This window comes from Arachis stenosperma, chromosome 9 (assembly GCF_014773155.1).
Source record: "Arachis stenosperma cultivar V10309 chromosome 9, arast.V10309.gnm1.PFL2, whole genome shotgun sequence".
NCBI classification, from domain to species: Eukaryota; Viridiplantae; Streptophyta; class Magnoliopsida; order Fabales; family Fabaceae; genus Arachis; species Arachis stenosperma.
The window spans coordinates 148,957,965-149,030,053 of record NC_080385.1 but is presented as its reverse complement, the minus strand read 5'-3'; the positions used below and the strand labels follow the sequence as shown (position 1 = coordinate 149,030,053).

General features: G+C 36.0%; 1 protein-coding gene, 1 long non-coding RNA gene and 1 pseudogene across 6 annotated transcripts; 2 read left to right on the top strand and 1 right to left on the bottom strand.

Moving 5' to 3' along the window:
• The first annotated feature begins 19,226 nt into the window (after positions 1–19,226).
• LOC130951195 (putative F-box/LRR-repeat protein At5g54820) lies at positions 19,227–29,773 on the top strand. Its single transcript, XM_057879831.1, has 5 exons — positions 19,227–19,501; positions 25,717–26,008; positions 27,391–28,362; positions 28,870–29,043; positions 29,302–29,773. The coding sequence occupies exons 2-5, from the start codon at positions 26,003–26,005 to the stop codon at positions 29,593–29,595; spliced, it is 1,446 nt and encodes a 481-aa protein (XP_057735814.1). The 5' UTR covers positions 19,227–19,501; positions 25,717–26,002; the 3' UTR covers positions 29,596–29,773.
• A 1,086-nt stretch (positions 29,774–30,859) lies between these two features.
• LOC130951139 (ATP-dependent Clp protease proteolytic subunit-like) lies at positions 30,860–32,667 on the top strand (annotated as a pseudogene).
• A 3,024-nt stretch (positions 32,668–35,691) lies between these two features.
• Positions 35,692–38,111, bottom strand: LOC130947438 (uncharacterized). Of its 5 annotated transcripts, none has more exons than XR_009072677.1 (6): positions 37,522–38,111; positions 36,886–37,211; positions 36,669–36,739; positions 36,454–36,571; positions 36,075–36,204; positions 35,692–35,921 (listed from the first exon to the last, which is right to left on the bottom strand). It is a non-coding gene; the product is annotated as an uncharacterized LOC130947438 (long non-coding RNA). The 5 variants fall into 5 exon arrangements; XR_009072674.1 differs by having other exon boundaries at positions 36,463–36,571; XR_009072676.1 differs by having other exon boundaries at positions 36,463–36,571; positions 36,886–37,187.
• Between the last annotated feature and the right edge of the window lie 33,978 nt (positions 38,112–72,089).

Sequence of the window (72,089 nt, the reverse complement as noted above, 5' to 3'; positions counted from 1 at the left end):
TATTCTCAAAAAATCTACTACTTTATTCATGCCTGATGATGATGAGAAAAATAAATTATAGCTTAATTGGAAATAAAATCAAAATAGACATATTAATTACTACTATATATCTCCTAAGGTAAATTTCTAAAATAATACTATCACAGAGTTAAAGCTGGAATTAGAACTTAACAACCTGTATTTTGGGAAGTGGATGTTCCTTTAGTCTGTGGGATGCCTTCAAGAATTAATTTCTGATGCTTCAGCTCCCTTAAGTTCACATCCTTGCTCTTCCTGTTCTCTTAGGTGCCATGATCTTAATGAGTTTTAGCTCAGTGATCATGGCAAATCACACCAAACTTAGAGGTTTGCTTGTCCCCAAGCAAAAGAAAGGAAAGGAGAGGAGTAGAAGGAGAGGTATTTTCATAAAAAGATAAGATGAGTTGAAAAAGATATTAAAATTATTTGAAAAAGAATTGGATTGAAAAAAAGATTTTAAAAAGATAATTGAGTTTTTAAAACAAACTTAAAAGAGTTTGATTGGGTTGAAAATTAATTTGTTTTTATGGATTAAGATGTATGTGATAATTTTTGAAAAAGGGATTTTAGAAATTAGGATTTTTAGAACACTAATTTGATTTGAGGGATGATAATTTGAAATATGTTTATGCAAGAAAACATGAATTGAAACATAAAAAATTTTGAAAAATTGTAAAAAAATGAAAATGTACCTCCTCCCACCATCCTGGCGTTAAACGCCCAGTGGGAGCTTCTTTTGGGCGTTTAACGCCCAAAGTATTTCTTACTGGCTTTTTCATGCCAGTGAGCTTCCAAATTTCCCTGTAACTCTGTTACTTCAACCAATTGCTATTTCACCTTTTGAAGATACTTGGACTCAAACCTGTAAAGAAATAATTAATTAATTAATACGAATAAAATTAAATTTTGTGATTGGCTGGGTTGCCTCCCAGCAAGCGCTTCTTTAATGTCTTTTAGCTGGACTGAGTCTTAATCAAGTCTCAGTTTTGAGCATTCTTGCTCAAAATTGCCTTCAAGATAATGTTTGACTCTTTGTCCATTAACAATGAACTTTTTGTTAGAGTCATTATCTTGAAGCTCTATGTATCCATATGGTGATACGTTTGTAATGACATATGGACCTCTCCACCGGGATTTTAATTTCCCAGGGAATAATTTGAGCCTAGAATTGAATAGCAGAACTTTCTGCCCTGGATCAAAGACTCTGGATGACAATTTCTCATCATGCCATCTTTTCGCTTTCTCTTTGTAAATCTTTGCATTTTCGAAAGCATTGAGTCTAAATTCCTCTAGCTCTGATTCGAGGCTCTCAGCCATATTGACCTCTCTTACCAGAGAGTCAATTATATCAACACTCATGCAGTCATTTGGGGTGTCTGGATGTTGCAAGGCTTTAACAACATTCAGCTTGAACTCTTCCTCATTGACTCTCAAGGTTACTTCCCCTTTTTGGACATCAATGAGGGTTCGGCCAGTTGCTAGGAAAGGTCTTCCTAGAATGAGAGTTGCACGCTTGTGCTCCTCCATTTCCAGCACCACAAAGTCAGTAGGAAAGGCAAATGGTCCAACCTTGACTATCATGTCCTCAATCACGCCTGATGGGTATTTAATGGAGCCATCAGCAAGTTGAAGACATATCCTGGTTGGTCTGATTTCTTCAGTTAAACCAAGCTTTCTGATAGTAGATGCAGGCATTATGTTGATACTTGCTCCAAGATCACATAAAGCTTGCTTGGTGCAAGTGCCCTCTAATGTGCATGGTATCATAAAGCTCCCAGGATCTTTAAGCTTCTCAGGTAAGCTTTTCAGAATGACTGCACTGCATTCTTCAGTGAGGTAAACTTTTTCAGTTTCCCTCCAATCCTTCTTATGACTTAAGATCTCTTTCATGAACTTAGCATAAGAGGGTATTTGCTCAAGTGCTTCTGCAAACGGAATCTTTATTTCAAGAGTCCTGAGATAGTCTGCAAAGCGGGCAAATTGCTTATCCTGTTCCGCTTGGCGGAGTTTTTGAGGATAAGGCATTTTGGCTTTGTATTCCTCAACCTTAGTTGCTGCAGGTTTTTTACCTACAGAAGTGGGTTGGGAAGCCTTTTTAGAAGGGTTGTTATCAGCATTTGTATGTGACTGATCACCCACTGGCATTTGAATGCCAGGTTTGGGAGCTGGAGGGGCGTTAAACGCCACCTCCTTGCTTGTTACTGGCGTTTGAACGCCAGCTTTGTCCCTTTCTGGGCTCGGACTGTCTTCAGGAGGATTTTGAGTATCTACTCGTTCCTTTCTTGGTTTCCTGCTGCTTTGAAGTGATGTATTTAATGTTTTCCCACTTCTTAATTGAACTGCTTGACATTCTTCTGTTATTTGTCTTGACAGTTGTTTTTCTGTCTGCTTTAATTGTACTTCCATGTTCCTGTTAGCCATTCTTGTTTCCTGTAAGATTTCCTTGCATTCGGCTAGCTGTTGAGTTAGAAAGTCCAATTGCTGATTGAATTCATTAGCCTGATCCACTGGACTGAGTTCTGCAGTTACTGTTTTAGCTTCTTCTTTCATGAAAGATTCATTTCTTATGTACAGATGCTGATTTCTGGCAACTGTATCAATAAGCTCTTGAGCCTCTTCAATTGTTTTTCTCATATGTATAGATCCACCAGCTGAGTGGTCTAGAGAAATCTGAGCTTTTTCTGTAAGCCCATAGTAAAAGATGTCTAATTGCACCCATTCTGAAAACATTTCAGAGGGACATTTTCTTAGCATCTCTCTGTATCTTTCCCAAGCATCATAAAGGGATTCATTATCTCCTTGTTTGAAGCCTTGGATGTCTAGCCTTAGCTGTGTCATCCGTTTTGGAGGGAAATAGTGATTCAGGAATTTTTCTGACAGCTGTTTCCATGTTTTTATGCTGTTCTTAGGCTGGTTATTTAACCATCTCTTAGCTTGATCTTTTACAGCAAATGGAAACAGTAGTAATCTGTAGACATCCTGATCCACTTCCTTATCATGTACTGTATCAGCAATTTGCAGAAATTGTGCCAGAAACTCTGTAGGTTCTTCATGTGGAAGACCAGAGTACTGACAGTTTTGCTGCACCATGATAATGAGCTGAGGATTCAGCTCAAAGCTACTAACTCCAATGGAGGGTATACAGATACTACTCCCATATGAAGCAGTAGTGGGGTTTACATATGACCCCAGAGTCCTCTTGGACTGTTCACTCATACTTACTTCCATAATGGAATACAAGTTGAGAATTTATAGTTAATTTTAAAAAAATGGAATAAGTAATAACAATATAAAAAAAAGAGTTAAAATATATATATATATATATATAAATTTTTTTTTTTTTTAAATAAAATAAAAACGAAATAAATAAAAGAAAGTGGGAATATTTTGAAATTAAAAATTGAATTTTTAATGTAAAATTTTCGAAAAAGCTAGTTCAAAATTGGTTAGAAAATAAAATTTTTTTTTTTTTTTTTTTTTTGAATTTTGAATTTTGAATTTTTTTGATGAAAGAGAAAAACACATAAAAGACACAAGATTTAAAATTTTTAGATCTAATGCTCCTTAATTTTCGAAAATTTTTGGAGGGAAAACACCAAGGAACACCAAACTTAAAAATTTTAAGATCAAGACACAAGAAAAACTCAAGAACACCTTGAAGATTCACAAGAACACCAAGAACACAAGGAAGAACACCAAACTTAAAATTTTTAGAAAACTTTGATGAAATTTTCGAAAATTATAAAGAAAATAACAAGAAAACACCAAACTTAAAGTTTGGCACAAGATTAAATCAAGAAAAATTATTTTTGAAAAAGATTTTAAAAAGAAGATGCCCAATTGCCAAGAACATAAGCCAACGCTCTAGCCAACTGATTTAAAAATGTAACTATTTTAAAGATGTGTTATTTTTATGGATAAAAGTATAATTTTTAAAAGTTAATGTTTTGAAAAAGCACAAGAAAAACAAGAAAAAGACACAAAACAAGAAAAACTCAAGATCAAACAAGAAAAATAAACAAGAACAACTTGAAGATTAAGGAAAAATAAAGAACACTAACACGAAAATTTAAAGAAAAATATAAAAAATGCAATTGACACCAAACTTAGAACAAGACACTAGACTCACGAAGAATTAACAATTAATAAGGAAAAAGAAAAATAATAGATTTTGAAAAGAAAATTTTGAAAAGAAACTATCCTATAAAAATTTAATGACTCTGTGACAACAAAAATAAATTATTCCTAATCTAAGAAATAAAATAAACCTTCAATTGTTCAAACTCAATAATCCCCGGCAACGGCGCCAAAAACTTGGTGGACGAAATTGTGTTAATATCAATATGGCATCAATTTATTATTTGTAGGATTGTGAACACAACTCCGTTCAACTAACCAGCAAGTGTACTGGGTCGTCCAAGTAATACCTTACGTGAGTAAGGGTCGAATCCACAGAGATTATTGGTTTGAAGCAATCAATATTTATTTTATTAGTCTTAGTTAGGATGTTAACAAGGATTAATTTGGGTTAAAAGTAAAATTACTGGAATTGATAAAAGAGGGAACAATGTTACTTTGATTTGCAGCACTGGGGAATAAATAGCTTGGAGTCTTTTGGAGATGCTTTGTCCTTTGAGTTTCTACTTTTCCTTGAAATCCTCTTCTCACACGCAGGTTCCTTCCATGGCAAGCTCTATGTAGGGTGTCACCGTTGTCAATGGCTACCTCCCATCCTCGCAGTGAAAGCTATGCACGCACTCTGTCACAGCACGGCCAATCACCGGTTGGTTCCCGCTCCTACTGGAATAGAATCCCTCTTTTGCGTCTGTCACTAACGCCCAGCAGGTTAAAGTTTGAAGCACGTCGCAGTCATTCAATCCCGGAATCCTACTCGGAATACCACAGACAAGGTTTAGACTTTCCGGATTCTCATGAATGCTGCCATCAATCTAGCTTATACCACGAAGATTCTGTTGGGGAATCTAAGAGATATTCATTCAATCTGATGTAGAACGGAGGTGGTTGTCAGGCACACGTTCATGGGTTGAGGAAGGTGATGAGTGTCACGGATCATCACCTTCTCCACAGTTAGGCGCGAATAAACATCTTAGATAGGAACAAGCGTGTTTGAATGGAAAACAAAGGAATTGTATTAAATCATTGAGACGCTGCAGAGCTCCTCACCCCCAACAATAGAGTTTAGAGACTCATGCCGTCACAAAGTATGTAATTCAGATCTGAAAATTGCATGAGGTACAAGATAAGTCTGTAAAAGTTGTTTAAATAGTAAACTAGTAGCCTAGGTTTACAGAATATGAGTAAACTAAGATAATTGGTGCAGAAATCCACTTCTGGGGCCCACTTGGTGTGTGCTGGGGCTGAGACTAATGCTTTCCACGTGTAAAGGCCTTTCTTGGCGTCAAACTCCAGGTTTTGACGTGTTTTGGGCGTTCAACTCCGGATCATGACGTTTTTCTGGCGTTTAACTCCAGACAGCAGCGTGTACTTGACGTTCAACGCCAAGTTACGTCGTCAATCTTCGCGCAAAGTATGGACTATTATATATTGCTGGAAAGCCCTGGATGTCTACTTTCCAACGCCGTTGAGAGCGCGCCAATTGGACTCCTGTAGCTCCAGAAAATCCATTTCGAGTGCAGGGAGGTCAGGATCCAACAGCATCAGCAGTCCTTTTTCAGCCTAAGTCAGATTTTTGCTCAGCTCCCTCAATTTCAGTCAGAAAATACCTGAAATCACAGAAAAACACACACACTCATAGTAAAGTCCAGAAATATGATTTTTGCCTAAGAACTAATATTATTTTACTAAAAACTAACTGAAACATGCTAAAATCTACATGAAATTACCCCCAAAAAGCGTACAAAATATCCGCTCATCATTTGATTTTCAGCAGTTGTAGTTTCTGGTTCAATTTATCCAGAATTTTTATTTTCTTGATTCTGTGCTGTTTCATCTTCCTTTTGAACTTGATTTCCTACATCACATTCTTCCACAATACTTTAAACTAAGTTAGTATCACAAAATGCAACATGTATGGACTCCTCAATTATCCTAGCATCTTGATGATAAACTCTATATGCTTTACTAGTTGTGGAATATCCTACAAATAAACACTCATACGCCTTTGGATCAAATTTTCCCAAATTATCTTTGTTATTAAGAACAAAACATTTGCATCCAAAGATGTGCAAGTAGTCTAAGTTTGGTGGCAACCTTTCCAAAGTTCATAAGGGGTTTTCTTCAGAAATTTCCTTATGATAGTTCTATTCAAAATGTGGCAAGCTGTGTTAACCGCTTCAGCCCAAAGGAATTTTGGAACATTGCTCTCACAAAGCATAGCTCTTGTCATTTCTTGAATGCTTCTATTTCTTCTTTCCACAATACCATTTTGTTGTGGTGTCCTTGGACAAGAGAAGTTGTGAGATATTCTAAATTCCATACAAAAGGATTCAAATAAATGATTTTCAAACTCGGTTCCATGATCACTTCTTATAGAAGAGATCTTTAAATCCTTTTCATTTTGAATTTTCTTGCAAAAGATTTCAAAGGCCGAAAAGGCTTCATTTTTGTGTGCAAGAAATAAAATCCAACCAAACCTAGAATAGTCATCCACAATCACTAAAACATAATGTTTACCACCTAGACTTTGAGTTCTTGTTGGACCAAATAAATCAATATGTAGCAATTCAAGTGACCTTTTAGTAGAGACGTCTTCCTTTGATTTAAATGAACTTTTTGTTTGTTTTCCCATTTGGCAAGCATCACAAGTGATGTCTTTGTCAAACCTTATCAAAGGAAGACCTCTTACTAAACCTTTCTTTACAAGTTTGTTTATTTGAAACATACTTGCATGACCCAATCTTTTGTGCCATAGTCACTTTTTAGATTCTTTAGAATGAAAACAGGCTACATTTTGATCCTTTAGTTCATCAAGGGTAAGTCCATACACATTATTACAAAGCTTAGCAATAAAAAGCACTTCATTGGTCTTTTCATTAACTACACAGTATTCAAGTCTTTTGAAAGTCACTAAATATCCTAAATCACATAGTTGACTTATACTCAAAAGATTGTGCCTCAAACCATTTACCAAAAATACATCATCAATAAAAGTAGAGTGATTATTACCTACTTTTCCAACAGCAACTATTTTACTTTTTCCATTGTCTCCAAAGGTCATAAAACCTCCATTATACTTGTTTAGTTTGATGAAGTAAGTTGACCTTCCAGTCATGTGCCTTGAGCATCCACTATCCAAGTACTACATATCCTTTTTGTTCTTGGATGCTAGGCAAATCTACATAAAAAACTTCAAGTAACCTTAGGTATCCAAATTAATTTGGATCCTTTGAAGTTAATCCATCTTGGTTGCCCAAGTGCACTGAAATCACATACAACATTGTAAATTTGGTTTCCTACAATTCTTTTTTCAATGAAATATTGTGAATATGAGTGACCAAATTTTTTACAATTAATACAATGATTTCCTGATGCATGTCACTGAAATTGAGGTGAGCTATTATGCTGGAAATGATTAAAGAGCTGAAATTTTCTGGTTTTTGGAAGAGGTGCATTTCTTTTGACAAACTGATTTTTGTTATAATTGTTCCTCTTTGCAAAAGCATTCCCACCAGAATTTTTGAAAACTTTTGGACTTTTCGAAGATGAGGTTTTGTTGTAAAATGGTGGTTTTTTGAAAGCAACCTCATTTTTTAAAATGTATCCCAGACCTGACCTATTTGAAGTAGGTTCGGTTCTTGGTGAAGGCTCAGTTTCATTGGTATAAACTTCATCAAATTTCTCCTCAAGTGTGAGAACATATCCAATACCAGATTCGTTGGATGTGGATTTAGTATTTGATGAAGAAGCCACAAATTTCATAGAGGAATCATTAAAAACTACACTTTCCTTGGTTACATAACCTAAACCAGATTTTTCAAACAATGGTCTTTGACTTGCAAACAATTTGTCCAAGTTACTAGAACATTGAGCAAATTTTGCTAAATCCCCATTCAGCCTTTTAATAATTTCATTTAATCTTTTATTTTCAGCAATTAGCTCTTGAGAAGGATCTAAATGTGCTTTCCTTTTAATTTTTCAAGTTCAGATTTTAGAAATCTGTTTTCTTCAATAATATCCAAAGCACATTTAGTTTCCTTCATCTTTTCTCTTAAAAAATTATTTTCAGCTTTTAACACATCTTTTTTAGATATGCATTTATTGTACTTATCCAATAGTTTTGAGGTGTTTAGTGTAAGATCATCAATTATAGCATGTAAATCATCTATAGACAAGTCATAGTAATTTACCTCATCAAGATGATTATTACTAGCCATGAAGCAGATTTTATCTTCGCCTTCAGAATCTTCTTCCTCATTAGAGTCATTCTCAAGATCCTCCCTGCCATGACCACTCTCTTCTTTTCTTTCTTCCCTTTGTCCTCCTTCTTGAGTTTAGCTTGAAATGTCCAGCCTCCTTGCAATGATGACAAGTCACCTTGCTCAAGTCCATCTTGTGTTCCTTTGAGCTTGAACCCTTGTACTTGCCCTTATTCTTCATCATCCTTCTAAATCTCCTAACAAAAAACATAAGCTCATCATCTGAAATACCATCACTAGACTCACTCTCTTTTGATTCTATTTTTGACTTGAGAGCTATTTCCTTTTTCTTTGAGTCTGGGTTTATGTGTGTGGTTTCATAGGCAAGGAGTTTTCCTCTCAGCTCATCATAGGTTATAGGCTTAGGTTATTGCTCTTAGCTAGGATAGTGGCAGTGGTTTTCCATTCTTTTGTGAGGCTTCTAAGGAGTTTTCTCACTAGGGTTTGCTCTAAGTAGTTTGTACCCATAGCATCAAGGTTGTTGATTATGATTGAGAATCACTCAAACACTTCATCAATGCTTTCTCTATCCTTCATATTAAATCTCTCGTACTCTTTTTGCAGCATATCAATCCTCGTTTCTTTGACCTGTTTAGTGCCTTCGTGTGTAATCTCGAGTTTTTTTCATATTTCTTTGGCTGTCTTGCATCTAGACACATTTCGGTACTCTTCAAAGCTGATAGCACAATGAAGAAGGATGATGGCTTTAGCATTCAACTCTATCTTCTTCTTATCGTCTTCATTCCACTCAGCTTCTTCTTTTAGAGTCACCACTCCATCGGCACTTATTTTTGTTGGAATCTTGGGACCGCTCACAACAATCTTCCATATGTTATAGTCAATGGATTGGATGAAGATCCTCATCCTCTCCTTCCAGTAGGCATAGTTCTTTCGATTAAAGAAGGGTCGCCTATTTTTTGACTGACTTTCAGTTAGAGTGTAGGCAATTGTGGTTGAGCCCAAGTTGTCTGCCATTGGACCTTTGCTCCAAGCCGTGAAGCTTGATTCTTGAGATCAACGCTCCTGATACCAATTGAAGGTTGTAGAAGTAAGGCTTAGAGAATGGGAGTTGAATCTATGACCTTCTTTTATGTTACTGAAATAACCCTTTAAAACAAACTTTCAATTCTGATTCTGTTTGAACTCAGCAGCAGAAAATTTATAAGACAATTTATTTTTATCTCATGAATATCAGAAAATAGAATAGAGCAGAGAAGAAAGAAGCTGACACCATCATGTATCTTGATTTAGTTGCCTTTTGCAATGCAACCTACATCCGGTCTCCACCACAACAGTGGTGAAATTTCCACTATAGTTAAAGTATTACATACACCAATTCCACAGGATTGACACAATCCTTTCACTCTCAAGTTCTAACCTAACTTGACTTGGTTATGCTAATACCTAACTCTTCACTCTTAATGCTAACCCAACTAAGAAAGGGGTTCCTCACAGGTACAAGATACAAGACACCGAATCTACCTAAAGAAATCTAAAATAACTCTAGACTTTTCACTCATGTGTATCTCTTTGACTTTTTCCACTCATAGGCTCTTTCAATGACTCTCTCATTCAGCCTTTTACCTCAAAAAATTACAGAAAGATAAACATTGAAAAGTGAATTATAATCTGTAAAACATGAAGGAGATTGATGCTTCAACAACATCTTTGCTATGTGATAAACCAGATTTGCTTATCTCTGATTTAATTCCTCATTCTGGCAGAATGCTCATTTGACTAGGAAGCACTGTCCAAGTAGATGAACTTCTTTAGAGAGCTCTTCTCAGAACATACACCTCAAGAACACTGGTTATCTCTCCTTAGTTTCAGAATGATGAAAAATCTCCTTTTGTATCTCCTTGCATATTGATGAGTTGCTCTCTCCTAGGTCAACTCCTTGAGCTGTGTGCTTCCCGAGCTTGTCAATTTACTTTCTTCAATTCCCCAAATTAGGAATTTCCAAGCTGTCTTCTTTTTTGCTTGACCGAAGACATCAAATCAACAAAGAAAAATTGTTTCAATGGTAAACCCAAATCTGCACCATTAAGAATATACTTTGGCTCCAAGAAACTTTGTGAATCATTGATCCACAGCAGAACTCCATAACATCCATTTTACCAGAAATGGGTATAAGGGGAAAGGAAGCTTTAGCAAGTTACTTTGGGGTATCAATAATGGAAAGATCTTTCTGATTTGCCTAAGATCTGATTTTGCCCTAACTTCTGATTTCTTCTTCTTTCTTCTTTGTAGCTAACCTCTTTTTCCTTCTAGGATGTGAACCATGGCATGGCCATTTCTGACTTATCTTAGCTTGCTTTGATTATGGTGATTAGACATTAGCTTTTTGTGATTTACCTTTTTCTCTCTTTTTCTTTCTTTCTGATTCTTACTGAAGCAAACATGTGAAGTGTTTTGGGAGGCTTTGGGAGGCTTCAACTTGAGTGATGTGCCTTGGGCTTGGATTATCTTTACTTACCTCTTAGCCCATGTGACTTTTTTGTTATTTTCATTTGGGTTTTATTTATTAGGCAGCCCACCAGCAGTGTTTTGGTTTCCTTGTATTTGGGCTGCTGTTTCTTTTTATTTGGCCTGCAACACTTAATGAAACATAATGAAACCCAATTAGATATTTAACCCAATAAAATAATGTTTGTCATCATCAATTAAGTTAGTTAATTTCTTAACTCGTCTTAACTCGACAATGTGTTTGTTTTATTCTTATTTTTTGAAAATAGATATTGTTATTATTATTTTAATAATAATATTTTATTTTTATAAATTTATATAAACATATAATACAAAAAGATAATGATAAATTGATATTGGTAAATAGAAGTAATAATATCATTACCTTTTATTAGGGGTGGCAAAGCGAGTAGGCTTCCTCCGGCTAAATAAAGCGGATTTAAAATATTAGCACGTTTTGTTTTACGGCGAGTTAGTGAGCTAATCCGCTTAACTTTTTTTTAAATTAGTAAAACTAATTAAAATTAATCTTAAAAATAATTTAAAAATAAAATACAAACAAAAAAGTCAAATTATAATAATTTTTTTAACTATCTTTTTCTAAATTTGTAACTTAATAGAAATGTTCAAAATAATATCCGTCAATAAAAATATCTTTATTTTAAGAAACAAGTCACATAATTTGAGTATATATAAAATAAAATAAATAAAATTAATAACAAAAATAAAAATTAAAAAATGTGTTTAAAAATATATAATTATTAATTTTTATAACACTGATTACTTTTATAAAAAAATGAAAAAAATTGGCGGGGTGGGCTTGGCCAAAATCGTTCGAAGAAAAAATAATATTTGTAACAAAAAAATTATTACAAAAATCAAAATTTTGAAATAAAAATATTTTGTAACCAAAAAAAGGGGATCGTTGTAGTATGTCCCGTTACAAAAAATGAAACTGTTACAATTTAAGATAATATTTTGTAACAAATTTTTCTGAAACAAAAAACTAAAAGTCGTTACAAAAGTGATAACAAATTTTGATTTTCAAAATATTTTTTGTAAGAATATATTTTTTCCTATCATAAAATTTTGTTACAAAATATAACTTAATTTTGTAACATTTTTTTCTTTAGTTACAAAATACTATTTATTTTGTAATAATTTTTTAATACAAATTACATGCATAATTTGTTAAATTATATTATTTTTTAATTAATTAATATATTAAATAATTTACTCAACAAGTCAACATTTATATAATATATAATAACATATAAATAGTTCAAATATATTTCATTTAACTAAGATTGTTTTATAAATCTTCAACATATGAACTTTAAAGTACAAACTAACAAGACACATTAAAGAACCCTAATGAACTAGATAGATACATAGGACAAGAAAAATAAGGAATTATAAATCTCCAAAATATAAACTACAAATTACAAACTCTATCATATTCATACATCTTCTTTCTCCTGGAGAAGCTTTTAATAAGTGACACAAACATGAAAAGACAACCAACCAAAAAATACTAGCTTAAGAAACAAGATTTGTTTTTTCTTTAAAAATGCACAGGAAAAACAGAAAACTATACTCGTATTATTCAACAAAAAAACTATAATCTTGGTGATTGTAGAACAAGCCTCTCAATATCTCTAATGTATAAAATGATGGGAGCAGTTTCTGAGATAGAAACCAAGACCTGCATAAAGAAAATGTTTTTAGAACTTCTTTTTCCAAAATCTATGTAATAGAATAGGTTGTTATCAAATATGAGATAATAGAAGTTTAAGGAAATTAAACCACCCTATAAAGTGACAGAAAATGTGAGAAAATTACATAGTCAACATAACCAAACAGTTCAACTCAAATTAATGAGACCTGTAACATTGAAAACAAGACACTTTGCAGAGCATGGTTCTTCACGTCCTGTCACCTAAGGTTTGAAGCTCCATGAACAATGGCAGAGTTTTGCCAATATCAACAATTTGCTGAAATTCAAAACCCTATTACATTACCAACCAAAGGCATAAGCACATGCTTATCAAAGCATCAATATCCTCATCACAGAAACTATACACCCATCCTAAATTTTCCATTCAACAAAAAAATCAATAAGGAACAAAAAAATTTATAGCAACAAAAGATTTAGCTAAGTGATTTTTTAAGCAACACAACAACAAATTCAACTATTCAAGTATTAAACTCAACCCAGTGTTGTTATCCACAACAAAATTCAACCCAGTGATTTTATCTAGCAACAAAATTCAACTCAATGATGTTTACAACAATAACAACAACAACAACAAAGCCTTGTCCCACTAAGTGGGGTTGGCTAGATGAATCAAACGACGCCATTGTGCTCTGTCCTGTATCATGTCTACACAGAGATCGTTTACATGTAGATCTCGTTTGACCACCTCATGGATGGTCTTCTTAGGTCTTCCTCTACCTTTCACCCCTTGTCCATCTTCCATCTCATCCACCCTTCTGACTGGATGTTCTATCGGTCTTCTTCTCATATGTCCAAACCACCTGAGACGCGATTCAACCATCTTTTCCACAATGGGTGCTACTCCAACTCTCTCCCTTATATCTTCGTTCCTTATTTTATCCAATCGCATATGACCACTCATCCATCTCAATATCTTCATCTCTGCCACACTCAGTTTATGTCTGTGCTCCTCTTTAGCCGCGCAACACTCCGTACCATAAAGCATAGCCGGTCTTATAGCAGTGCGATAGAATTTACCTTTAAGTTTTAAAGACACTTTTTTGTCGCATATACAACCAGATGCACTCTGTCATTTTGACCAACCTGCTTGGATCCTATGATTTACATCCTGTTCAATCTCTTCATTATCCTGTATAATGCACCCAAGATACTTAAAACTTTTAACTTTTCGTAGGATATTTTCTCCAATCTTCACCTCTATATTAGGGTTTTTCCTTCTTAGACTGCACTTACATTTCATATATTCCGTCTTGCTATGGCTTATGCGCAGACCATACACTTCTAGAGCTTCTCTCCATAACTCCAACTTCTTATTTAGGTCTTCCCTTTACTCTCCCAAAAGGACGATATCAACGGCAAAAAGTATGCACCATGGCACAGGCTCTTGGATGTGCTCTGTGAGTACTTCCAAGACTAATGTGAAAAGGTATGGACTTAAGGATGATCCCTGGTGTAATCATATACCAATAGAAAATTCTTCTGTCGCACCACCTTGAGTTTTTACACTAGTTGTTACCCCATCATACATGTCTTTAATTGTACAAATATATGCGATCCTTACTCTCCTTTTTTCTAAAACCTTCCATAAGACCTCCAAATCAATAAACACCATATGTAGATCCCTTTTATTACTACGATACCTCTCTATCATCCTTCTTAATAGGTATATCGCTTCAGTGGTAGATCTGCCTGGCATAAATCCAAATTGGTTCTCTATTAATTATGTCTCTTTTTTCAACCTCCATTCTATCACCCTTTCCCATAACTTCATGGTATGACTCATAAGCTTGATCCCTCTATAGTTTTCACAACTTTGTATATCCCCCTTATTCTTGTAGATAGGTACCAAGGTGCTCTTTCTCCACTCATCAGGCATCTTCTTTGACCTTAAAATCTCATTAAAAAGCTTGGTTAACCAGTTGATGTCTTTTTCTCCAAGACCCTTCCAAACCTCAATCAGGATATTATCAGGTCCTACTGCCCTGCCATTGTTTATCTACTTTAGAGCCTCTTTTATCTCAAAGTCTCGAATCCTTCGATAGTAGTCAAAGTTTTGATTTTCTTCCCTTGTGCATAACTGACCAAGGCTCGGAAGAGTCTTCTGTCCCTCATTAAATAACTCGTAAAAGTAGCTCTTCTACATTTCATTAATCTTCTCCTATTGAGCCAACACCTCTCCATCCTTATTCTTTATGCACTTAACCTGATCCAAATCTCTCGATCTTCTTTCACGACTCTTTGCGATTCTATATATACCTTTTTCTCCTTCTTTCGTGCCCAAATACTGGTATAAACCTTCATATGCTCTTGTTATTGCTTCACTTACAACCACTTTTGTCTCTTTCTTAGCCGCCTTATATTTTTCCCAGGTATCTGCATTGCGGCATAAAGACCACTCTTTAAAGCACTCCCTTTTTATCTTTATCTTTTCTTGTACACTCGCATTCCACCACCAAGAATCCTTGTCTCTTGGTCTTATTCCTTTAGATTCACCAAAGCTTTCTTTTGTTATTCTTCTAATAACTTCTGCCATCTTCCTCCACATCTCTTTCGTGATTCCATTCCCATCCCACTTTGCCTTTTCTCCTACCCGTCTTAAGAAGCTTCTTTGTTCCTCACTTTTCATCCACCACCACCTCATCCTTGGGTTCTTCGTATGATGTCTTTTCTTCAACTTTTGCTCAACGTGAAAATCCATGACGAGCACCTTATGTTGTATTGTCAAACTCTCTCCCGGGATAATTTTATAATTAATGCAAAATTTCTGGTCGACTCTCCTCAACAATAAGAAGTCGATTTGAGAGCTTGTCATGCCACTCTTATAGGTTATAAGATGTTCGTCTTTCTTTTTAAAACATGTATTTGTGATGAGAAGATCAAAGGTTGAGGAAAAGTCCAAAATAATTTTACCATCGGCATTGATCACCCCGAAACCATGGCCTCCGTGAATACTCCCATATCAGTTACTTCTCTCCCAACATGGCCATTTAAATCTCCTCCTAAGAAAATCTTGTCTCCCGAAGGTATGTCTTGAACCAAACTCTCTAGATCCTCCCAAAACCTTATCTTGTGGTGTTCATCCGAACCCACTTGCGGTGCATAGGCGCTAATTACATGGAAAGCACCTCCCTCCACCACAAGTTTGATAGAGATGATCCGATCTTCCACCCTCTTGACATCCACTACGTCATTCTTCTACTACTTATCCACAATTATTCTAACCCCATTCTTATTCTTCACCTTTCCTGTATACCAAAGTTTGAAACTAGAAGTATCCAACTCCCTAGCCTTCGTACCAACCCACTTTGTTTCTTGTAGGCACATAATGTTAATCATCCTCCTTGTCATGGTGTCTACCACCTCCATGGACTTTCCTGTTAGAGTGCCTATATTCCATGTCCCAAATCTCAACCTTCTATCGTTCCGACCTTTACCTTTTACCTTGTGAACTAGCTTATTTACCTTCGTCCATTCACGAAAATGAGAGAACTCTTAACTTAATGATGTTTAATAGCAACAAAAAATTTGCTCAGGTTTAACAATAATTCTAAAATACCAAATACTACAACAACAACAACAACAACCAGTCTACCATCATAATATTCTAATTTCAAACCCTAAGATACACCGAAAATTGATGTTGAAAGTCTGAAAGAACTCGGTCGAAGGGAGCTCACCTGGGAAGCTGACCAACTAAACTAATAGCTGAAATAAGAAGACCACCACCACCACCACCACCACAAAAGGGAGCAGATGCTGGTTCTGTCTGCTTCTGTAATTCACCATAATGGTATAAAAATAGCAATAAATCAACCCTAAACACTAATAATAAAAAAAACAAAACCATCAATCAACCACTAAACCTACATATATTACAATGTATCAACAAAATTTGGGAGGATGGTGTTTCTGATGGTGTATTTGACGAAGCCATCTAGAACAACAATAATATAAAACAACAACATATTACACTATTGAATAATTTGCCTGAATCAACAAAATTACAATTAACCAATTATAATCAACAACAATAAAGAATCTGTTAGTACACGGCAAAATTGCTTGACTCCAAAACAAGAAAAGTAAGGTTGATAAGTAGAAATTGGTTAGAAATTGATTTGATAAGTTACAGGTCTGGTTAGTTCTCATATCAACGTTTCTTATCATACATTGTAAAACCCTTACAGAATCGACAAATTAATCAGTTCCTCAGTTAATCAAATTATAACCCAATGAGGTAATAAGTCAATAACTGAATAAATAAAAAATTAAAAAAAATACCTAAGAAGAGGGAGACCAAGCACGGCGAAGCAGAGTCTAGCAAGGGGAAGGCAACAGCGATGGTGAGCCACGCCGGACGAGGGCGCGATGACAACGACAACGAAGCGAGACACTGTCACCAGAGGAGGCGACGAGCCAGAAAGGAGATGCACAGGGGTCGACGCGAGAGTCACGAGACGAAGCAGAGTAGCCCAACGGCGACGCATCAGTGGTGAAGGAACAGCGATCTCCAACGGCGAGCTTGGTAGCGACCAGGTTCGACAGAGTTGGCAGCGTCCTCTCCTCCATTGCGTTTCCCGCAACAGCAGCTCTCTGTCTCAACGTCTCACTCTCTCCTCTCTTCGTCAACGTCAATGGCGACGTGTGTGACAGCGGCTCCACGGCGGTGAGGCGCGACGCCGGTGCGGTCTTCTTCTTCTCCTTCTCTTCTCTGTTTCGCGTGTCTGTGTGTAAGGGTATGTTGTGCATGTGCTTCTTACGTTGAAGAAGGGTGAGGCTGCGGCTGTTAGGGTTAGAAATTGGGTAAATTAGGATTAGAAATTAGGATTTTATAAAAGAATAAGGATAGATATGAATAGATATTTTGATAAAATTAAAGGGTAGAGTAATTTTAACACCAAATATACTCTATTCAAAATATTTAAGAACATTATTTATCAACATATTGCTAAATTCAATTAATTATTTCTTATTTAAAATATAAAATGAACCTATAAATCACATTCTTATAAAATATAGTTTAAATTCAATATTAATTATTCAAATTAAATGATATAACTTTTTATTATTTTTCTATCACCGGAATTTTAATTTCAATTTATAAAATAACTAATTATAATAAAAATTGTACATAAATATTAACTGACTTAAACTTAAAGTATTTATAAAAATCAATCCAATCATTTCTAATAAATTAACTTTTATGAGTTCAAATTAATAATGATAGAATTTATTTAAATTAAATTATATAATTTTTTCTTATTTTTCAATTACCAAAATTATAATTTCAATTATACCAAATATTCAATAAAGATTATATAAAAATTCTAATTAATTTAAACTTCAATTATTATAAAAATTACATATAACTCCTAATTATTTTTAAATTTAAAGTATCATAAAGCTTTATTTAATTTCTTTCAATAAATTAATTTTTTTAAAATAAAATTCTCAACAAATATAATAAATTTAATTATCAAAAAACTTGGGATGTTACAGTTGGGTTATGGTGGATTTAAAACTAGTAGAAATAGAAAAAACCAGAGCTCTATATTTTATTCTTAAGGGAGTTTTTCAAAATTTTATTTAAATGGACGAGAACGATAAACAGCAGATTGAAAAACAAAGGTGAGGGATAGAATTAGGATTTTTATCTTTTATATTTGTTTTTATTTTTAAATTTTAATTATTTTATTTATGTTTAATAATTAATTTTTTATTTTAAAAAATTAATTTTTAATCAACATTTAAAACTTAATTATTAGTAAAATTATATATTAATTTTATAAAAAAAATATAAAATAATATATATCATTTTTAAAAATAAATCATTTAATCTTTAATTTTTTTATAAAAAATAATTAATTAACACAAATAATATTTTAAAAAATAAAATTTTTAAAATAAAATAAAATTATCTTAAAGATTTTAACATTTTAAAATAATTTTTTTAGTTAAAAAAATTCTTGTATTTTCTGACAAACAAATAACTTGTTACAAATAATATTGAATATTTGACAAATTAATTTTTTATTACAAAATAATTGAAATTTTTGAAACACATGGATATTTTGTTACAAAATATTTTAAACTTTTGCAACAACTTCATCTTTTGTTACAAAATATTTTAAAATTTTGCAACAAAACACTGATTCGTTACAAAAACTACTATAATTTGTAACAAAAAAAATTAAGTCGTTACAAAATATCAAAACGTTTTGTAACAAATTATATTGTTGTTACAAAATATTATTATTATGTAATAATTACTAATTTTTGTTACAAAAAGATAATTTTTTGTAACAATTTTAAATTTGTTACAAATTTTTGTTACAAATATTCTATTTTCTTGTAATGGCAAGTAACCTTTCCTTCACCGAATTTTGTGGTTTTTTCTAATAAAGGAAAATATGTCTAAGTAAAAAGTCGTGAATAATAATTTTTTGTACAATCTGAGTTGTGCATCCTTAATTTCTTTCTCAATTTGAATCGTAATTTTTTTTTTAATGAAGGGAAGGCCTAAAGGTCCAACAAAAACACAAAACTAGCTAATCCAAATCCTAAAGAAAACCACTCCTTTACCATCAGCATTCAAGAAAGGGGCAAGAAAAAGGGAAGGGGTTGAAGGGGTGTATTTCCACCGACTCCGAGCATATTTAGCCAAAATATCTGCAGTAAAATTCGCCTCTTGAAACACATGGTAGATGACACAATTAACCATTTTTTTATTGAAGGTTTTTTATTACATGGATTAAGGCCGAGCTACCATGGAAGGAGCTGGACAACGCACGCGGAGTCAGACTTGACTTTCATCCTATCAATTTCCAAATCAATCACCAATTGGAGGCCATTGTAGACAGCCCAGAACTCAACGTCTGTTATGGTAACATTTTCTATCTTCATTATGAATCCAGCAATAACAATACCATTAGTGACGATTTTGCCTTGCACAATAATAAAAATAAATCATGATTCAAGATTTCATATAAATTCAGATTCCCACCTAAAATATATGCATTACACCATTGTTTTTAGAAAGTTCAGTAATTTTATGACCCAAAATGGGAAGATTACAAAAGGACATGACTATAATGTCATTTACATCACTCTCCATTATAAGAAAGTCATTGGATACTATCGGATTTATCGGCAAATTTATTGAAAAAAATCTATCGGTAATCTATTATCATTGGATTTAATGGCGGAATAAATCTAACGGTATAAACTTTGCCGTAAATTCCTCAATAAATCCATCGGTAATATCTTATTTACAAATAATTAAATTAATAACTATCGACGGCCCGTAAATCCATCGATAAACTAAAATTTATTTTTAAAAATACTAACAATTAAGTAATTTATCATCCACAACATCAATCATAGATTATAATAAATTAAGTTAATATAATAGTCAAATCAAACACCAATTCATATCCAATAAGACTTTCATTTTCAACAATCCCATAATCATTACAGCAATTTATGATGCAAATACATAACATTACTATGAGCAAATAGAAATTATATGTAGATCCTATTGATTTATCTAAATTTGTAGTATCTCACCCTATAAATGTTTAAAAGGAACTAATACTAAAGTCATTGGGAGCAAGAGAATTTTTATATAGGAAATTCAACATTCCAATCATAATATGGACAAGACGACAAAAGAAAACAATCTCTCAAAAATGGAACCTGACATCTGAAAGCATGTCATAAAAATTCTTCATAGTTCGAATTTGAAGAAAAAGAGAAAGCAAATAGTTTAGTTCTAATCTCAACAAATTATAAAATAAACAATATTTGAAAATCATTGAGCATGGCCAAATGGATAAATGCATTATGTTTATGATATATGCACATAATTGATCACTTTAGCTTATTATAATAATTCAATATTTTCTTGTATTGTAACTTCTTTATCTAAAAAACAATCTAACAAAAAAGAATGAAAATGGATTTTGTAAGCATGCAATTTCAGAAAGTACATTTAATATAATATTCAATCTTAAACCTTGAGTATAATATAAATGAGTGGTAAATTATGCAGGAACTCCAAAGTATAAAATTGACTAGAAATAGTTCTGATAACATTAAAATTGATCTACAGATTCTTTGAATTAGAAAGGCAATGGCAAATTGATAGCTACAAGGGTGAATCAGCATTACATATTTGCAATATAAGTAATACTTACCTGTATATCATCGACAAAGATACCATCAATTCTTCCTTCTTTTGAAAGGAAAGAAACAAATGTCAGGGAGTAAGCATTGCCTAATTAAACATTATTTTTAAGTAGCTATTCTTTTAACAAAGTTAAATTCTCACCTTCAAATTTAAAACACAAATGTTGGATTGCCTAATAAATTCAAAAAGGGATACATAAAAAAGGAAACCATCCAATTTAAAAGTGTGATGTTATAAATCAACAGACAGTGTTATTTTATCCAAGCCATAGACGAAAACAATTTTAGATTTATGAAACCAATTCTTTTTTCTTTTAATTCTCATAATATCGACAAAATATAAAATTGTTGCCATATTCATAAATCTCAAACAAAAACAATTCACCAAAAGCAACAAGATCATACCTTTGGGAAAACTGTGGACGAAGGGCAAAATAGACACTTATCAAGAACTAAAACAATAATATGAACAGTAAGCAGGAGCGTCAGTAACATAACTGGCAGCAACAGCCAGCGAATAGAGTTTTTGACGAGAAGAAATAACAGAGACGTGCAACAATAATACAAACAAAGGCTTAACAAAATAGAGCTTCTGGTGAGAAGCATACACGATGGGTTTATGTTTTCATTTTGCATAGGGAGAAGAAGGAGGACAACCTACCTAGAGGGAGGAAGGAGGCAGCTCCGGCGACAAAAAGGGAACAGTGGCGGCAGCGATAGAGCGACTAACGTGACGCAAGGAGCACCAACCGAGTTCACGCTGTTTTTGGATGCTGTTGATGGTAGCCGATGCAAGCGGAAAGGGATGCTAGAGGTAGTTTGGTGAAGAGAGAGAGAGAGACAGAGAGAGAAAGAGAGGGAGAGAGAGAGAGTGAACTCGGAAAAGTGAGGGAAGAAGGATTCACATTTGAATTTTAAACCAGTTTACTGTTGGATTTACCGTCGGCTTAATCCAATGGTAAGTTGGTGAAACACAACATTTTATTAAATTGATTTATCGTCGGCAAAATTCGACGGTAAATTTGCCGTAACTGTGGCGCCAACAAAATCATATTTTGCGTCATTAATCACCGTCGGATTTAGCGTTAGAATGTAAAATCCGACAATAAACATTTTCAAAAAATCTAAGCTACCTTACATTCGACGCAAAACTCGCCGCTTAATTCTCCGGTAATCGTCGACGCTAAATTCGACGGTAAAGCCAATGATTCTCAGCGTTTTTCTTGTAGTGTGCATTCTGTGAACAAGAACTTTGGAAATAATTTTATAGAAAACCTTGCTTAAGCTAATAGATCTAATTTGGGTCATGGACTCTGCTTCTGGGTACTTGGGAATTAAGCTGGGTGTGATCGAATGCCCTCAATGTAACACCCTTACAACCAGAATGTCACGCAAGTAATAATTGGATGGTAACTCTAATTAGTACAACACTGTGTTTTTCTCACTCGCAAAGTGTTACCGTCGGAGTTATCCAATTCTCCATAAATTCGAATCGTGAACCAACTCTCTCTCGTTACCATCACCTGCCGGAGCCTTTGGTGCCACCGTCGCTGGACGTTGTCGTCGCTCACCACTAGGGAGGTTGGGAATGCTGCCGCTGTTCTTGGTGGCCACTGCCATTGGTGTCACCGTCACTATTAGCACCACCATTGCTTCAGCATCTTGCAACCAACATCAAAGATAAGTTTAGCATAGTTTTTTAATTTTATTAAGATTTTTATGTGAGTTTAGCGTTTTTTGTTAAATAATTTTATTAAGATTTGGTATAGTTTTTTTTATTATTTTTCAGACTTTTTTGTGACTTTAGGATTTTGTTTGGTATTTTTTTAAATTGTTGATTAAATTATGGTAATGGAGTTTGTGGTTAGGGTTTGGTCTGTGGTTTTTAGTTTTTTTGGATTTTTTTTTTGTGAGTATAGGAATTTTGTTATTCTACTTTATTATCAAACTATTAATTAAAATAGGGTAATGCAGTTTGTGATTAGGATTTTTTTATGTTAATTTAACGTAAATAGAAATTATAACTAAGTTAATATAGGTTAATTAGGGTGAGATTAACAGTGTTCGACTTTGTGTAATTTGCTGAATTAGTTAGTTTCACTTTGTGAGTTTAATAAGTTTTCTTTCTTATTAGGACGGTGCTATTTCTTTGAGATTAATTGGATTTTGCTTCTTCCGTATTTTGTGCATTCGTGTTTCAGGTAGGTTTTTTATTTCTAACTATGATTATTTGTTTAAGTTTTATATTCGACTTACTTTTCCTAGGATAGTGTTTTAGGACGAAAGTGGGAGAAGGTCGAATAGAGGTACCTTTTTGAAACCCTTCTTTGTTAGAAAATTGTGGAGTTAAGGGGTTGCGCACTAGAACTATTAGGATTTGATATGTTATTGAATTTGTGTTTGTTCTAATATGTGCTTGCAGTTGTTTCTTTTGTGAAAATTGTTATATTTGTTTGATGCATATCTCTGAACTAAGGAAAAGTTCTGCTGAAATTTCGTGTGATTTGTTTTAAAACTTGTTTGGTTTGTAGAAGATTCTAATTAAGAGTATGCTCTACCTAAAGTTGTAAAAACTTTAACAATTTTGTCTTGTTCGTCAAATTCTAGGCTGTGTGATTCAAAATGATTCTAAATCATCGTCTATCGATGTATGATAGAGATATCGGTGGAGGGGGATTAAAACCTGAATTCTTTGAAGGGGTTGACGCGTTTGTTGGGCATGTGTTCAGTATAAAACCGTTTAGATATGAAGGGATAGCGATGTGTCAATGTGAAAAGTGTTGGCTGACTAAGTAGTTAGGATCTGCAGATACAACACTTCACATTTACCGTAACGGATTCAAGGATAGGTTTTAGATGTGGACAGAGCACGGAGAAGTGGACGAACAGAAAATTAACAGGTATGACTTGAATTTCAATAGGTCCGACTGTCGATTAACAAGGATTTGAGTGAAAAGAGAACTAAACATGGAAGACATCACTTGGGAGGGTAACCAGGAGAAATACAACAAGATAGTATATGATGCAATAGGTGTTACGGAGCAGGAAGAGGCTGAAAAAAGAGCCTAACTCAAAGAAAAAAATATTTTATCATTTGTTAGAATCTATTGTGAGACTGTTGTTTGAAGGAAGCGTTTATTCGGAGTTGTCTGCCTGTGTTAGAATGGTGACTATTAAGTCGGAGTGAAATCATACGCAAGAGTCTTTTGATAAGTGGGTCACCTTTTGCAACGATCTGGTACTTGTCGGGATCTATGACATCCCCCGAAATCACAACAAAGCAAAGAAGCTAGTTTTGAAACTAGATATAAATTCTTTGAAAATTGATTGTTGTTTGAATGGGTGTATGCTGTATTTCAAGGGGATGCAGACCTAACAGAATGTAAATTCTATAAATCACCGATATTCCAAGTTGAGAGAGAACAGATTAGTAAACACTAGTTAAAGAGAATTCTAATGAAATGAAAGCACTACTTGCCCTTGATCCCTATTTTGAAATGATTGTATGTATCGATGAGTTCGACTCCTTACATGACCTGTTATAGTAACAACAAGAGAGATAATGGAATCATAACGCACCCATCAAATGGAGAAGCCTGAAAGTATTTTGATTGGGTCCATTCTACATTTGTGAGCAAGTCGAAAAATGTTAGACTAGCTTTGTACTCAGATGGATTCACACCGAATTTCAATTTCGTTAACGCGTACTCTTATTGGCCTATAGTCATGACACCGTATAACATGAATCCCAAAATGTGAATAAAAGATCCGTACATGTTCCTAAGTTGCATCATACCTGATCCCAGCAATCTGAAGACTAAAATGAATGTTTTTTTGTAGTCATTGGTGGATGAGTTAAAACACCTATGGATCCAAGGTGTCAATTTTTTTCTCTAACTTAAAATTTTTTTCTCTCTTTTTGTGGTAAAAATGTGATTATTTTTTGCTTAATGATTGTCTTAAATTAAATGATGAAGTCTAACCTAATTAATATGATAAATGGGTGTTGGAAAATCAGAACAGAATGAACTGAGAATAAGAGAGAAGGGACATGATTTCGAGGAAATACAGTCAACCTCATAATGACGTGTTTATCCGCAGTTAATCGCGATTAGTTACTCGTAATTAAAAACACAGTAGAGAGAGGTGAGAGGCTGAGAAGGAGAGGCAAGTTACTTAGGTGGCAAGTAAGAGGATTTGGGGTCTCTACGAGTCGTTTGCAGAATAATAGTCAAAAATTCAATTTAGGTAATTTTTACTGTGCGATAAAATAATTAATAACTAAAATTTATTCTTAAAAAAGTAAATCATGAATAGATGACTAATATAAATCTTGTGACATAATTACCTGAGTAGAAAATTTTTTATTATTAGAGTTTTTTTTTATGAATACAAAACCGTCTCTAAAATTTTTTTGACTCAAAAACTTTTTATTGAAAAAAATAAGTCAACAATAAACTAATATTTAATATGGACTAATCAAAATTGACTTAGAAGAATTAATTATTTTTATAAAGTCAAATTTGACCTTATAATTTATTTATTTATTTTTTATTTTTTTTTTTTTTGTTGGTGAATTGGACAACTTCCAATTCTAAGTACTCTAATAGATTGGACAACCCCCAATCTTAGGTACACAATACACACCCACACATTTCTTATATACTTATCAATTTTTTCTTCTCGGTTGTACTTGATAGGACTCGAACCCGAGACCTTTGTGATGAGGAAGGGGCGAAATGCCGTATGAGCTACGGCTTATTAGCATTTAATTTTTATTTTTTAAAAAAATCTGTATCTGTCTGGATATTTTTTGTTGGGCCGTGATTCTAAAAGTACCAAATAAATTTAAAAATTACCAAAAAAAATTATTTACCAAAAATCGAATTCTTACGTCGGTGGATTTCTTAGCTTCTACAGCATCAATGGAGTGTTCAACTAATCAATCCCCAAGTTCCACCTCTAGTGGCTTAAAACATTCTTAATACCAGAAGGAATCTAGGAATAGACAAATGAATTTGGTGCAAAGAAAAAGATGGTGCTTACTTTGTTAATTCTGGATACCGAGTTGCTTTTGGCTTCTTCCATCCACCGATTGGTTTTCTCTCAAAAGTCTTGAAGCAGAAAACATTATGGAGATCAATATGGTTAATTAAAGCCCCAGACAAGACCAAGCTTTTTGTGTGGCGAGCTATCCATGAAGGTATTCCTGTAAACTTGCGACTTCATAATAGATTCTCTAATTTCTCTACCAATTGTCCTAGATGCAGAATAGAACCAGAATTAATTGTTTGTTGCTTAATAAATTGCCCCCAATCACCCAAAGTAGTATGGCAAGAACTTAATTGAACTCACCTTCTTTGGAAGTTAAGTCTCTGGCGATGGTGGCAATAGAAATGGCGAGAAGAGCAACCCTAGATGATAGTGATAGCGGTGATAATAGTAATAGCAGTGAAAAATAAGTTAAAATTTATTTTATTTAATATTTATTAATTTATTTGACTGATTTTAACTAAATTTTTTTAGTTATCAAACATTTCCGTTTCTTTGTTGGAGATGTTCCTTTTTCTCTTTCTTTCTTTCTATCTTACTCTGTTTCCTCTTCTATAAATGTTATTGATGTAATAAAATTTGGTATTTACTACTACTTTTATTAGTTGTCCAAGTTGAACCTATTATTTTCCTTTGGAAATCAATAAAATTTCTTATAAACGTTATCCAAATGTAAACTTGTTCTCCTCTTCTGTGGCTTTTGCTTTTATTTATTTATTTATTTATTTTTTGGTCTGGACCCTACCCAACTTTCTAAAAAGGAATCATCCACTTTACGAAGGAGTCTATAATATTAGTGTTTTTTCGTATTTGTATGTACTAAATATTTGAAATAAGTATCAATACTATTTTCAACCTATTAGTCTTGTGTGTTTCGAATATCTTGAAAATAAATCAATATTATCATATTATTAGTTCAAAAAATTGGAATTAACATTTTTTAACTAATATTCAATCAACTATGTTCTTAATTCTACCAATCTTTTTCTTCCCTGCTACCCGATTATTGACTTATAAAAGAACATTTAAAATTTTTATTTATTGATTGTTGGTCGCAAAAGTTATTCTTTAATTAAACTGCCAACAATAAATGTAAGAAAGAAATATAAATAACAGAAAATATGGAATGTTTCTAATAAAAATGCTAGAGGAATATAAAAAATTAGTTACTAAATTAATAATTATTTATATATTTATATTTGCTTCACATATTTTTAACTCATTAAATTATTAGTAAGTAATATTATCCTCTGTATAATTTTTTGGGGCTACGTTTGTTTATTCTTCTCAAATATTTTTTACAAGTTCAGGAAATTGTCTCCCATATATACATTTAATTTATAATTATTTATTAGTTATCAACGCTATACACTTATTTTGGTTTTTTTTTTTATTTAAAAAGACCCTTATTTATCTCAAAGATTGTTTTATCATCTCTTTACTAATTACCAATCATTGCATTGTCTTTTAATTTGCACCACTTCGTATTCAAAAACCTCCCTATAAATATAATTAATAATTCTTCATATATAGTTCCATCATTCCATAACCATTTCAAGAACTAGAAAGATGGAAGGAGAAGAAACCGACAACATTTCTTCATTACCCGAAGCGCTTCTCCTCAACATTCTTTCCTCGCTTCCTTTCAAAGAAGCAGCGAAAACATGTATCCTCTCCAAGAAGTGGTTGAAGATGTGGCAATCTACCAACACAGTGAAGAACAACCAACTCGAATGCAAGGACGTAGAAGCTTATGGAGCCGTTGAAGTAGCGCAAAGGAAGGCTTTCAAGAACTTCATCAAGATCTGGATTACATTGCACAAATGCCACCATCTCCACGATAAATTCACCCTCAGGGTTTCTCCTCCTTCGAACTGCGGTGACATCGTTGGAGCCTACGTCAATTTCGCCGTAGAGGACGGCGTGAAAGATTTGGAACTCGATTTCGCGGAATCGCAGTCGGAGGACGAACATCCTGAAGAGAATATCCACGATGCGGTTGAATTTCCGAGAAGCCTTTATGAGAACAAGAAACTGCACCAGAAGCTCGAGAGTTTGAAACTGCACTCGTGCAGTTTCGCGCCTGGAAATTTCGCCAATTTTGTGGCACTGAAAGATGTCACTCTTGCAAGGATTCCGTTGGAATTGGAATCGATTAGGACGCTGTTATCGACGTGCGAGTGGATGGAGAGTTTGAGCCTGAAGAACTGTTGGGATATTGAATCCTTTGATATAGAGAAATTGGAACTGAAAAAGTTGGTGATTGATAGGTGCATATTTCGAATGGATTATATCGGTTTTGAGGCGCCAAATTTGAAGGTTTTCAAGTACTGTGGTTCGGAGCCGCCGTTGTCTGAAGTGAAGGTGGTAGCTGGCACCATAGAGGAGGCAGATCTTGATTTAAGCCCCATGGATGAGTTCGATGAATGTGGCAACGAACTTCAGAATTTTCTTCAAGATTTCTTTGTGGTCAATGTTCTTACAGTTTGCAGCGTGATTCTTCAGGTACTTCGTATATGTTTGTTATTGCAACGGTTTCTTTGGTTTTGGGAATAGTAATAGTTAGATATGGTAGACTGTAAGACTATATTTCAGTACTAGATTACTAGCTTTATATTTAAGTATATATACTAATATAGATAAATGAATCAATGTATTTATGTTTAATGATATGCTAGATGTATATCAATATAGTAGATATATTAAAATGCATAATTAAGTGAGTCATAGAGGAGGTTAAATAAGAAATGTAAAAATTAGTTTGTTTTGCTGATGTATTAATATTATTTAAAAATATTTCGTATACGTTAAAAATAAATTACTAAATAAGTTATTATATTATTTAATTTAATTTTAATGTGTATTTTATATTTTAGTATATATTTTATATTAATAATTGGTTTGGTGAAATTTTTTTTTTACATATAATAAGATATTGTTAATACGGAATTAAATTTTATACAGTAACCAAAACGTTTTATGTGATTTTATTAATTTGTTAATGAATGAAAGGTGATTCCTTCGGGAGATGAACCGGTGAAGCTACCAGGGGATTTGAGGGTGAGACACTTGAAGATGAAAATCCAAATGCATCCCCAAGAATTTTGCGGATTCCTTTGGTTTCTCAACAGTTGTCCTAGATTGACCAAAGTTACAATAGACCTTGACCGCTGCAATATCCTTTCCGTGAGTCAATTCAAGTCAAATGCTTTTCATTTAAATTATAGGATTTAGGTATTTTGAAAAGCACGTTTTATAAATATAATAATAACATTTTTTTAATTTCTGATCTTTTCAATTTATTGTAATAAACAATTTTATTTTTCAATATTTTTAAAATATTATGTTAGGACACATATTAACAACAAACAAGATTCTTAATTATATGTAAAACATGAATAATAATAATAATAATAATAATATTTTTTTTTTTTGTGTTAGCAGGAATATGAAGCCCCTTATGTTGTGGATCTTAAGGACAGGAAGAGTTTGCCAGTGCCAACTTGCTTCAGAAGCAGCCTCAGGGAAGTGGAAATGAATGGGTTTATAGGAACAAGCAGCCAACTCTATGCATGCTCCTATTTCATCAGAGCTGCTTCAATTTTGACGAAGCTCAGCATTTGTTTTTTGAATAACAAGAATGATGACCCTCACACGGTGGAGCTGCGTCGTATTTTAGAATCTCAATTGCTCCGCATTCCAAAGGCTTCAAGTGATTTGGCCATAATAATTCGTTGACTGTTATTATGGTTGGGAGAAAACTCTTTGTTAATAGATAATAGAGATGCAGAGTTATATATGGTTAAGGAGTGCACTGATAAAGATGTCTGCACAGTAATTTTTCCCCCCAAATAAACTACTGATGAACTCTAGATCTATCTATCCTATGAAATTTTAATATAATATTTGGTGGTTTGATTAGTAATGCAACATTATTATTGAATAACATTATTATTGAATAGTTAGTTTCACAAAATTACTTTATCTTACAAATTTAATATATAATTAAATATATTTTTTTGAAGATGCAGACACTATTTGAGAGAAAAAGTATTTAAGGATGCAACTTAATTATATTTGACAGTAAAAAAAATTAATTTTAATGTATTATTAATATAAAATAATTTATACATCATCCAATTATTAATTCTAAATAAAAAAGATAATATATATATATATATGAAGAAATTCGTCCACCCCCAATATATTTTATAGTTTCTCCCATAAAAAACTTAAGATACCAATTCTATTTGTAATGAAAAATCTTTCGATTGAGGTATTCTCTCTTTCACTCCAAAAAATATTGATTGAATCATCAAAAATCTGGAGCGTGAAGTGTAATGAAATTCAATTAGATCGATCTTTTAGTCTTTTAGGGGGTATCCAAAGTAGTATTCTCAATTTTAAATTATTTATGGTTGGCTTGAAAAATGAAGTATCCAGACTCTGTTTAGACAAACCCAATTGGATAATATACCAAGGATTACTACTTCTAGCATGTCATATATGTGAAAAAAGAAATACAGAATCAGGGGGTGCGTAGCAAAAGAAAAAAGATGTGGTATTGCAATATTTGTCCTATATGTGCAAATAAGAATTGGGCATATCTTTACTCAAAGTAAAACAAAAACCTAAAAGAAAAGAATGGAAGAAGCCCATTCAGAAACAAAAAAATAACATTGTGATTTAATTTTATTTAGATTCGATCTCGATGAAAACAATACATTAATAAGGAGTTAGTTCAAAAAGTTAAATACATTCTATATGTATGGATAAAAGAAGGGCTCGAAGGTCCTCTTTATTGAAAAAAAATTGTAAGAAAAAGACCTTTTTTCCTTCGTTAGAAATTCTAAAAAGTCCATTCTAAAAAAGAGTCATAAAGTAATAAAAAAAGGGGTTGAAATCTACGCATTGATTTATTTTTGCGATTTTTTGTGAACCGTATGCATCAAAAGATGCATGTACGGCTCTTAAAGGATAAAATCTTATCCTAATCAACCGACTTTATAGAGAAAGACTCCTTTTTTTGGCCAAGAGGTTGATAGTGAAATATCGAATCAACTTATTGGCCTTATAATATATCTTAGTATGGAGGACGAGAACAAAGATTTGTATCTGTTTATAAATTCTCCGGGCGGATGGGTAATACTCAAAATAGCAATTTATGATACTATGCAATTTGTACAACCCGCTGTACAGACAGTATGCATGGGATTAGCTGCTTCAATGGGATCTTTTTTTTGGCAGGAGGAGAAATTACCAAACATCTAGCATTCCCTCACGCTTGGTGCCAATGAGTCCTTTAAAAAAAAAAGAAGACTATGCCTTCGCCAAATAAATGTTAAGTAATAATAGCATGGCACTTCGAGTTCGATATTAATTTTTTTTCAAAAACTATTTGATTCTGTATCGAAGGAGTAGTATGAAAAAAACCGTAGTTACCATTTCATATTATCTATCGGAAGCCTATTTCAGTGTCACAAACTGTTTAGTTTTTGGTTTTTATACCGAAAAAGTTTAAACAATATTTATGTTATGCAAGAATATATATTCTAACTATTTGAAAAAAAAAAGACGCTTTGGGATTGCTGAAGAACAAACGAAATAATAAAGCAACGGAACCATCATAGTATTTTATAAATACTTCAAACAAAAAAGGAAGGATGATTATTGGATCATTTACTGATGCTGATCTGGGTCTGATAGACCTAGTATATGTTCTATTTCTTTGATGGAAGGTCTAAATCAATTCCATAGAAAAACCGTATGTAGGGGTGGCAATATGTACCCTACCCGCGGGTACCCAATCCGATCCCACCCGATCGGGTAGGGTTGTCAACTCGATCCGCAGCGGGTAGGGTAGGGTGCGGGTAGAGTTCTCATGCGGGTAGGGTAGGGTGCGAGTTGAGCTTCAACCCTACCCGACCAACCCGCACTCTATATATGTATATGTTATATACTTATATAAAAATATATTTTAAGTGGATGTTGAACCAAAAACCTCTCACTAAATGCAAAAGATCCTTAACCACTAAAAGAAAATCATTAATTGATAATTTAATATTTTTTTTACATAAAAATCAGTTCTATTTTGAATTATCATCAAGTTATATAATGATAGTGTATATTTTCTGTAACACACGGGTAGGGTCGGATACCCGCGGGTTAAGAGCAGGTAGGGTTAGGGTTGAGATATTCTCAACCCGTGGGTAGGGTAGGGTTGAGTTTATATAAAAATTTCAACCCGCGGATAGGGTTAGGATTGGATCCAAACCCTACCCTACTCTACCCATTGCCACCCCTAGCCGTATGCAATCCGCAAAAGATGTCTGTACGGTTGTTCGATTCTATCTTTTTCCTCTCTCTCGCTTATCGTGCGGCAGAGAGAAAACCAGTATTTTGTTATATCATTAGGGTAATGATCCATCAACCCGCTAGTTCTTTTTATGAAGCACAAATGGGAGAATTTATTCTAGAAGCAGAAGAACTACTAAAGCTACGCAAAACTATCACAAGAGTTTATGTCCAAAGAACGCGCAAACCTGTATCGCTTGTATTCGAAGACATGGAAAGGGATGCTTTTATGTCAGCAGCAGAAGCTCAAGCCCACGAAATGTTGATCTTGTTGCGGTTGCGAATTAGCAGCAATGATTCCGCGCAAACGCACGATTTTCTTTTTCTTTTTATTCATCTAATCTTCTTATTATCTTATCGGATTTCTTATAACTTATAATATTTATATAAAAAATTTCTATTAATTAGTTTATAACTGATTTTTAAACATCGGGTTAAGATTGATCTAAACAAACTCAGTATGTATACGACTCACCATGCCAACTATGAAACAACTTATTAGAAACACAAGACAGCCAATCCAAAATGTCACAAAATTCTCCGCTCTTCGGGGATGTCTTCAGCGCCGAGGAACCTGTACTAGGGTGTATGTGTGACTCGTTCAGATCATAAACTAAGACAAAAAAGGAAAAAAAGATTTTTTCAGTATTGATGTATCAGTTAAGATAGTGAATGAAGCTCTTCCCTTCACTATCTTAACTGAAAAAAATTTATAAAATTTAGAAATGGATAATAAAAAAATGATATCTATATATATTATTTTATTGTGTATCAAATTTATGGCTTTTTGGTTGGTAGAAATTCAACCACCTCAATTTACAATTTAAGATGAGACAAATTTTTACATGGGTAGCAAATTCTTACCTATTAAGCAGGGAAAATCGTTTATTTTCAATAAATAGCAGAAAAATTATACTTTTATTTTTCTTTTTGAAAGAACGGACTACCCAGCTAATATGCATACTTAAATACCGTTACTTTATAGCTAGATTTCATTGTGAAAGACCTATTTTACTGGATATTTCATGGGTAGAGCCAAAGAGTGTGAACTGTACAAGTTAATAATATGAATGAAATCCGGGAAGGGGCTCCGGTGTATAAAGAGGATCTCGCCATTTAAAAAGTAATCATAGAAACGATGAAATCTACCATTTCTTTATATATTTCTATTTTATTTACTATATTTTTTCTCAAATTCAATACACTTTCATATGGATAGGTTAAACGCTTTTAAATAAAAAGCAAAAAATGGTGGTGAGGAAGGTTATAGTAAGCAAAGCCATTGAAATTCTTACTTTATACATTGGAAGAATCTATTTTTGTTATTAATAGACTGGACAGGAAAAAAGAATAACTGAAAAAAATCAAATTGTTATTCATCAAAGTATCATTTATTCAATGACCAAAATTAAACGAGGATATATAGCTTGAAAATGTAAGACAAAAATTCGTTTATTTACATCAAACTTTCGGGGAGCTCATTCAAGACTTATTCAAACTGTTAGTCAACAGAAAATCAAAGCGTTGGTTTCGGCTAACAGGGATAGAGATAGAAAAAAAGAGGGTTTCGCGGTTTGTGTATCCATCGAATAAATGTAATAATTGGTAAGAATAAAAAAAAACAATACAATAGGTATAGTAATTTATTGTATAATATGTATAAGGGCAATTACTTCTTAATCGTAAAATAGTAGCACAATGGGTATCTTAAAGGAAAATTGCCTTCTTATGATTGCCAATGAAATCATAACATAAAATAAAAATTCTCCCGAGAATGAACTCCAGAAAGATAGTAGAGTAGGGATTTGTACGATAAAATAGAATTCATGTAATAAAATCATCAAAATGAACAAGCACGACTCAATAAAAAAAGATTGAATCTTTATTATAGATTATCTTTTTTCTTACAAGACAACAATCAAAATTTGATTGTCAAAGTTTTCGTTTTCGAACAAAACATCAATCCACATTTGATTTGTGTTTCAACTCCAATTTGAATTCACTTAAACAATAACTCTAATTTTTTTTTTAACTGGTAGTAGTAGTTCTAGCGATTGACTCAATTTTTTCAATTTTTTTTTTCATTATTAAGAAAGGGTAATGAAGATAAAATACGAGCTTGTCTTATAGCAATCGTAATTAATCGTTGTTGTTTTAAGGTCAATCTATTCACCCGTCTAGATAATATTTTTCCTTATTTACTAATAAATCAACTAATTAAACTCATGTTTTTTATAATCAATTCGATCCCCCGATTGGATCGGGGGTAAACGCCTACGAAAAGATCGTTTGAGTTTAAGAAAGTCACTTAGATTTATCCATAATTTGTTTATTCCTATTCCGAGAATTCTATTTCTTAACAAAAGAATTTTTTTTATGTATACTTATACAATGAAATTTATTTTATCTATTATGTTATATATAATCTAAATTAGATTATATATAAATTAGAAAATGCATCTATATAAATATTAGAATATGTATCATTCTTCATATTCTTTGTTTGGCAAGGTGACACAGAAATAATCCTTTTTTTCTAATTCTTATCTCTACTTTCTATTTCTTTATCTCTGCATGAATCGTATGTTTGCAATAACAAGAACAAAATTTTCTTAATTCTAATCGACTGGGCGTATTGTGTCGATTCTTTTGAGTAATATATCTGGAAATATCCGTCGATTCCTTATTAACACTCTTTTGAGCACAATAGGCACTACAAGAAACATCATTAAAATCGATGGCCAAATCGACAACTAAGCCGTCGATAATATTAAAATTTGACGGCAAAATGGACGGCGAAGGTGGTTGCTATTAAACTTGTCGATTTTTCAAAATTCTAATAAAATCGATGGCTTGCCTAGCCGTCGATAATAATTTAATAAAATCGACAGTGTTTTTGTCTATAATAAGAGTTTGAGAATTTTACCTTCTTATTAAAATCGACAACGTTGCCATCGATATTATTATATAAAATCGACGCCATTTTTGTCGATATTTGATTCAATAAAATCGACAATATTTTCGTCTATAATATACTTAATAAAATCGACAACTCCGCCGTCGATATTTGATTCAATAAAATTGATACAATTGCCGTCAATTTAATTATTTAGATGCCGACAAATTCTGTGTCTATATTTTATTTTTTTGTCTATTTTAAACTTAAAAAGCGACAAGTCTGCCGTCGATTTTAATAGTTATATTAAAATTAATGTAAATAAACTTTTAAATATAAAAATAAAATAGTAAACAATTAATATAAATAGACTTTTAAATATTACAAAATATCAAACAAAAAGTAAACAAGACAAAATAGTAATAGTCTTTTAAATAGTATAAAAGAGTAAACAATGAATAAATAATCCTCTAACATAAAGACTCAAAATAAAACAAGTAACTAAACTTAGATTTATATTTGTTTAAATTGCAATTCACTAATAATACAAAATATTCAAAACACAAAATATTCAAAACAGAACAAAAAAAAGGAGTTTGATTATGATTATAATTATGGGTGCAGCGTGCATATCACTAGTAACTTACATATACATTAACTAATTAATTAATCAGAAATGAATGGTGGTGGGTTTTGTTGATTATGATGATGACTGGGAAGCAAAGCCATGAGCTTCTTCTTGAGCTTGGTGTTCCAATAGTTCTTTATATCATTGTCAGTCCTTTCTGGCAACTGTGCTGCTATAATTGACCATCTGCAAATTCAAAAAACTATCTAATTGTGGAGGGAGATAGAGCTATAGCTAGATCTAATAGATACATGCATGTGCAACTCAAAGAAGGCAAAGATCTCTTTTCATTTTACCTCTTTTAGATACATGGATATGATGGACAATATAACTATATACCTGCTTCCAATATTAGCATAAAGACTGCAGATTATTCTATCTTCCTCGTCGGAGAATTCACCATGCTTAATGTTAGGCCTCAAATAGTTAAGCCATCTCAATCTACAACTTTTTCCACACCTTTTTAGACCTACATATAAAAAATAAACCATCTTAATTATGTAGCTAGCTAGGGACAAAAAAGGTTCATGTATGTTATTATTATCAGCTTTGTGAGGAAGAGCGATCCAGTTTCCACCAGTTCCATGCTTGTCTATGTATGTTATTATTAATCAACAAATGCACGACCCTTTTTTTGCTCTATTCTCAGCTGCCACAAAACTTAGCATAAGATTCATTGGTTCTGCTATACTTAAACAAAGAGAAGGTTATTAATTACCATTGGTACCTGGTCATTCTCCAATAATGCTCTCCAATTTTGCATCTCAACAAGTGCCTTTGCTGAACCGTAGGATAGAGCTATCCGGTAATTCAAATCTCCAAGCCATATAATTTGACTGAAAAATGAATCAAAATCAAAATTACAAGAGTGTGTGGAAAGTGGAAACAGAAACGCTTTTTATGTTCATTCTGTATAATAAGATTCATCCTTACTAAGTACCACTAACTACATCAGTTAGTATCTGCTATTGCATCCAATGATGAACCATTACTATAGAAAATACCTGTGAAGAGAATAAAATAAGCATGAGATGATGAATACTTGGATACATGCAAGCAAATACACATGATTATGCAATCCTTCTAGAGTAAATAACACAGAGCAAATCGTATTACAAAGTCTAATTAATCATTCAGTGCAGTATCCAACCTCATAATTCAAGCAGCCAGCCTCACGCAACGACAATTCAGCTTCTTTGATATTTCCTGCATCCAGCCTTCCTTGAAGTTGTCCATCCTGGCCAGAACGGCCGCTGCCCGTCGTGGCTAAATAATAGTCCTTGGTGGCAAGAGAATCCGATGTCGAAAGAACTGCCATCTCATCCATGCCTCCTCGTCTCAACTGCTCCCCTGAGCACAGTCACTGCATCATGTTCTTCAAACTCCTCCTCTTCTTCCTCCTCCCCTGCCTATTTCCATTTCTCATGCTTTCTCAACTCACCCAATAACTTCCTACAAGCCACAACCGTTGAACCACTGCCACATATCAAATTCAAATGAAATCACAAAATCATCACCGAAAACAACAAAAAACTGTTTCCATTTCCTATTCAATTAAACATTTAAACTAAATTAGTTTTTCGAAAAAAAAAAAAAAAACAAAAGAAAACCGGAAATCTCAGCAATATGTTCAGGAAAATCATATCAAAATCACACCATCCGAAATTGAAAAGTGATAAGAATCAAACGAATTCAACGGAAAAATAAGTAACGTCACGAAACTGAAGCGAAACCGATGCAAAAATAATAAATTCGCTAAACAATCAAATAGGAATCTCGTACTGACTTCGGTGGTGAATTGAATTTAATTGAGCTCTCAACTCAGGAACCGGTGGAGAAGTCGGAAACACCAAAGAAGAAAAAGAAATTTTGAAACTGAAAAAAAAAAGAATAAAAGAGAGCTATGATCAGAGCAAAGTAAGAAGTAACCTTTTGGTATTTGAGAAAAAGAAAAGTAGAGGGAAAAATCAGAAGGGAGATGAACAGTAACGGCCATTGTTGAAATTCCAGGAATGCATCCATCAATTGAGAGAGAGCGGAGAAGGACCAAAGTAGGAGGAGCGATAGCGGCAACAGAGAGAAGGAGCGCCGGCGGTGCGAGCAAGAGGAGCGACAGCAGCATGGCAGCAACAAAGCGCGATGGCGGCGCAATCGTGACGCCGGTAGCAGAGATAAGGGTTGGTGAATTTAGGGTAAAATGAGGGTTGGTGCGGAAATTAACAATATTCATTGTTTCTGAACTTGGTGAGGAATGCAGAAAAGAAAAGGATAAAATGAGAGTTGGTGAGGAATTTGGGGGTAAAATTGTGTTTCTGAAGTTGGAGGGGGGAAGGAGGAGCTGAGTTGGTGTTTTTAGCAATAAAATCGAAGGTGATGTTGTCGATTTTAATTTGAAAAAAAGTAATGTGTTTTGAATCTATTTTATATATTAAATTTATATCATTCATTTGGTTTTGGAAAGTAATTTATACCATTTAAATTTATCGACGAAAATAGTATCAATATTTTAAATATAAAAATAGACGTTATGTCTGTCGATTTTAAAATAATAGTATTCATAAAAAAATCGACGATCGGACCGTCGATTTTATTATTTTTTTTAATTTTTTTTTAAATATTGACAACAAGCTGTCGAAAAATATCGACGGGAGAGATAACTGTTGATTTTTTGCGTCGAAAAATATACTTTTTCTTATAGTGAGGTACATTCCAAAATAACCCTTACTCGGATATCTTTACCCTTGGTCATGAACCTCCTTTTCTTTTGATTTTGGATTCACTTATCTATTTTTGTATTTGACGAAGAAGGGAATGACAAAGAAATAAAACTTGATAATTCTAAATCCAATTTCGTTTCAATTAATATATTACCAAAAAACTGAGGTAATACAAACAAAACAAAGATTTCAAACAATTTTTTGAATCGCAGTATAGTATTTTGGTTTTCATTTAAGTATCTTAAATGATATTATTGCCCTCAACCTAACTATTCTATTTCCATTTTTGGTCTTATTCTATTAATATTAAGAATAGAATTGAATTATTCATTCAATTCCATTGAAGCATGTACCAGATTTCGAGTTTCGCGAAGCACAAATCCACCTTTTCTTTTATTTTTTCTCTTTTCTAACTTATTCTATTCGATTCGAATTCTAAAAAAACAAAATATGAGGACTCTTTACCGCTTCCTGCGACAGTAACTATAATTAAAAAAGAGGAATATCAATGCATCCGGAAAAAAAAATTGATTTCGATCAATAGACCCGCTAAAGCTTCGAACCATAGAGTACTTACCACTGATGCCACTGAGAGATATGTTTTAAGATCTCACATTTTTAATCCTCCCTTCTTCTTTATTTCAATTTCTAATACATAATTTTATATAGGCCTATAAAAAATAGTTATTTTGTTAATAACCACTTGAATTTTCTGCCAAATTATTAATTCAAATTTGAAATGTACAATGATTCGTTCGATAGCTTTTTTGTTTTCTAATAAAAAAGGGTATATTTCTGTCCGAACATTCTATAAAAATGAAATAGATTTCCATGTTAGGGAAATTTTCTATTTATTATTATTTAATTTATTATTAACTTAAGAAGTCTTTCTTTGATTATTATATTAAAATTTTTCTAATTAGAATATAAGAATCTTTATATTCTTAATTATATTATATATTATTATATATTATATAATATGAGTAAATAGCTAAATTGGCCCCCGAAAGATAGCCCGATCTCCAAATTGGTACCCGTAAGAAAAAGATAATAAAAATTGTTCCTGAAAAATTTAAAATTGGTAACGTTAGTCCTTTCGTCCAATGTTTGAGTAACGGCGTGAACAGATGCTGACCTGGCCGTTAGTGTGACACCTCAGCAAGACATTAAACGGCATCGTTTTAGCAGCTCCCCATTACAACGCTTTCAGCAACATCTTAAACGGCGTCGTTTTCTTTGCTTCCCATTACAACGCTTGGGTTTTCATCCCTGTTTCCTTACACACGTCTCGAGTTACATCCTTCTTCTGAGAAGAAAAAACTTCTGTAATCCCTTTCTCCTAGTTGTTTCCTCCAGGTAGACGAAGCTTTGAACGGCCACTACCAGGCTTAACCGACGACCACATTGTGCTGGAGTTTGATGAACGTATTTTTGCCGGTATAGAAATTATCAAGTAATCAATCGTAGTATAGTCTAAACCGACGCAAAATCCATCATCAAACAATTCTACAATCTATAACCGAGAGTATTAGTCCCGAGTCGTTCTTCCCTAGGAATGCTACAAGGATGCATGCTATTGGTTAAGTGATCTTTCGTGGCTTGAAGAGTGTGGTATAAAAGTGCTAATAAAAGAAAACAACAATCAATCAATATCAAAAGCCTTGGCCAAGGTTGAACATTGGAAGTTCCATCACTATAGCTTCCTTCAATTGTGATAACAAAGGAGTGTTGCTTCACTTAGTTAACCCCTAATCATAGAGGGAAGTCAAGTAAAAGTAATTAACTCAAGCCACAAGTCCTAGTCTTACCCTAGGGAAGTCTAGTTTTAGTGCACTCTAAGTCAATTAGCAATTCTCAATGCTCAATCAACAATTGACATCCACTATTCAAGTGTCTCCAATGACTCAACCATTAGGCCAAGTGAGGGGATGCTACTCCATATCTAAAGTTGGCATTTTCTCAAACATGTGGAGAGTAAGAATGAAAGACATAGTAAAATTGAGAAAAGGTTTAGAGTCAAAGTAATTCAACACAAGAGATTAACAACAATCAAGAATGAACAACAATGAAAATGAGATCTTCAATGAATTAATAGAATCCAAAACAACAAAGTTAAACCTAAGATCTATGAGAATTGAACAATTACACACACTAATTGAGATTGGAGAAGAGGATCTACAACATGAACAAAGTAAATTGAGTGTTGTAATAGATCTCACCAAGAAATGGTTGAGAATTGACAAAATGAAGATGAATCCTAGAGAGAGGTTGGAGTCTCTCTCTCTACAAATGTAACTAACTAAAAATATCTACAAAAGATGTAAAAATGAGTCTATGGATGTGAATATGTGTTAATCCCCTTCAATCCTTGGTTCTTATATGCAATTTGGCGCCAAAGTTGGTTGCTGAAACCTTCCAAAATCGCCAGGCACGTGTTGCAATAACAAAATCACGTGCGGACTACGACGCGTGCGCGCACGGTACGCGTGCGCGTCCCTGGCTTATTCCGCCATGTGCGCGCGAGCGCCTTGTGCGCGTGCGCGTGCTTGGCCGAGATCAATTCTTTGGCTTTTTGTGCTTCTCTCCACTTGCATGCTTCCTTCCTTGCTCCTTTGATCCATGCCTAGCCTATTTCAACCTGAGATTACTAGCAAACACATCAAGGCATCTTATGGAATCAAGGATGAATTAGAATTCATCAAAATAAGGCTTAGAAAGCATGTTTTTACACTTAAGCACAAATACGGGAGAGATTACAAAACCATGCCAATTCATAGGTTAAATGCGAGAAAAGGTTATCAAAATACTCTAAATTCAATACAAGATAAACCCTAAAAATGGGGTTTATCAACCTCCCCATACTTAAGCCTTAGCATGTCCTCATGCTAAAATAAGAAGGAACTAAGGGTTATGACATTTATTTGAATGCACTAAACTATATGAACTTATCTAAATGCAATTATCTAAAGCAAATGGAAATGCTTAGTTCAAACAAATCAATTCCCAAGAGAGCATGTGTAAGCACAAGAGCTAGGCAATAGGAATTAAGTCCAAACCACAATTGTATTGAATTATCAAAAAGAGTTCAAACTTGCAAGAATATAAATAATATGAGTGAACTCATGTAATTGAACTTTTGAACCCTCACCGGATGTGTATCTGCTCTATTCACTCAAGTGTTTAAGGGTTGATTCACTCAATTCTCTTCTAATCATGTTTTCCAAAATTTGATTTTCTTCTAACAATCAACACTTATTCAATGCATGCATACATTCATCATGAGGTCTTTCAATTAGGTTGTAATGGGGTTAGGGTCAAGGTAGGATCATTTATGGTTAAGTGGACTAGGATTTAAATCTTTGATTAGCATAGACTTTCCCACCTAACTATATAATGACCTATACAAATTCAAACTATTCTAACTACCCATTCTTCGCTTTTTCTTACATACTCATGCATTCTTAATTGATTCATAACACCTATGCATTGATTCCTTTTTATTGAACTTCACCTTGGGGCATTTTGTCCCCTTTTTATTATTTTTTCTTTCCTTTTCATTTTTTTTCCTTTTTCTATATACATTTTTTTCTTTTCTTTTCTTTTCTCTTTTTTTTTTCTTTTTTTTTCCTCTTTTTTTTTCTTTTTCTTTTTTTTTCTTTCAAACTATATACAAGAACATCAATGCATAAGGTCTATACATTTAATCAATACATGAGTATGTACCCAATTCCCCAATATAAAAATACAAAACACAAACACCCTTTTATCCCAACCAATGTCCCAAAGTTTTTCCACTCTTGGATGACACTCACACTCACTAGCCTAAGCCAATCAAAGATCCAAATAAAGGACATTCATTGTTTTCCGCTTTAAGGCTTGTAATGTGCTAAAATAAGAATAAGTGGGTTAAGCGTAGGCTCAAAGTTGGCTAACAAAGGAAGATGAAAGGTAAGGCCATTTGGGTAAGTGAGCTAATGAAATGATGGCCTCAATCATATAAATGCATGAATACACAAAATAATGGACATAAAGAATCAAACAAATCAAAGATTACAATCATAGGAAGAGAATAATGCATACAAGAAGGAAGAATAAGTGGTTATAAAATGTAACCACATCAATAGGCTCAAATCTCACAAGCTTGTGTTCTTAATTCAATACATGATTCACAAAGTATGAAATTCAAGCAAGTTGCATAAAGATATGGCTTCTTCAATCAATTGGGTTGGCGCCCTATGCCCTATAATTAAAATTCTTAGGAAATCTCAATATTTGACTAAGCATTGTTGTGATTGAAAAATTAAAAAATTTTCCCTAGTTTACCCTTTCCTTTTTCACTTAAAACTAATTTCTTATGCAAAAAGAGTGACTAAGTTTCACTTAAAACATGATTTTTAATCACAACCACAAACTAAAAAGAAAAATATATGAAAGAAGATATGCAAAATGCATAAAGATAAATCCAACTAAAATATGGAATCTATCATCCAAAACATCTAAAAATATCCAAAAGCATCAAAATATCTAAAATCCGAAATAAGCAGTAAAGATATCCAAAAGTAAACTCAAAATACATCAAATATATACAAAGGGTATGCAAAGTAAGATAGCTAGAAAAGTGGCCAAAATGTTCACCGGTATCTAATGATGCCACCGGCTACCTCCCCACACTTAAGATCAAGCATCGTCCTCGATGCTAATCCTGAGGATCAAGGATAGGTACACCGATAGGCTCTGGCTGTGGCTGTGGTACCGGCTGAGACTCCTGTGTCTGAGGTGGTGCCTCCATATGTGCTGACTCATCCGCATGAATACCCCCAGTCTGTAAATCTACGTGCTCCTCCTCATGGGTCTCCTCATCGGAACCGGAAGACTCTGGTAGAGGGGGCAGCTCAAGGCCCTGGGCCACAAACATCTGGTCAATCCGATCCAGGCGACGCATGATCTGGTGTTTGCTGCTGATGAGCGGATAATTTATACGCTTTTTGGCATTGTTTTTAGGTAGTTTTTAGTAAGTTCAAGCTACTTTTAGGGATGTTTTCATTAGTTTTTATGTTAAATTCACATTTCTGGACTTTACTATGAGTTTGTGTGTTTTTCTGTGATTTCAGGTAAATTCTGACTGAAATTGAGGGATTTGAGCAAAACTCTGAAAAAGGCTGACAAAAGGACTGCTGATGCTGTTGGAATCTGACCTCCCTGCACTCGAAATGGATTTTCTGGAGCTACAGAACTCCAATTGGCGCGCTCTCAACGGCGTTGGAAAGTAGACATCCAGGGCTTTCCAGCAATATATAATAGTCCATACTTTATTCGGAAATTGATGACGTAACTTGGCGTTGAACGCCAAGTTCATGCTGCTGTCTGGAGTTAAACGCCAGAAAAACGTCATGATCCGGAGTTGAACGCCCAAAACACGTCATAACTCGGAGTTCAACTCCAAGAGAAGCCTCAGCTCGTGGATTGATCAAGCTCAGCCCAAACATACACCAAGTGGGCCCCGGAAGTGGATTTATGCATCAATTACTTACACATGTAAACCCTAGGAGCTAGTTTATTATAAATAGAACATTTAACTATTGTATTAGATGTCTTTTTGACCACGTGACATCTTTGGTCTCAGTTTTGTTTTATTCTTCATCCTAAGAGGCTATTGATCACGTTTTAGGGGGCTGGCCATTCGGCCATGCCTGAACCTCTCACTTATGTATTTTCAACGGTGGAGTTTCTGCACACCATAGATTAAGGGTGTGGAGCTCTACTGTACCTCAAGTATTAATGCAGTTCTATTTTCTTCTATTCAATTCTCTCTTATTCTTATTCCAAGATATTCATTCGCACCCAAGAATATGACGAATGTGATGATTAGATAACCCTCATTATCATTCTCACTTATGAACGCACGTGATTGACAACCGCTTCCGTTCTACATGCAACAGAGCTTGAATGTGTATCTCTTAGATTCCCCAACAGAATCTTCGTGGTATAAGTTAGATAGATGGCGGCATTCATGAGGATCCGGAAAGTCTAAACCTTGTCTATGGTATTCCGAGTAGGATTCTGGGATTGAATGACTGTGACGAGCTTCAAACTCCTGAAGGCTGGGCGTGATGACAAGCGCAAAAGAATCAATGGATTCTATTCCAACCTGATTGAGAACCGACAGATGATTAGCCATGCGAGTGACAGCCGCAGAGGACCATTTTCACTGAGAGGATGGGATGTAGCCACTGACAACGGTGATGCCCTACATACAGCTTGCCATGGGAAGGAGTAAGAAGGATTGAGTTGAAGCAGTAGGAGGGCAGGCGTCCTTGAGTCTTACAGTATCTCCATATGCTTATCTGAAATTCCTACCAATGAATCTGCATAAGTGTTCTATCCCTTTTAGTATTTCATCTATTTTCTTATTTCTATTTTCGAACCCATAAACAAATTTAATCTGCCTAACTGAGATTTACAAGGTGACCATAGCTTGCTTCATACCAACAATCTCTGTGGGATCGACCCTTACTCACGTAAGGTTTATTACATGGACGACCCAGTACACTTGCTGGTTAGTTGAACGGAGTTGTGAATTCAACCAGTGCCATAATAATGATTTCACTCAAAATAGTTAGAACATTGATCACAATTTCGTCCACCAAGTTTTTGGCGCCGTTGCCGGGGATTGTTCGAGTATGGACAACTGACGGTTCATCTTGTTGCTCAGATTAGGTAATTTTCTTTTCAAAAATCTTTTTCAAAATTTTTCTTTTATTTTTCGTTTTTCTAAACTTTATTTTCGAAAAAATTAATAAAAATTCAAAAAAATTCATAAAATCATAAAATAAAAAATTATTTTGTGTTTCTTGTTTGAGTCTTGAGTCAATTTTTAAGTTTGGTGTCAATTGCATGCTTTAAAAATTTTTCTTGCATTTTTCCAAAATCCCATGCATTCATAGTGTTCTTCATGATCTTCAAGTTGTTCTTGATAAATCCTCTTGTTTGATCTTGATGATTTCGTGTTTTGTGTCTTTTCTTGTTTTTCATGTGCATCTTTGCATTCATATTTTTCATGCATTAAAGATTTCTAAGTTTGGTGTCTTGCATGTTTTTTTTGCATCAAAAATTTTTCAAAAAAATGTGTTCTTGATGTTCATCATGATCTTCAAAGTGTTCTTGGTGTTCATCTTGACATTCATAGCATTCTTGCATGCATTCATTGTTTTGATCTAAAAATTTCATGCATTGAGTATTTTTGTTATTTTTCTCTCTCATAATTAAAAATTCAAAAATCAAAAAAATATCTTTTCCTTATTTCCCTCCAAATTTTCGAAATTTTGGGTTGACTTGGTCAAAAATTTTTAAAATTAGTTGTTTCTTTGCAAGTCAAGTCAAAACTTCAATTTTAAAAATCTTATCTTTTTAAAATCTTTTTTCAAAAATCATATCTTTTTCATTTTTTTTATAATTTTCGAAAATTTCAAATTATTTTCAAAATCCTTTTCTTATCTCTACATCTAATTTTCGAAAATTCACTAATAATTAATGTGATTGGTTCAAAAATTTGAAGTTTGTTACTTTCTTGTTAAGAAAGGTTCAATCTTTAAATTCTAGAATCTTATCTTGTAGTTTCTTGTTAGTGAAGTAAATAATTTTAAAATTTTTGAATTAAATCTTTTTATCTTTTATTTTATCTTTTTTCAAAAAATTTTATCTTTTTCAAAATTTGATTTCAAAATATCTTATCTAACTTAATATCTTCTTATCTTTTTCAATTTTGATTTCAAATCTTTTTCAATCAACTAACTAACTTTTTGTTTGTTTCTTATCTTTTTCAAAACCACCTAACTACTTCTCCCTCTTCTATTTTCAAAAATATCTCTCTCTTTTTCAAAAAATTATTTTTAATTAACTAATTGTTTCATGTTTTAATTTTAATTACAATTTATCTCTAATTTTCGAAAATCACTAACTCCTTTTCAAAATTATTTTCGAATTTTCTCTTCTCTTTTCTTCTTCTATTTCATTATTTAATTACTAACACTTCTCTTCACCTCTCTTCATCCAAAAATCCGAACCTCCTTCTTCATTCTTCTACTCCCTTCTTTTTTTACTAACATAAAGGAATCTCTATACTGTGACATAGAGGATTCCTCTTTCTTTTCTTGTTTTCTTCTATTTCATATGAGCAGGAACAGGGATAAAGGCACTCTTGTTGAAATTGATCCAGAACCTGAAAGGACTCTGAAGAGAAAATTAAGAGAAGCTAAATTACAACAATCCAGAAGCAACCTTTTAGAAATTTTCGAACAAGAGAAGGAGATGGCAGCCGAAAATAATAATAATACAAGGAGAATGCTTGGTGACTTCACAAAGCTAACGTCCAAGTTTTATGGAAGAAGCATATCCATTCCTGCCATTGGAGCCAATAACTTTGAGCTGAAACCTCAGCTAGTTGCATTAATGCAACAAAACTGCAAGTTTTATGGACTTCCATCTGAAGATCCTTATCAGTTTTTAACTGAGTTCTTGCAGATCTGTGAGACTGTAAAGACGAATGGAGTTGATCCTGAAGTCTACAGACTCATGCTTTTCCCTTTTGCTGTAAGAGACAGAGCTAGAGTATGGTTGGATTCACAACCCAAGGATAGCCTGGACTCATGGGATAAGCTGGTCACTGCCTTTTTGGATAAATTCTTTCCTCCTCAAAAGCTGAGCAAGCTGAGAGTGGATGTTCAAACCTTCAAACAAAAAGATGGTGAATCCCTCTATGAAGCTTGGGAAAGATACAAGCAGCTGACCAAAAGATGTCTATCTGACATGTTTTCAGAATGGACCATTTTAGATATATTCTATTATGGTCTCTCTGAATTTTCGAAAATGTCATTGGACCATTCTGCAGGTGGATCTATTCACCTGAAGAAAACGCCTGAAGAGGCTCAAGAACTCATTGATATGGTTGCAAACAACCAATTCATGTACACCTCTGAGAGGAATTCTGTGAATAATGGAATACCTCAGAAGAAAGGAGTTCTTGAAATTGATGCTCTGAATGCCATATTGGCTCAGAATAAAGTGTTGACTCAACAGGTCAACATGATCTCTCAAAATCTGAATGGATGGCAACATGCATCCAACAGTACTAGAGAGGCGGCTTCTGAAGAAGCTTATGATCCTGAGAACCCTGCCATGGCAGAGGTTAATTACATGGGTGAACCTTATGGAAACACCTATAACTCATCATGGAGAAATCATCCAAATTTCTCATGGAAGGATCAACAAAGGCCTCAACAAGGCTTTAACAATGGTGGACGCAACAGGCTGAACAATAGTAAGCCATATCCATCATCTTCTCAGCAATAGACAGAAAATTCTGAACAAAATACTTCTAATTTAGCCAATATAGTCTCTGATCTGTCAAAGGCCACTTTCAGTTTCATGAGTGAAACAAGATCCTCCATCAGAAATCTGGAGGCACAAGTGGGCCAGCTGAGTAAGAAAGTCATTGAAACTCCTCCCAGTATTCTCCCAAGCAATACAGAAGAGAATCCAAAAGGAGAGTGCAAAGCCATTGACATAGTCAATATGGCCGAATGCACAAGGGAGGAGGAGGACGAAAATCCTAGTGAGGAAGACCTCTTGGGACGTCCCTCAAGCAAGAAGGAGTTTCCTATTAAGGATCCAGAGGAATCTGAGGCTCATACAGAGACCATAGAGATTCCATTGAATCTCCTTCTGCCATTCATGAGCTCTGAAGACTATTCATCCTCTGAAGAGGATGAAGATGTAACTGGAGAGCAAGTTGCTCAATATTTAGGAGCTATCATGAAGCTGAATGCCAAATTGTTTGGTAATGAGACTTGGGAAAGTGAACCTCCCTTGCTCATTAATGAACTGGATACTTGGATTCAGAAAATTCTACCTCAAAAGAAACAAGATCCTGGCAAGTTCTTAATACCTTGTACCATAGGCACCATGATCTTTGAAAAAGCTCTGTGTGACCTGGGGTCAAGGATAAATCTAATGCCACTCTCTGTAATGGAGAAGCTGGGGATCATTGAGGTACAACCTGCCTTGTTCTCATTACAACTGGCAGACAAGTCATTGAGACAAGCTCATGGAATAGTAGAGGACGTGTTAGTAAAGGTTGAAGGCCTTTACATCCCTGCTGATTTCATAATCTTAGACACTAGGAAGGAAGAGGATGATTGCATCATCCTTGGAAGACCTTTCCTAGCCACAGTAGGAGCTATGATAGATGTCAACAGAGGAGAATTAGTCCTTCAATTGAATGGGGAATACCTTGTGTTCAAGGCACAAGGCCATCCCTCTGTGACAGAAGAGAGTAAGCATGAAGAGCTTCTCTCAGTTCAGGGTCAAGAAGAGCTCCCACAGTCAAACTCTAAGTTTGGTGTTGTGAGGGCACAACCAAACTCTAAGTTTGGTGTTAAGATCCCATATCCAAACTCTAAGTTTGGTGTGGACAACTATACAACATTGACCTGATCACCTTGTGGCTCCATGAGAGCCACTGTCAAGCTATTGACATTAAAGAAGCGCTTGTTGGGAGGCAACCCAATTTTATTTATCTAATTTTTATTTTATTTTGTTTTATTGTTATTTTGTGTTTTATTAGGTACATGATCATGAGGAGTCACGAAAAAAATAAAAAAAAATTAAAAACAGAGTCAAAAATAGAAGAAAAAAATTTTCACCCTGGAGGACGCACAGGCTGGCGTTCAACGCCAGTAAGATGCATCTAGCTGGCGTTCAACGCCAGAACAGAGCACCATTCTGGCGCTGAACGCCAGAAACAAGCAACATCCTGGCGCTGGACGCCAGGAATGTGCCTAGAAGAGACAAACTGGCGCTGAACGCCAGTAACAAGCATGAAACTGGCGTTCAACGCCAGAAACATGCATTACATGGGCGTTGAACGCCCAGAACATGCACCAATGGGCGTTTGAACGCCAGAATGATGCATGAAGGCATTTTACATGCCTATATGGTGAAGGAATGGTATTTCTTTACACCTCAGGATCCTGTGGACCCCACAGGATCACCTCAGGATCCCCACCTACCATATTCCCACCTTACCTTTTAATCCTAATCACACTCTCCTAATCCTAAATCTCATTCTTCCTACACCCCATGTCACACTTCCCAACACCCATCACCAATCACCTCAATTCCTCTTCCCAATTCCCCCATTCACCATTCACATCACCCCACTCTTCCCCATAAACCCCACCTACCTTCATAAAATTCAAATTCAATTTCCCACCCATTCCCACCCAAATTGGCCGAACACCCACCCTCCCCTCTCCCTATAAATACCCTTCCCTTCTACTTCATTTTCACACAACACAACCCCTTCTTCTCCCACATAGCCGAACCTACCTCTCTCCCTCTCTACCATATTTTCTTCTTCTTCTTCTACTCTTCTTTTCTTTTTTGCTCGAGGACGAGCAAAATTTTAAGTTTGGTGTGGTAAAAAGCATAAGCTTTTTGTTTTTCCATTACCATCAATGGCACCTAAGGCCGGAGTATCCTCTAGAAAAGGAAAAGGGAAGACAAAAGCTTCCACCTCCGAGTCATGAGAGATGGAAAGATTCATCTCCAAGAGCCATCAAGACCACTTCTATGATGTTGTGGCAAAGAAGAAAGTGATCCCTGAGGTCCCTTTCAAGCTCAAGAAAAATGAGTATCCGGAGATCCGACATGAAGTCCAAAGAAGAGGTTGGGAAGTCTTAACCAACCCCATGCAACAAGTCGGAATCTTAATGGTTCAAGAGTTCTATGCCAATGCATGGATCACTAGGAACCATGACCAAGGTATAAACCCAAGTCCAAAGAATTATCTCACAATGGTTAGGGGGAAATACTTGGATTTCAGTCCGGAAAATGTAAGGTTGGCATTCCACTTGCCTATGATGCAAGGTGATGAACGCCCCTACACTAGAAGGGTCAACTTTGATCAAAGGTTGGACCAAGTCCTTATGGACATTTGTGTGGAAGGAGCTCAATGGAAGAGAGACTCCAAAGGCAAGCCAGTCCAACTAAGAAGACTGGACCTCAAGCCTATAGCTAGAGGATGGTTGGAGTTCATTCAACGCTCCATCATTCCTACTAGTAACCGATCTGAAGTCACTGTAGATCGGGCCATCATGATTCATAGCATCATGATTGGAGAGGAATTAGAAGTTCATAAGGTCATCTCCAATGAAATCTACAAAATAGCCGACAAGCCCTCACCTATGGCACGACTAGCTTTTCCTCACCTTATTTGCCATCTATGTTACTCAGCTGGAGTTATCATAGAAGGAGATGTCTCCATTGAAGAAGACAAGCCCATCACCAAGAAAAGGATGGAGCAAGCAAGAGAAGCTCCCCACGGTCCTCAAGAGGTACATGAGGAAGTTCATCATCAAGAAATCCCTGAGATACCTCAAGGGATGCACTTTCCTCCAAACAACTATTGGGAGCAACTCAACACTTCCTTAGAAGATTTAAACCACAATGTGGAACAATTAAGGGTGGAACATCATGAGCACTCCATCATTCTCCAAGAAATAAGAGAAGATCAAAGAGCAATGAGGGAGGAGCAACAAAGGCAAGGAAGGGACATAGAAGAGCTAAAGAACATAATTGGTTCTTCAAGAAGAAGACGCCACTAGAGGTGGATTCATTCCTTGTTCTTTATTTTCTTTCTGTTTTCGGTTTTTAGTATTGTGTTTATCTATGTTTTGTGTCTTTATTTCATGATCATTAGTATGTAACCATGCCTTAAAGCTATGAATAAAATCCATTACTCCTTCACTTCTCTTAAAAGAAAAATGTTTTAATTCAAAAGAACAAGAAGTACATAAATTTCGAAAATAGCTCTTGAATTTAGTTTAATTATATTGATGTGGTGACAATACTTTTTGTTTTTTGAATGAATGCTTGAACAGTGCATATGTCTTTTGATCTTGTTGTTTATGAATGTTAAAATTGTTGGCTCTTGAAAGAATGATGAACAAAGAGAAATGTTATTGAGGATCTGAAAAATCATGAAATTGATTCTTGAAGCAAGAAAAAGCAGTGAAAAAGAAGAAGCATTCGAAAAAAAAAAGTATATAGAAAAAGAAGGAGCAGTAGAAAAAGCCAATAGCCCTTAAAACCAAAAGGCAAGGGTAAAAAGGATCCAAGGCTTTGAGCATCAATGGATAGGAGGGCCCAAGGAAATAAAATCCAGGCCTAAGCGGCTAAATCAAGCTGTCCCTAACCATGTGCTTGTGTCATGAAGGTCCAAGCAAAAAGCTTGAGACTAAGTGGTTAAAGTTGTGATCCAAGGCAAAAGAGTGTGCTTAAGAGCTCTGGACACCACTAACTGGGGACTTTAGCAAAGCTAAGTCACAATCTGAAAAGGTTCACCCAGTTATGTGTCTGTGGCATTTATGTATCCGGTGGTAATACTGGAAAACAAAGTACTTAGGGCCACGGCCAAGACTCATAAGTAGCTGTGTTCAAGAATCAACATGCTTAACTAGGAAAATCAATAACACTATCCGAAATTCTAAGTTCCTAGAGAAGTAAATCATTCTAAACTTCAAAAGAAAAAGTGAGATGCCAAAACTGTTCAGAAGCAAAAAGCTACAAGTCCCGCTCATTTAATTATAATTAATATTCATTGATATTTCTGAATTTATAGTATATTCTCTTCTTTTTATCCTAATTGATTTTCAGTTGCTTGGGGACAAGCAACATTTAAGTTTGGTGTTGTGATGAGCGGATAATTTATACGCTTTTTGGCATTGTTTTTAGGTAGTTTTTAGTAAGTTCAAGCTACTTTTAGGGATGTTTTCATTAGTTTTTATGTTAAATTCACATTTATGGACTTTACTATAAGTTTGTGTGTTTTTCTATGATTTCAGGTAAATTCTGACTGAAATTGAGGGATTTGAGCAAAACTCTGAAAAAGGCTGACAAAAGGACTGCTGATGCTGTTGGAATCTGACCTCCCTGCACTCGAAATGGATTTTCTGGAGCTACAGAACTCCAATTGGCGCGCTCTTAACGGCGTTGGAAAGTAGACATCCAGGGCTTTCCAGCAATATATAATAGTCCATACTTTATTCGGAAATTGACGACGTAACTTGGCGTTGAACGCCAAGTTCATGCTGCTGTCTGGAGTTAAACGCCAGAAAAACGTCATGATCCGGAGTTGAACGCCCAAAACACGTCATAACTCGGAGTTCAACTCCAAGAGAAGCCTCAGCTCGTGGATTGATCAAGCTCAGCCCAAGCATACACCAAGTGGGCCCCGGAAGTAGATTTATGCATCAATTACTTACTCATGTAAACCCTAGGAGCTAGTTTATTATAAATAGAACATTTAACTATTGTATTAGATGTCTTTTTGACCACGTGACATCTTTGGTCTCAGTTTTGTTTTATTCTTCATCCTAAGAGGCTATTGATCACGTTTTAGGGGGCTGGCCATTCGGCCATGCCTGAACCTCTCACTTATGTATTTTCAACGGTGGAGTTTCTGCACACCATAGATTAAAGGTGTGGAGCTCTGCTGTACCTCAAGTATTAATGCAGTTCTATTTTCTTCTATTCAATTCTCTCTTATTCTTATTCCAAGATATTCATTCGCACCCAAGAACATGACGAATGTGATGATTAGATAACCCTCATTATCATTCTCACTTATGAACGCACGTGATTGACAACCGCTTCCGTTCTACATGCAACAGAGCTTGAATGTGTATCTCTTAGATTCCCCAACAGAATCTTCGTGGTATAAGTTAGATAGATGGCGGTATTCATGAGGATCCGGAAAGTCTAAACCTTGTCTATGGTATTCCGAGTAGGATTCTGGGATTGAATGACTGTGACGAGCTTCAAACTCCTGAAGGCTGGGCGTGATGACAAGCGCAAAAGAATCAATGGATTCTATTCCAACCTGATTGAGAACCGACAGATGATTAGCCATGCGAGTGACAGCCGCAGAGGACCATTTTCACTGAGAGGATGGGATGTAGCCACTAACAACGGTGATGCCCTACATACAGCTTGCCATGGGAAGGAGTAAGAAGGATTGAGTTGAAGCAGTAGGAGGGCAGGCGTCCTTGAGTCTTACAGTATCTCCATATGCTTATCTGAAATTCCTACCAATGAATCTGCATAAGTGTTCTATCCCTTTTAGTATTTCATCTATTTTCTTATTTCTATTTTCGAACCCATAAACAAATTTAATCTGCCTAACTGAGATTTACAAGGTGACCATAGCTTGCTTCATACCAACAATCTCTGTGGGATCGACCCTTACTCACGTAAGGTTTATTACTTGGACGACCCAGTACACTTGCTGGTTAGTTGAACGGAGTTGTGAATTCAACCAGTGCCATAATAATGATTTCACTCAAAATAGTTAGAACATTGATCACAATTTCGTCCACCAGCTGCGCTCCATGTACCGGAAGAGACGCTGAACTAACAAGTAAATCGGCTGAGGTGCGGCTGCGGTAGATGCTCCTGCAGGGGCTGATGATGAAGAGGGTCCAGCTCCCTCAACTGCTGCTCTGGCTCGAGATCGGCGGCACGAGGCGGGCCTCTCGTGCACCCAGGATCCCCACGGAATAGTAACTAGCTCCTTCTGAGGGAGCGGTGGAGGTGGTGATACATCATCCTGGTGCCACGAAACTCCGGCCCGCTGAATCATCTGAGTGACCAAGACCGGAAAAGGAAAGAGACCTCAGATGTGGGCTCTCCACATGAACCGCCTGATCAGCTGGGGGTAATAAACCTCTTTCCCCTCCATCACACAGCTGATCAAGATCAACATAGCAACTGGGATCTCTGTGAAGTGAGTCGTAGGCATGACGTAATGAGCGAAGATCTGCTGCCAAGTCTTGGCCTCTCGGCTCAGATAATTAAAGTGCATCCCCTTGGGTGCCGTGTTATCGGCATCCATAACCCTAGGAGCATCCGGAGTAGCTACCACTGCCCTCAATGCCTCAAAATCAAAAGTCATGCAATGAAGGTCTATCTCGGCCTGCATGAATGCATCAGTGTCACTGGTCTTAGGCCGGCAAGTAAGGGCATCCTCTATGGCCTGCTCTGTGATGGGTACCTCAATCCCCCTAACAAGTACCAAATCAAGGGTGTGGCGAAAGAAATTGCAGTAGAACTCCTGCACCCAAGATCGGTTCACCCGGCTCAATTCCCTATCCAGAAAAGCCAAACCCATCCGGTCAATACGCTGGTGGATGATGTCGGTTAAATCCGATGTAATAACCAGCTTCTTCTTAGTATTCAGATTCTTTGAATTGTAGCTTGGGAATCTGAGTTCACAGTAAAGATTGGGAAATTTGACCGTATCCTGAGCTGGTAGTAATTGGTTTGCTTTATCTATGTCATTTAAAGGGTTTTGAGCATAGGCAAGCAGTGAAGCGAAAGTGGGGTTTGGTGTTTTCTTCCTCTTTTTGGAAGATGATGCTTTTCCTTTTCCTTTATCCGACATCCATGGTGGGGTGTCTCCCACCTAGCACTTTTAGTTTAAGTCCTTAAGTTGGACATTTGGTGGAGTCCTTGCTAGGGTGGCTTATACTTGAACTCTTCTTCGAATCCCCACTAGTGTTTACACTTCCAATAGCCTCCGGGATCCCAATTTAAACGTACAAGGCCTTCAAGGGGGCCTAAGCAAGTAACGAGGCCCTTAAGTTGATAGTGGTCTATGTATGTTCCGGGGTCCCATACTTTATTTGTCAACCCCTTTTCTTCTTGATCTTCATGCTTCCAATAGGGTGACAAACTTATTGAATTCTCCTTGTAACTCCTACTCATCATCCTAATTCCATTGAATTTGGCTGCACTCCACTTTTGAAGCTCAAAGTTTGATCTTCCATCCCTTATGCTCCTTGATTCAAATTGTCTACCAACATCTAATCCATTCTTACTCTCTAGCCCACAAAGACTTCTAAGTTGACCGTCCGTTTCTAACAACGCATATTGATATGGGCCAAGAAAATTAAAGGATGAGATGATTACCCACTCAATTTGTAATTGGGACGGCGACTTAGCAAGGAAGATATTCAATGGCCTTGACATTGTAGGTTCCACTTCCCTTGGCTCCTCCATGATGATTTCCATCTTTTGATAACTTTCTTTAAATTCTTCTTGTTTGCTAACTTCCTCCAAACCTTTATCATTGATCAAGTCATGTGTTGGAGGTTGCGCACCCTCCTCAACATTGGTTTCACATTCGATGGGAGAAGCTTCAACAAGATCACCATTGTCACTTGATGTAGAGTTATTTTCGTTGATGGAATTTCCTTCTTGTTCAACCTCCTCTAGGTCTTCTTCCACTTCTTTATCTTCAACAATCTTCATTTCCTCCACTTGTTGCAACACACACTCCATTTCCTTGTGCTCAACTTGAGACTCTAAAGTCTCCCTCCTACCTCCCTCTTTGGTTGCTTTTTCACAATCATCCGTGAACCCATTTTGCTTGTGATATGAATCCCAAGAATCCATCTTTTGACGGATGGTTGCTTGAAGCCGATCCATTTCTTCCTTGAGAGGATCCTTTGACTCTTGTTCCTCTTTGCTAACATAAGTAGGATCATACGACTCTTGGATTGATGGACATGGATTTCTTTCCGTGGAGGTTTGTGGCAGAAAGGAGAAATCATGATATGGTTGGAAAGGAGGTTCATCAAAGCTTGGCGATGGAAGGGCATCTTGGTTGTTGGTAGAAGGTGGGATTATACGGAACATAAATTCTTGGAGAGTGGAGGTGAAACAAGTGAGTGCGGTTTGGAGCTCTTCTTGCTCTTGAAGAATGATACCAAGTGTATCATCCATGGGAACTTGGTGTGGAGGGTAAAGATGTTGGAATGGTGGTGATCCAAGGGTTGCTTGTTCATAATCGTCACAAGGGTATGCATAGGGGGAATATAGATTTGGATCATATGTAGGTAATTGGTGGAAATAAGATGTGGGTTGAGAATTTGGTGCATAGAATGATGATGGTTGAGTGGTATAACCATGATAAGAGTCATCATATCCATAGGAATGATATGCATTATAGGAAGGGTTACCATCATAGTAACTTGAAGGGGAAGGTTGCCATGATGATTGCTCATATGGATATGGCTCCCTTCCTAAGAATTCATCTCTCCCATAATGTGAGCCATCATTCAAGTTTTCATCGCCTACAACATAGTCATAGTCATATCCAAAACCACAAGGATGAGAATTCATAGTGGCAAATAGGAACAAAACTAATAGAGATCTAAAACTAATGAAAACTAACAAACAAACAAAAGACAAGCATATTCACAATATTCACATATTTACATTAACCAAAAACATGGCACTCATGTGCATTCCCCGGCAACGGCGCCATTTTGATGAACGTATTTTTGCCGATATAGAAATTATCAAGTAATCAATCGTAGTATAGTCTAAACCGACGCAAAATCTATCATCAAACAATTCTATAATCTATAACCGAGAGTATTAGTCCCGAGTCGTTCTTCCCTAGGAATGCTACAAGGATGCATGCTATTGGTTAAGTGATTTTGTGGCTTGAAGAATGTGGTATAAAAGTGCTAATAAAAGAAAACAACAATCAATCAATATCAAAATCCTTGGCCAAGGTTGAACATTGGAAGTTCCATCACTATAGCTTCCTTCAATTGTGATAACAAAGGAGTGTTGCTTCACTTAGTTAACCCCTAATCATAGAGGGAAGTCAAGTAAAAGTAATTAACTCAAGCCACAAGTCCTAGTCTTACCCTAGGGAAGTCTAGCTTTAGTGCACTCTAAGTCAATTAGCAATTCTCAATGCTCAATCAACAATTGACATCCACTATTCAAGTGTCTCCAATGACTCAACCATTAGGCCAAGTGAGGGGATGCTACTCCATATCTAAAGTTGGCATTTTCTCAAACATGTGAAGAGCAAGAATGAAAGACATAGTAAAATTGAGAAAAGGTTTAGAATCAAAGTAATTCAACACAAGAGATTAACAACAATCAAGAATGAACAACAATGAAAATGAGATCTTCAATGAATTAATAGAGTCCAAAACAACAAAGTTAAACCTAAGATCTATGAGAATTGAACAATTACACACACTAATTGAGATTGGAGAAGAGGATCTACAACATGAACAAAGTAAATTGAGTGTTGTAATAGATCTCACCAAGGAATGATTGAGAATTGACAAAATGAAGATGAATCCTAGAGAGAGGTTGGAGTCTCTCTCTCTACAAATGTAACTAACTAAAAATATCTACAAAAGATGTAAAAATGAGCCTATGGATGTGAATATGTGTTAATCCCCTTCAATCCTTGGTTCTTATATGCAATTTGGCGCCAAAGTTGGTTGCTGAAACCTTCCAAAATCGCCAGGCACGTGTTGTAATAACAAAATCACGTGCGGACTACGACGCGTGCGCACACGGTACGCGTGCGCGTCCCTGGCTTATTCCGCCATGTGCGCGCGAGCGCCTTGTGCGCGTGCGCGTGCTTGGCCGAGATCAATTCTTTGGCTTTTTGTGCTTCTCTCCACTTGCATGCTTCCTTCCTTGCTCCTTTGATCCATGCTTAGCCTATTTCAACCTGAGATTACTAGCAAACACATCAAGGCATCTTATGGAATCAAGGATGAATTAGAATTCATCAAAATAAGGCTTAGAAAGCATGTTTTTACACTTAAGCACAAATACGGGAGAGATTACAAAACCATGCCAATTCATAGGTTAAATGCGAGAAAAGGTTATCAAAATACTCTAAATTCAATACAAGATAAACCCTAAAAATGGGGTTTATCAGAGTTGTAGGTGACCGATTTGCGACGACGTTGGTCTACCGAAAAGGGCACTCCATCGTCTTGCGTGAGAGGTAGGTTAGCTTTCTTTTGTTATTTTGTGAGAGTGATTGTGGTTTTATCTTCTTATCAATGTGTTTGTATTATCGTTGGAAATCCGTTGTTTCTGTTTGCAATGTTAGGGTTTAGGAGAATGTGTTCAGGCTTAGGACTTTGGTGATGATCCATGAATGAATTACCCTATTTTTGGATTCATGAGAACAATGTTTTTGTTTTGTGTAGCTGCATGTGTGTGTTTTAGATTCATTTTGGTTGTTGATGTTGAATATGATTTGCCTGTTGATGAAAAAAATTCCATCAATTGTGTGTGTTGTTGCTTTGGTTTCAGATGGATGGTCCCCCTATGACCTTTGTATTTCACCATGGTGGGAAGTTCCAAACAGATGAATCAGGCTATGTGTGTTATGAACAAGATAATACTGAAGTATTAATGGGTGTAGATTCAGATACTCTAGACATTTTTTTGTGAAGGGATACTATAAGGAGCTGGGATATGCTGAGATGAACAATTGCTTGTGAAAAGTGCCTGGAACGCTGTTGGATAATGGCTTGAAGAGGCTAGAAACTGACGCTGATCTGTTGGCAATGGTTAAGGATTGTAGGAGGAATCATCACCTCATAAACATCTATTTTGAGCATGTAGTGTCTAAGCCACACGTAGTTGACTGCATGAGCGAGGATGATGATGATGTACTATGTTTGCCAACCATCCCTGAAGAAGCAGAGAAGCTGAACAAGGACCAGAATGATGCAATGTCCCAAGATTATTGTAAGACAACAAAGAAATCACATCAGTAAAAAAGAGCCAAAACTCAGCCACACATAAAGCCACTCCTCAGCCCACTCTTAAGGCCATTCCTCAGCCAACTTCTAAGCCCACTCCTCAGCCCACACCTAAGCCCACTCTTCAGCCCACTCCTAAGCCCACTACTCTGCCCAAACCTAAGCCCACTCCTCAGCCCACCCCTCAACCCCAGACGTACTCCCACACCTAAGCCCACACCTAAGCCCACTTGAAAATCCAAAATTAAGCCCATGCAAAAGTCCATCGAGCAGCCCAAACCTTGGACTAAACCCGAGGCTGCTAAAGTCTCTGGCAAGGCTACAACATCTGATAAGATCAACAAGAAGGTGAAAGCCACAACCAGTACAAGATCTGGAAGGCAAGTGAAGGCAACTGTAGTTGATAATGATAGTGACTCTCATGATTCATATGAGAGTGCTGAAGACAGTTTGTACAAGCCACTAAAAGTTGCAGGAGATTCTTTAAACAGTAGTGACAGTGACAGTGGAGTTGATGGAGTAGAGTCTTCTAAGCCCAAGAAAGTAGATCACAGAGAAAAGCATAGGCTTGCTACTGACAGAACAAGAGACAAAGCTATTGAAACTGATGACTCCAGCTATGAGGATATAGAATCTGATGAATGCTCTGATGGAGGTATTTCATAATTAATTGTGTATGAGTTATTGAATTTGCTAGTTTAGGGTTTCTGTGTCAATTAATTTTTTTGGTATTATAATTTTGTGTTATTTTCATGTAATTTCAGAGTCAGATGATGAACTTTTGTAGGAAGAATCATCAGATAGAGATGAATGAAAGTCAGAAGATTCTGCCCAAGAGTTAGACTCTGAAGATGAAGGGCCAGCTGTGTATCCACATTATAATGACAAGGCCAAATTTGGTGATCTGAAGTTTAGGTAAGTATGGTTTTCAAATCCAAGCAACATTTCATGGCTGCCACTAGAGATTATACTATACAGTGTGGTAGGAATATAAGGTTCTGTAAGAATGACAAGGTTAGGGTGAGCTGTTTGTAAGTGTGAAGACTGTCCATAGGTAGTATATTGTAGACAAAACCCCAGTGATGATTTATGACAGATGAAAACACTAGTTGACAATCATACTTGTGCAAGAAAGCGAAAAAATAGAGCTACTACATTGGAATGGACTGTGAATAAGTTATACCTAAAACTTAGGAAGCACCCTAAGATGAAGCATAGAGAGGTGTATGAGTGGTTTGTTAGGAAGTGCAATGTGAAGCTGAATAGTTCATGCATTACTATAGCTCTTAAGGCATCTAGGAAGATAGTTGAAGGGAATGAGATTGCACAATACGGATTGATATGGGATTATGCAAATGAATTGCTAACTGCCAACCCAGGTTCCACCGTTCAGGTGGGTGTGATTCCCATTATTGATAATCCACCTCAGTTCGAGAGGTTTTATTTCTGTCTAGATGCTTGTAAGAAGGGTTTCAAGGCAGGTTATAGGCCACTGATAGGATTAGATGGGGCATTCCTAAAAACATTACATGGAGGATAACTTCTCACTGCATGCGGACAGGATGCAAACAATCACATTTTTGTGATTGCATATGCAATTGTTGATGTTGAGGACAAAGAGAACTGGAAATGGTTATTGGAGCTACTCCTCTCAGACTTGGGAGATTATGAGGCAAAGAACTTGTGTTTCATTTCAGACATGCAAAAGGTGAGGACCAATTTGGTTTGCGGTTTGATTTTTAAGGACTTTTTTTATTTAATGATGATTCTCTGAGGACTAGAATTACTATGAATCTTATCGGGTTTGATTGTTTGTGCATGGGTTAATACCTGCTGTCAAAGAACTTGTCCCAACAGTACAACACAGATTTTGTGTCTGGCATTTGTGGAGGAACTTCTCCAAACAGTGGGGCAACGTGGAGCTAAAGGACTTGGTCTGGGAGTGTGCAAGATCGAGGACCCCGGTTGAGTTCGAAAGGAATATGACTAGGATCAAGATGATTAATCAACAAGCTTGGGAATACTTAGCCAAGTGGCCGAAGGAAGCTTGGACCAAAGCTCATTTCAGTAAAGGGCCAAAGATAGATAATATTTGCAACAACGCTTGTGAATCCTTCAATGCAAAGACCAAGCATGACAGAGGTAAGCCTATTCTGAGCCTGGCAGAGGAGGTACAAAGAATGGTTATGAAAAGCATGTCTGAGAATAGACTGAAGCTTCTGACTTATCAAGGAATACTTACTCCAGTTCAGCAAAGTAGGCTAGAATCTCTTATTAAGTTATCTAGAAACTAGGCTCCCTACTGGTCGGGTGATGCAAAAGAGGAAGTCTACGAAGTTCAAGGATGGCCAACTAATATGGTGGTAGATTTGGGGAACCATACTTGCTCCTGCAGGTTTTGGCAGTTGACAGGTTGAATTCATAACTGATTTCTTCTTTCAGATGCATACCATGATATATACTTCACTGAATGAAATAATTTTTTGTGAAATATATAGGAATGCCTTGTATGCACACAATATCAACTATTTAAGAAAAAAATGATAAGAGGCCTGAGGAGTATTGCCACAAATGGTTGACTATGGAGGCGTACAGAAGAACATACCAATTTAATGTTAATCCCGTCAAGGAACAAGATCTATGGGAGAAAACTGGTTCTCATGCACCTATTCCACCTCCTATCAAACCTAAATCAGGAAGACCAACAACAAATAGAAGGAAAGACAAGACTGAAGGGCCCACTGGCATGAAGACAAGAATGAAAAGGAAGTATACTCCAATTCGGTGCATGTACTGTGGAAAGGTGGGCCACAACAAGAGAACTTGCAGCAAGAAAAAGCAAGACGATGCTCAAGAGAAAGCAAGGGTAATGCAGTTGCAGCTTGCTGCTGTTCCACCACCACAACCTGCACCTGGTCCGGAAGCAGAAAATGTAGATCACACTGAGTCCATACATACACTACATGTAGTAGTAGCAGGTACAGTAGATGAACAGACTGAAATTTCTGTTACTCAGCATGCTGAGCTTCCACTGACACAACATTCACAGACCTCAACCAATGTTACTCAGGTTATCTTCTGAATAGTTTTAAATTGAGCATTAGTTACTTGTAGCCATTTTTATTTGAGACAATGCTGATGCCTGTTTGATGCAGACTAGAGGTAGAGGAAGGTCTCCAAAACTCCATGTCACCAGGGCCAGGGCAAAGGGAAATGCCTCTCCAGGACCAGTTGTTGTATCTGCTGAAACGATCAAGGGTAGCAGCTCCGCAACAGCCAAGAAACTTGCCATCTTCATGACATTTGTTCCAACTCCGGGTTTCAAACCTCCCAGAAAAAAAGACATGGAATGACTTCAAGACTTGAAGACATAAATTATAGGGCAATTAGTATCTGTTATTTTGTCAAGGCCAAAATTTACCATTTATAAACAATGTGTTAGTTGTGGTATTTTCAATAGCCCTATTTTTTGTATAGCCCTTTATGGTATACTACTATTCGACTGTCAGCTACTACCTTTTGTGTTATTATCATGTTAAAACAATGTTGTTATTTGAATCTGAGACAATGGAAACTAGTACACCATTCGTGATGTTATGCTATTCCTACTTCACTTAATTTTTATTATGCTTACTCTAATTTGCTTATATTATGTTATGATCAACAAGAATGTTGCATGTAAATAACCCTTTTACTAGTAAAGAAAAGAAACATGAACATAAAAGGTTTTCACAACAATAGCAAACTATCAAGGTTCACAACATCCACCTGTTCACAATAAGTGCTTTACTTCCCACTAAAGAACATACACATAATCATAAAAACCACAATCACAACTATTAATCCAAAATACAGTTGCATCCTAAGTGCTCTAACTTCAGCTTCTAAGCTCATCATTCTCCATGATATGTTATGGTTCAAAAAAACAGTTTCACTCTCCATTTCTGCATCAGTTTTAACATCTCCTAAGTGCTCTAATCCTTCATACTCGTCATCCTCAGCCCACCTAAAGTAATTGCAGTGGCTGCCCTTCTGCACAATGTTACGGTACAAAAATGTCAAAATCCCACTCAAATAATTAGAAGTTTCAACAACACTACATTCATAACTCACCCAGTATCTTGGACAAGCATGGAACAATCTATCAGGATTTTCTTTTGTCCCAGACTTCTTGATCACTGTCTTCAGCCCACAAAAGCACACTTGCTCGGAGTTCTTCCTCCGCCACCGCAGCGAAGAGCTCAAAGTATGGCTTCCGTGTAATTGCGACACTTGTCGACTGCGACCCCCACCTACGCTACCTATCCTGCAATTACTCAACAATTTTCGGCCTCCCCAGAAATCAATCTAAAGCTGCAGCAACAATGGCACTTCAGACAAAGAGGGGATTAGGGTTTAATGACTTAGGACTACTTTGACATATATATCGAAACATATCTTGTCACCAGCCACTCTGCGCCAAGCTGGCATGCTGATATGCCACACTAACATCCACATAAGCAAAAGTTAACAGCGTCAATGACAGAATTCACAGAAGGTTGACGGAAGGACTAACGTTACCAATTTTAAATTTTTCGAGGACAATTTTTATTATCTTTTTCTTACGGGTACCAATTTGGAGATCGGGCTATCTTTCGGGGACCAATTTGGCTATTTACTCTATATAATATATATACAACAGAGAAAATATGAAAAACGAGACAAAGATTCTTTACAATGTCACAGAAAACTAATTGAAAGGGATGTAGCGCAGCTTGGTAGCGCATTTTTTTATGTACAAAATGTCACGTGTTCAAATCCTGTCATCCCTATCTCGAACTAATACTTATCGTAGGAGAAGTAATAAGGGATCAATTGAGACCGATTCAAATTGGGGATACATATATATCAATATTTATATATAGTATATGGTATATACAAGTAAGATGTATTAGGGTCACTTAAAATTTAATAATATTTTATTAATATAATATTATTATATTATTAAATAAATAAATAATAAGCGCTCTTAGTTCAGTTCGGTAGAACGTGGGTCTCTAAAACCCGATGTCGTAGATTCAAATTCTTCCATTATTGTTATATTGAAAATGACAATAAAATAATTAAACAGTAGTTTAAAGGCTAAATTTGACCTCCTGGGGATTGTGGTTAAAACAAATAAAAGAAATAGGAGGTCAATAAACATCACTAAAAAAATGAGATGTTAATTAATCAAAGGTCCAATTGATCACCACGTTGGTATTGTAAATATGCAGTTAGGAATAATCCAGCCAAAGTAATAGGGATTAGTCCTAACACAATTCCAAATAGAAAAACTTCAATCATTCTTTTTTGTTTTAAAGGGATGGCTGATGAAGGAAGCTAATTCCTTGCTTCAGGAAAGCAGCTAAAACAAAGAAATAGACAGACTTAGACGAGGGCATCTTGAACCCTCTCCCTACGGTCGAGTTAGCCTATGACCTCAAGATTAAGAAGAGCCAGCCATATATAGAAGACAAGGGAAGACCTTGCTCGACTAAATGAATGTAGTAGCAACATCATGAGATAGAACCCGGTCCTGTCCCGGCTATCCATCTGTGGAACATGGGGCTGAAGACCTCTAGAGTACCTACTAGAAGAAAGACAGAATCACTTGGCTAGGGGGACAAAACCATTTGGAAGAAGTAGAAGATGGAAGACAGGGTCACTTGTGAAAGAACTAGCCGAAGGGGACCATCACAGTTGGGGCGGTGGATGACAGGCTAGCTCACCAAGAACATCAAGAGAGGTTAGGGAAGACTTGGCTGCGGTAAGTCAAGGAGAGGTTAGGTCAAGGGATTTTAGACAGAAGTCCCATTAATTAGAAGAAAAGGATGTTCTAGGAAAAAGGGGAACAAGGATATCCAAAAGAATAGGCCTTGAAGCATGAATGAGGGGAGACCGGTCTAAGGGCTGCAAGATATGTTAAAAGGTTTAATCAGTCCACTAAGGGATGATCTCTTCTACATGATTTCGGCGAAGTGTTCAAGTCAAGGACTTAGGCGATCAAAGAAAAGAAGACTTGAAAAAAAAATCCTTCTCCACAGCAAAGGTATCCATCCAATACAGATAAAGCGTCATATACAATGAATCTATCCTTTGGAAACCACCTATTTCTCTCATCGAAGGGTCAAGATTCATGGTTTTCTAAGGGCAGCCCATTTTCCTTTGATGGAGCAAGGGATTGCTTTTGTCTCTTTCCTTTCTGGGCCAGGAATGGAAGTTGTCGTTAAGCTTGGATCAACCGATAGTGTGCTTATCGCTCTACTTTGCTTGATTCTCATGCCAGTGGACTCGTCGCTCAGCTTTAGGCCTTATTAGCTTAATTTCTGAAGTGAACATGAAGTCCGAATTGAATAGATACTGAGAAAGCGTCTTTCGGGATGAAAGTAGCAAGTTCAGATTCATGATTGAGAAAGAAATCAGCAAAGCGCAGCTAGAGCTGAATCTATTTTAGGAGGTGTAGGGTAGGCTCTTTGGATAGATTGACTGGCTTAAGCCGATGAACCTGCTTCTACCACTGACGAGCTAATTTGGACTATGCCTAACTAGAGGAAGAAAATCACCTAATCTTGGCTCGACATCTTTTGAAAGGGAATCCAATATCTGGTAAGAAAGGGCGACTCGAAACAGAGAAGCAAGAGCTCACTCGACCATAGGAATAGGGAGGAGGTTTCATTCCAAACTGCTTCACGTTTGAGCTAGGAGATGGGATAATACGTTGTTAGACCGGGAGTTTCAAACTGACCTTTAGGTTAGGGATCGGAGTTGCAAAATGCTCGACCAGTTGGGTAGGGAGGTCTTCCCATTTCATCTTCCCATTCATTAAAGGGTACTAAGAAGAACTCAGGAAAGGATCAGAGTTGGAGCTTAGCAATGCAATTGATCTTCTTGCAGTTGAGAAAGATGCTGGCATTGAATGAAGCTAAAAGAGGGATGCAGATATGTCATAAAGATGAAGCTTTCAAGTGGGGTGTGAAACTCAATCTCCATCATCAAAGACAAGGAAATCAACTTCACTAGATGGTGAGCTACCTAATTCTTTCTTTCACCCTACTGCTTAGTCTTGCCCAGGGAACAATGCTTTAGGGGTCTCCAAAATTGTTTGGACATTATACGTTTGCACTTTTTATAACTTGGGGTGTGATGCACGAAATTGTGATCACTATTTTTCACAACTCAAATAATCCCTAGTAATGGCCCCAAAGACTTGGTGCTCAATACCATGGCATAAACACAACTTCGCACAACTAACCAGCAAGTGTACTGGGTCGTCCAAGTAATAAACCTTACGTGAGTAAGGGTCGATCCCACGGAGATTGTTGGTATGAAGCAAGCTATGGTCACCTTGTAAATCTCAGTCAGGCAGATTCAAATGGTTATGGATGATGTATGAATAAAACATAAAGATAAAGATAGAGATACTTATGTAATTCATTGGTGAGAACTTCAGATAAGCGAATGGAGATGCTTTGTCCCTTCCGTCTCTCTGCTTTCCTGCCGTCTTCATCCAATCCTTCTTACTCCCTTCCATGGCAAGCTGTATGTTGGGCATCACCTTTGTCAATGGCTACAGTCCCGTCCTCGAGTGCAGGGAGGTCAGAATCCAACAGCATCTGTAGTCCATTCCAGTCTCTGAATCAGATTTTTGCTCAGGTCTCTCAATTTCAGCCAGAAAATACCTGAAATCACAGAAAAACACACAAACTCATAGTAAAGTCCAAAAAAGTGAATTTTAACTAAAAACTAATAAAAATATACTAAAAACTAACTAAAACATACTAAAAACATACTAAAAACAATGCCAAAAAGCGTACAAATCATCCGCTCATCACAACACCAAACTTAAATTGTTGCTTGTCCCCAAGCAACTGAAAATCAAATAAGATAAAGAGAAGAGAATATGCAATGAATTCCAAAAACATCTATGAAGATCAGTATTAATTAGATGAGCGGGCCTTTTAGCTTTTTGCCTCTGAACAGTTTTGGCATCTCACTCTATCCTTTGAAATTCAGAATGATTGGCTTCTATAGGAACTCAGAATCCAGATAGTGTTATTGATTCTCCTAGTTAAGTATGATGATTCTTGAACACAGCTACTTTATGAGTCTTGGCCGTGGCCCAAAGCACTCTGTCTTCCAGTATTACCACCGGATACATACATGCCACAGACACATAATTGGGTGAACCTTTTCAGATTGTGACTCAGCTTTGCTAGAGTCCCCAATTAGAGGTGTCCAGGGTTCTTAAGCACACTCTTTTTGCCTTGGATCACAACTTTATTTCTTTCTCCCCGGCAACGGCGCCAAAAACTTGATGCACGAAATTGTGATCACTACTTTTCACAACTCAAATAATCCCTAGTAATGGCCCCAAAGACTTGGTGCTCAATACCATGGCATAAACACAACTTCGCACAACTAACCAGCAAGTGTACTGGGTCATCCAAGTAATAAACCTTACGTGAGTAAGGGTCGATCCCACGGAGATTGTTGGTATGAAGCAAGCTATGGTCACCTTGTAAATCTCAGTCAGGCAGATTCAAATGGTTATGGATGATATATGAATAAAACATAAAGATAAAGATAGAGATACTTATGTAATTCATTGGTGAGAACTTCAGATAAGCGAATGGAGATGCTTTGTCCCTTCCGTCTCTCTGCTTTCCCACCGTCTTCATCCAATCCTTCTTACTCCCTTCCATGGCAAGCTGTATGTTGGGCATCACCGTTGTCAATGGCTACAGTCCCGTCCTCTCAGTGGAAATGTTCAACGCACCCTGTCACGGCACGGCTATCCAGCTGTCGGTTCTCGATCATGTCGGAATAGAATCCAGTGATTCTTTTGCGTCTGTCACTAACGCCCCACAATCGCGAGTTTGAAGCTCGTCACAGTCATTCAATCATTGAATCCTACTCAGAATACCACAGACAAGGTTTAGACCTTCCGGATTCTCTTGAATGCCGCCATCAATTCTAGCTTATACCACGAAGATTCCGGTTAAGGAAATCCAAGAGATAAACATTCAAGCCTTGTTTGCTTGTAGAACGGAAGTGGTTGTCAGTCACGCGTTCATAAGTGAGAATGATGATGAGCGTCACATAATCATCACCTTCATCAAGTTCTTGAGTGCGAATGAATATCTTGGAATAAGAACAAGCTGAATTGAATAGGAGAACAATAGTAATTGCATTAATACTCGAGGTACAGCAGAGCTCCACACCTTAATCTATGGTGTGTAGAAACTCCACCGTTGAAAATACATAAGAACAAGGTCTAGGCATGGCCGTGAGGCCAGCCCCCCAGTGATCAAAAGATTCAAAGATCTAAAGATGAAAAATACAATGGTAAAAGGTCCTATATATAGAGAACTAGTAGCCTAGGGTTTATAAAGATGAGTAAATGACATAAAAATTCACTTCCGGGCCCACTTGGTGTGTGCTTGGGCTGAGCATTGAAGCATTTTTTGTGTAGAGACTCTTCTTGGAGTTAAACGCCAGCTTTTGTGCCAGTTTGGGCGTTTAACTCCCATTCTTGTGCCAGTTCCGGCGTTTAACGCTGGGCAGTTTTGAGCTGATTTGGAACGCCAGTTTGGGCCATCAAATCTCGGGCAAAGTATGAACTATTATATATTGCTGGAAAGCCCAGGATGTCTACTTTCCAACGCCGTTGAGAGCGCGCTAATTGGGCTTCTATAGCTCCAGAAAATCCATTTCGAGTGCAGGGAGGTCAGAATCCAACAGCATCTGCAGTCCATTCTAGTCTCTGAATCAGATTTTTGCTCAGGTCCCTCAATTTTAGCCAGAAAATACCTGAAATCACAGAAAAACACACAAACTCATAGTAAAGTCCAAAAAAGTGAATTTTAACTAAAAACTAATAAAAATATACTAAAAACTAACTAAAACATACTAAAAACATACTAAAAACAATGCCAAAAAGCGTACAAATCATCCGCTCATCAGGGTGTTTCTTCCAAAGCTGATTTATAAAGCGCACGAAATGAATTAATCAATAGATTTTCAGCCTCCTCCACAGCTAGTGAATTTTCAGAATTTTACTAGGTTGAACCTTTCTACCGCAGTACAGTGGGATCTCTAGGATGAAAAACAAGGGCTTTTGAGATAGATCCGTTCGCACTTGGGTCGCAGCTTTTTCCCCCTACTCGATTGAGGGAAGTAGGTCTTGTGGAGAGAGTGATAGTGGACTTGAACTGTCTAGAATAAGAAGGATATCTGCCGGGCCCCAGGGCTCGGAGCCTTCCAAATAGGGATCTGGTAGTCATTGTCTCCTTCAAGGGACGGTCCGGCTGCATCCCCATCGGCACAATAGGCAATGACAGGAATGCCTAACCAAATCAAAATCGAAATAAGGATTTCCAGTAGATCGGCATGAAAAAGTGTTAACTTTCATGTAGTTTGTGATTGGATGTTATTGTTTAGCAAAAGAAGACCGAGTAAGATCAAAGATTCACAGATTTCTAATTTTTTTCCTACGTTACCCTTCCCCCAAAAACTTGCATCTTATTTATGACAGCTATTCACACAGTTGTTAGCTGCTCCTTTTCGAGCAACAACATCGCATTCTGTATGGAGGGAGACTCCTCAGTAAATGGGGACCCTGTGGGGGGAGCCTAGTGAATCGTCTTTCTCTGTCCATGGGCCTGCTGGTAGTTTATCCCCGGATGCGACCGAAACGGATCCAAATCAAGTTGCACTCTTAAAAGAAAAGTTACACTTTGATTTTTGAGCAATTTCAGCATTTCCAAACCCGGGGGCGACTAAAATGGCAACTTTCTGTCCCCTCAGCAGAAGAAAATGACCTGGCTTGGGGATTTGCCGGAACCATTCTTTCGAACTTAGAGATACCGGATAAGAAGTCCGAGTATCAAGACTGGCTTTCCATTTTGAACACAAACCCGGACCTCTTATGGCCCCTCTTTTAGTAGTACAAATAATTATAAGACAACATTCGATTAAGGACTTTCATAAAAACCAAAATGTCAAGAACTATAAAAAAATGACCAAGAACTACATATGGTCTGAGACTGACTTTCTTGAAAAGAGGGAGACGAGTTATGTAGACTGTGACCATTCCAGAAATGCAACGGTTGCTCGACTGTTTTGTAGTAGAAAGAATCTTGGCCGTGGTCGAAGTTCATTGGTGATTGTCAACGAGGGGAGTGGAAGTTTTTCAGGTAAGCCATACTTCCAAAGTGAGTCGTAAGGCAAACTATTAGATAGAGGGCATCCAAATCGTCCTCGTTGTCTATTTCCTTGTCTTAGGGGCCCTTCTGACCCAATTAAATCCCGGTTCCGCTGCTCTGTCTCTATATTCTAATTGGCTTATGGGGCTCGGTATTCAAATCGGGTTCCTGAACGCATTTTTCTACTTCTTCAAAAATTAGTTTAGTTCTGGGTTCACGAGTGAGAGCTTTCAATTCGTACATGGAGTAGTAGCTCATGTTAGACTGATGAGCGAGGCCACCCCGAGAGGTGGGTAGGGGCGCCCTTCTATTGAGCTAATTTCATTTTAGAAGGTAGAATAGAAGGTTTTCATGTTTGCGCTCATTTCGAATTGTATTTCTCTGCCTAGTTAAGTAGTTGAGCCCGTTTCAAAACATTCTAAGGCTCATCCTGGAGGACAAATGATTCTTCTATGTGTCTGGTCAGAGGGTGGAAAAAGTGGGGTAAGGGAGAGGGCGGCGCCCTTTGTTGTAAAAGAAGATCGAGGAACGTAGTGTTCGACCAACTTAGACGAATGAAGAAAGCTAGGGAGTTTGAGCGATAGCGAAAGGAGCGGTTAAGGCTTGGACGAAGTGTTGGTAGAAATTCTGTTCTAAATTTCAAGTTCAGAAGATGCGGGACTACTTAGATTATAGGTTACATTGCTAGCCGAATCTGTTGACTAAAGAAAAGAAGTAAGCACTTGGGAAAGGATAGCTCTACGAGTAGGCCTGTTTCAGCCAAAGTCGATCGATGGCTCTGATGCCCATCCAATGCCCTAGGAATAGGATCTCCGAATAGTAACACGATAAGGCCAAAGGAGCATTTAAATGACGTTTTTTGCTATTTACAACTAAAAACTCTTTTGCTGGAGTGATAGGAATTTGATTATACCCCCAGCTAATTTCACTCACTTGAAACCTTGAAAGAGGTATTCCCTCTAATAAGGCATTCATGAGCTTACCTGTAACCTGTAACTGGACTAACTTTGCCTCATCCTAACTCTACTCTGGACAGCTTCTTGCGTGCTCAATTGACTTAAAAAGCGGATTCCTTGATAATAGGAAGAAAGCTTTAACTTCTAGGCTTTCAGTCTTCTCTTCTTGCTCATTCCCGACTAATGGCAACCTTTACTAGTCCTCTATTATAGCTTTTTTGATCCTACGATCAATTTCAACTCTCATCAAATCCAGATACTAATCCAATGAGTTCGATGATATTTCCTAGAGCTTCCTGCTGCTCTTATTATAGCTTCCCCTCCATGTGTCCAGAGACTCTCGTTTTGCGAGAAGATCGCTCGAGAAGTAGTTCAACTTCAAGAATGGATTTAAGAGATGTTTTATTTTAAAAAATAATTATTATTTTTATTAACAATATAAATAATTATAAAAAAGATAAACGTAATTGCATGATTATATAGAATATTTTATACTGTCTATACATTATGTAACACCCTACCATACAGAGTCTTATGCTTAAGTCATAATTCAGGGATGGCAAGGTATTACGACCTCTAAAATAAAAATTTAGTACGTATAGTAGTATGAATGATTGATTATAACTAGGAGCCTTTGTAGAAAAAGGGGTAAACAAAAAATCGCAACTCGAAAGCGCAACACTCCGATCGATAACGTAACGAACAAGGATAAACCAACGCGAGATTATATATATACAAAGGAGTGTCAAAAACAGGAATATCAAGACTCAAGATCCGGCTGCGAAGATAACCGGTTCGA

Coding starts and splice junctions, on each gene's coding strand:
- LOC130951195 (XM_057879831.1), top strand. Junction 28,363..28,869: donor TTTGCAGCGTGATTCTTCAG/GTACTTCGTATA, acceptor AATGAATGAAAG/GTGATTCCTTCGGGAGATGA. Junction 29,044..29,301: donor ACCGCTGCAATATCCTTTCC/GTGAGTCAATTC, acceptor TTGTGTTAGCAG/GAATATGAAGCCCCTTATGT.